This window comes from Cydia fagiglandana, chromosome 7 (genome assembly GCF_963556715.1).
Source record: "Cydia fagiglandana chromosome 7, ilCydFagi1.1, whole genome shotgun sequence".
NCBI classification, from domain to species: Eukaryota; Metazoa; Arthropoda; class Insecta; order Lepidoptera; family Tortricidae; genus Cydia; species Cydia fagiglandana.
Window position 1 is genome coordinate 20057367 of NC_085938.1, and position 60948 is coordinate 20118314.

At 38.1% G+C, this 60948-nt stretch overlaps 4 protein-coding genes across 4 annotated transcripts; 1 reads left to right on the plus strand and 3 right to left on the minus strand.

Moving 5' to 3' along the window:
* Positions 1-6483: 6483 nt before the first annotated feature.
* On the plus strand, positions 6484-60485 carry LOC134666117 (blood vessel epicardial substance-A-like). The gene is made up of 9 exons (XM_063523269.1): positions 6484-6554; positions 25638-25994; positions 27566-27768; positions 28165-28359; positions 35667-35775; positions 37693-37804; positions 56592-56765; positions 59262-59482; positions 60296-60485. Exons 2-8 carry the CDS (start codon positions 25683-25685, stop codon positions 59459-59461), a joined length of 1305 nt encoding a protein of 434 aa, XP_063379339.1. The 5' UTR covers positions 6484-6554; positions 25638-25682; the 3' UTR covers positions 59462-59482; positions 60296-60485.
* Positions 38847-42126, minus strand: LOC134666115 (caspase-like). The gene is made up of 4 exons (XM_063523267.1): positions 41373-42126; positions 40005-40183; positions 39527-39687; positions 38847-39060 (listed from the first exon to the last, which is right to left on the minus strand). The coding sequence occupies exons 1-4, from the start codon at positions 41530-41532 to the stop codon at positions 38937-38939; spliced, it is 624 nt and encodes a 207-aa protein (XP_063379337.1). The 5' UTR covers positions 41533-42126; the 3' UTR covers positions 38847-38936.
* Positions 42818-46791, minus strand: LOC134666114 (uncharacterized). Its single transcript, XM_063523266.1, has 4 exons — positions 45680-46791; positions 45072-45250; positions 44191-44363; positions 42818-43291 (listed from the first exon to the last, which is right to left on the minus strand). Exons 1-4 carry the CDS (start codon positions 46647-46649, stop codon positions 42907-42909), a joined length of 1707 nt encoding a protein of 568 aa, XP_063379336.1. The 5' UTR covers positions 46650-46791; the 3' UTR covers positions 42818-42906.
* On the minus strand, positions 48635-54024 carry LOC134666366 (caspase-6-like). The gene is made up of 4 exons (XM_063523505.1): positions 53757-54024; positions 53046-53224; positions 52100-52272; positions 48635-48872 (listed from the first exon to the last, which is right to left on the minus strand). Exons 1-4 carry the CDS (start codon positions 53914-53916, stop codon positions 48653-48655), a joined length of 732 nt encoding a protein of 243 aa, XP_063379575.1. The 5' UTR covers positions 53917-54024; the 3' UTR covers positions 48635-48652.
* Positions 60486-60948: the final 463 nt, after the last annotated feature.

Here is a 60948-nt window from a genome sequence, read left to right on the forward strand (position 1 = left end):
AGTCAGCATGCTTAAAATTCGTAACAAAATATCAAAAGAGGCGTCTAGTGTTACTGAAATCAAACTCTGTGACCGTTCCAGATTGGGGGCAGATTTTTGAATTTCAACCGCTCGATTTTGTGCATTTCGTTCAATAATATCTCCACTACTACGCCTCGGCTAGTCTGTGGCCATGAGTAAGCCCATTCATAATTAAAAAAAAAAAATTCAATTTTACTTAATAGAGTTGAAAACGAGTGGTCAATACCACTAGATTCCAAATTTCTATCGCTGGTATTTCAAAAATTAGCATTTCGCCGTTTTCTATCCATTTTGAAGTGACGAAATCGAGCGATGGAAATTCAAAAATCACCCCCCGGACGTTTGTTAGTCTGGAACGGTAGGTACCTAAACATTTTATTCAGCAGTTAGCACCCTGTCACGGAATTCAGGTCAGAAGTAAAGCAAACTCGTTAAGGTGTGCAAACGTTATCCCTACAACCTACAAAGCAATCGATGCACTAACCTAGATCAAAAGTTTGCCAATCATGATAGTGAGTATAGGTACGTGTGTTTAGCCAATTTACCTCATTCCGGTCGGGCTATTTGTGGTCTTTGAATGAGATATGTTTCTGTAGTTTGTACTTATATACCACATAATCTACAGTGGCGGATTTGCCCTAAAGCCCAGTAGGCCCGGGTCTAGGGCGGCAAAAAATTAGGGGCGGCAAATTGTGACAAAAAATTCGCTGATGATAACTAGAAATAACCTAAAATGTACCTAGTCAATATGATGGGCGCTGCGAAAGGAGCGGCTATTGGGCCTAGGGCGGCAAAGACTGCAAATCCGCCACTGCTATCTGCCTATCCGTCTTGTAGTCTACCGTCAATATTTTCATTTAAAACGTTCGTTAAACAACCAAGGAACGACCCATTATTATTTACTTAACGGGACTTAATCGCGTTACTTAAGCTTTTAAATTACTTCGGATATTCCGAGGGCGGCATTGTCCCCGTGGTCTCGGAGAAGACTGGCTAAAGTTAACTTAAGTAAGTAGATACTTAATAGACAATTACACAAAAACCATATAATTGGTCCCACATTTGCCCGCCAGCATTCACAACTCTGCAATTAGTACGTCTTTGTTCGATTCTCGAAGGCATCATTTCTATAATATTATTTAAAAAGTCTCGGGGCAAAGTGCAACTAATGAATATTCTATCACCATTTACCACTATCAAGCACCGCGTATCAAATGAACTAAGAATCCAAGCACTTACCCGTTAGGCATTTAACTATAGCGACATAAAATAGTCGTAAAGGCGCCCTCACTCTATCATTATTGTAAGTGGTGACCTCAAAACAAGTAAGCTTGGAGAGATATGATCGCATTACCCTGCTCTTGCCAAGGTTTGGTCAACAAAGCCTGCTTAAGCTTAAGAGGGGGCGTAAAGCCAAACAATTAGAAAGGAACAGAAGATATGACACGCCGCGTCACATGGGCGTAAGGTGAAAAATATATTCACTGTACTTTTCTGTTATACAATACCTATAGTTCTTGAAGTAACTAAATGGCCAAGCAATATATTTTGACTAAGGTGTAGATATAACCTAGAGTTTGTGAAGTTAGGCCTTGTAGAGTTAGAGCATGTATAGAGTTAGAAACTTGGTTCTACCTGAGAATCTAATAACTTTTTGACAGTACGATCCATAATATGATCTCGTCCTGGCAACAGTTTATATGAAAATGTTTTTAGTAGGATCAGTATTAGCACGAGGGGATAAACAACTTCGCCCCACAAACAAATAACTATTTCACCGTTCACGAACAACTTGTTCGACACTTTGGTGCCAATTATATTTCGTCAAAGTTGAGTGTTGCGGCTGAGCGTACGAGTATGTCACAGTTTACACGATACTACTGCTTTTACTTCCCAGTACCTTAGTGTAAATTACTCGGCTTACGTGCGATGCCTCCTTATCCAACACTTGAGTTACGTGCGATTTACCATTCCGTGTTATCTGATGGCCTGGACCTAACAAAGAGCTTTAAATAACGCCTGCCAGATCGATAGGGCCGGCTACCAGCATTACTTGCGTTTACTTCCTGGTGTGAAAATAGTCTAGGTTAATTTGGAATGGTATTTTTAGCCGATGGCGGATAAGGAAGGATTATTTTTGCAGTCTATGTAATTGCTAGGTTTCAATTAGAGACTACCGTAAGTAAATACACCAGGGCTCCTATTAAAAAGCCTGACATATCTGACATATGTGACGTGGTTTCTCTACCATGTCTGGTTTTCTTACACTGGATTGTCTGGGGACCTGACATGATTTAGATTTTATAGACGTTTAGGATTAACACCTTTCTTCCTTCCATGTTGAGGATACATTTTATCCGTTAAATTGTATTTATTTTTACTTGCCATTATTCCAATTTCATTTGACAACAACTTGCTACAACATTTTCAAACACGAAGCGCATAATATACGGGTAAAGTTATGTAGGTATTTAATTTCAACCTAATTCAACGCCGCGCTGACGCGGCTGTCCACAGAGTACAATTCATTCACAACTTATGATGTGTTGCGCGATTTAATGCAGTCGCTGTGACGCTTTATTAAACCACTTCTCTAGTTGTAATTCAATTTTTAAAATTCAATTTCACAAGGACACATTTTTATTATTATTTAAATAGTGTTGCGCGAATTTAACGCAGTTTTTTATATCACGTCGGTAGAATATTAGCGTATGGCCCGCCTAATTGTAAGTCTTTATAGACACCTGCTACTCGAAGGCTGTTACTGCGTGTGGCCACCTTTTAAAAACCTGTAACTACATTCCTTTTTTGAACCTCATACCTACTGTAGCCCCTCGAGAAAATCTCGGCAGCTCATTCCACAGTCGAAGAACATGACGCAAGCATTTCCAAATGCGTTCATCATGGTAGTGTAAAAGTTTCTGCTTCAAAAAAATGGGATAAATACAGGCCGCGTAGCCAACATGCCAATCGCTTACACTTCGTAGCGATCGAAACGTAACGACTGTCGCACTAATATAAAAGAGCGTTTCGTTGTCGAAGCGATAGCGATTGTCACCTTGGCTAGGCCGGCAGATCCTATTAAATTGAAACCCTTCTTTTTTTAATTCGTTAAAACGTACTGTTGTCTGCGGGCCGGAGACGCAAAGGCTACGACGCAAGGCCGCTGGCGGGACGCCAGCCGCTAATCGCCACGCAGTTTATACATTCAATCGTCACTACCCTGCTTTCCAATTTATGAATAACTCGTATGCTCGGCTAAACTTCAAGACCGAGTAAGGAACAACGAGATCCGATGCCGCGTTAAAGTGCGAGATGGGCGGGTTATTTGCCAGGCAGAATGATTGCAGGTGGATCAAAATGGTGTTGGTGGTTGCTTTCGGATGAAAAATGCGCCTGGTGAAATATTATTCATATCTGACGATTGTATTATATATATTTTATCTGTAAGTGAATTGCAGTGCCCTCTCAGGGTTGTGTTGAGACATAATTTATTAATAAGACCTACTGTACACACAAAGCAAGGAAATAAATGAAAATGAAAATGGGGTACTTCTGGACGAGACTCCAGGATCGGAATAAGTGGCGTACACGAAGAGAAGCCAGTTAAAATGATGATGGAGAAGGTTAAAATGATAAAAATCGCCTTCCGTCCGCCTTCGTTCGCATAGAAGTATAATTAAAAACTCTCAAGTCACAACTCGGCCACAAAATGAACGCTTAGAAGCGTGCTTGCTGAACTAACCAATAACCATTTTCATTCTCAAGGATCAAATTTTGTAAAATTCTTTATTAATGGAGCTCTATAACATTTGATCGATTAGGAAGGCGGAAAATCGTGCAGAATGAAGAGCCTTGGTGTACAAAATAATGACCTCATGTGGTCGCGACTCTCAGTCATGAGGAATCGAGGAAGAAGAGAGGATAAATAACATTTGAAGAATATGTACCATATTTTAAAGTTCTATCTATAATAGATTAAAGGTGACGATAGAATATTCCGGGTCCAGGCCGAGTCGTCCGACACTTTGTTTTCATTACGTGATTGCTGAGGTTCAAGGTCGGCAGATCAAGTCCGTTCTAGCCTAAACACCTAACTGCCCGTCACGCTTCACGATGCCAAAAACAGGCATAGATGGCGGGACACCGTCATAGATAAGCTGATTCCACGGGGATTTCACGACCCTCAGGCATTGCAGCCATTGCAGGAACATGACGCGAGGAGGTTCAAAAGTGGCTCATTGGGGGCTGAGATCACCTTTGCGTTGTCCATTGTCTATATCAACGGGACTGTTATATATTATAAACAAAAATACAATTAGAAATGCAGCTATTGCCTGCAGACTAGAATCTGCGTCTCCAGGCTGCGATGCACGTGCTAGGGCTACAACATAACAGAAACCACTTCGTTTTTCTATTCACCTCTCTATCAATTGCATATTAGAGTGACAGAGAGGGAGAAGAAACTTTTGGTGGTTTGCCTGGCGCGACGCCAGGCGCTAATCGCCACGGAGTTTATACTTTCAATCGCCACTACTCTGGCTTTGCAATCCATGAATAAATAACATGGCTTAAATCAAATAAAAATGGTTTAATATTGGAAGTGGTTCAGTTACTTGAGTTTTAAACATATACCTATTTATGATATTCGCTCTTAAGAAGGATTTTAAACAACTCCTTTCTTATTCATTACTTTCATTAGGTACTTACTACCTAACCTTTCGTCTATGTTTGATAAGGAACCTGACCAAATGTTTCAGTCACCTTTTTTCGAGAACGATTTTTTCTGTTCTATACGGCACGACTGAGGCTCGGTCACTTACACAAATTGGTTTCATCTTTCAATGTAACCGGCCATTTGTTATTTATCAGACTGCGGCGAAGACGAAAAAGGAGGATTATATATTTGACTGTTATACGTACAGGTACATATATGTGTCCATCATCGCGTAATCTCCTAATTTGTTACTACTGCAACGATATTGGTAATGAAACTAATGAAATGTATGTTAGAGTTTTTTTTCTGCACACAATTTTGTTTCAATAACCTCCCTAGAGTTAGACCAAGAAAAGTCTGCAGAGATTTTGATAGCCCACGCAGGGCAAGTGTTATTTTCAGCGTCAAACTTCTATGAAATGATGACGTATAAATAACACTTGCCCTGGCTATCAAAATCACTGCAGTTTTTTCTTGGTCTAACTCTAGGCAGGTTATTGAAACAAAATTGTGTGCAGAAAAAAAGAACATCCCGAAGTATAAATAGGTCAGTATATAAATTGCCGGTCATAACGAAACATTACAATAACAAAATATTAAACTACACAAAAATTGGGACTTGCAAACTATGTGTTAGGTACACCAACCAAACAGGTCAATTTGTACATAACAACAAATTTGGTTATCGGATATTGATCAAAATGTATTCTTTATTCAGTTCAGTTATTTTTTTAATTGGATGGTCATTTATATTTCGGCTAATTATTTTTATAGAGTACCTTTTCAACGAAATGTGAATGGAAAACGTGTCAAAACCCAACCCGTACTATACACGCTATACTTATCTCCCATTTCTTCATTCAGAGACCTTTCTAAGCCTTGACTATAAGGTTATAGGTACACAGACGGGGATGTTATATAGGTCGACCATTAACGCAATGTAATTTGTAAAGTTCACGGTCCGCAGTTTTCACGGTCGATACGCGTTTGACAGGTGGGCCAGGAGTTTGTGTCGTACAATAATTTTATTGATAATATCTAAGTAAGTAGTGAGATGGGAGTAAGGGTTGATGCGGGGTGCGGGGCAGCGCGCGTGCGTGCCGAGAGACGAGATTGGGGTTACCAGGGGAGGTTGCGTTTTCGGGAGTTTTTGGCAAATTTAAATTTTAACCATTTATAATGCATCAGGATGTCAGAAATTATGTAATATTGAACTTTATTATTTTGAAACATACTTCAAATTCATGTGGGAAATATTTTCCTCTGCCTTATAAAAAGGCTTAAACAATGCTTTAAAGTAATTAAGTTACAAAATTTACTCAGTAGGTACTACTAGCTTTTGCCCACGGGGCTCAATCTATATACTTACTCGTATTTCCTTACCAAATTTCATCTAAAAAAACAGGTAACCGACAGACAGGGTTACATTCGTATTTATAATAGTAGTATGTTTTACAGGGGGCCCGGCAAACATGACAATCGTTCATAGAAAACGCCAATCGAAACTCAAATAATGTATGGACGTGACTTTTCGTAGTATCTGTCATTCCGATCCTTTTTTTCTTTTCTTTCGGCATTTGTCAATGTATGATTGTCATCTTGGCTAGCCCTACAGGACAGTTTTAAACTTGAAAGCAGCGTTTTGTAGTCCGCTGGCAACACCGTCGCGACGGGCGCGGCGTCCGCGGGAGCGGGCAGTCAGTACGGCCGCTCCGCCGAGCCAGCGCAGCCCGCGCGATGCCCGCCCGCGCGCTCCCGTGTTGTGCTTTATGATGTGATGCCCCCTGACCGCCACAAGTGGGCGGGACGCTCTCAGGTGAGATCATCACCCGGTGATGAGCGACGCTCTAGAGATCCGCAGCCGTAAGTCATGCCGCTCGCGATCGCGTGTCGTATGCGAACGAAATCGAATCTTAACTGACGTTACGCGGTGTTGATAAAGATCTTGGTCCAGGACCGCTACATCATGATATATCGCCCCAGTTGCGTTTAGGAAAAACAAATGAACTCCACTTTGAGTTTTCACGTGCATGTAAAAATCTAACTTATTATCTAAATGCACGCAATTCGTCGTCGGTTACGATCATAGTTGGAAACCCGTTATAGATGCGTACCACAAAACTATTTGTTATATTACGAGTATAACAATACTAAAGAAACAAATGATACTACACTATAAGTACTGTTTCTTCGTATATTCAAACCATTGCCAAAAAACTCGGTTCAGAAACCATGCCGTCGTGGCGTCAACTGTAACTCGTTACGAGATCGTTCTCGTAGAATCTTATTGGATTGAATGGGGTAGAATCTCGACTCTACTTGTAAGTACAAACTTGATCTTAGTGATGATCTCATTTCAAAAAAGTAGTTTTGCCATGCACGAATACGAAATCAGCCTTTGTAGAATCAACAACGGAAATGTAACTTTCATCTCTGAAATGATTAGTTTAGAGTTAGAGAATCCATCGTTAATCCTAGCCGCCTTTATGAGATTATCATCATAGGGTCCGATACCTTTTAAAGGTTTGCTCCAATTATTAAGGAGGTAATAAATATTATCATAAATTTATCTAAATCCTGCAATGGTCTTATGGCTTCCAAATAACCTTACAAACTTAAACTCATGCGATAGCAATCTTTCATAAACTCAAAGCATGGCTATCAGATAGCTCTCTAAGCATCATCGTGGAGGCAAACACAAAATTTTATTTGAAACATTTGTAGAAGTAATACATTATAGATGTAAACGTAAGCTTATTTTTTTGTTGTCGATATTTTTCTTGTTAGATTTGGATAAAATGTGGCTGTTTTGAAGAGCTTCTGGATGGAATAACTACGAAATGCCAATATAGTTAGGAAGAAAGTAGGTCTTCCGTTGAATTAAAAAACCCTATAAACGTTTTCGTAACCCATCGTAAGATTTTTTAGGACATGCTCAGAAATTACGCTTAGTACATGTACAGAACTAGGGAACTTTATTCCCCAAATTTTATCGAAAGACAAAATCTGACGGGAAAATAAGGATAACAAAACAGAATTCGGCCCAAAACTCGTAGACAAAAGTTGAGGACGAATAGGATGTTATCAGTGCCTTGATAAGCGACGGTAAAATGTTCTAGTAATTGTAATGTTCCTCTTATTACCACAAAAGTGGACTTGGTAAACCGCTCAGTTGATTGTAAGTTAACACGCATAGGTACTTTAAACTGATCAAATTATAACTTCAAGCCTAGCAAGATGTAGTAAAGAAAGAATATGAGATGCGGGGTGTACTTGACTATAGAGTAGTGAGTACTTACAGAGTGATATCTTTTTTTTGGTCAGGAAAATCCGACGGAATCAGGAATTGCAAATTCCTTGAATTGCAAATTTTACTTGCGGCCTTTGTTTACAAACCGTTTGTTTTAGTTTCTCACTATTTTAATGTTTCCTTCAAATAGTTATGAATTGTTATGTTAGATAGAAGAAGCTGGCAGTTCTTTCGATACTCATAGATATAACTGTTTCATCCCTCATTCCATTGTATTTTGAATCTTTATTTGACAAATCAAAATTACTTTTGTTTTGGCTATTTTGTATATGTTTTTCAACATTTTAGAACCAGTAGTTTTGGAGATATAGGGGGAGGGGGGATGGTCATTTTATGGCTATTTTCTTAAATAAATTTGAACCTATGTATTTTAAAATTATAAAAAAACATATCCATCTTTGGGTCACTGATTGACATATGTGTACCAAATTTCATCTTAATTAGTCCAGTAGTTTCCGATAAAATATATAGGCTGTGACAGACGGACAGACAGACGCACGAGTGATCCTATAAGGGTTCCGTTTTTTCCATTTGGGGCACGGAACCTTAAAAATGGAAGAAAAACCGTGCGAAGACCAGAATCCAAGTGCCAGCAGATAATTGATCATGAAATTCAATAACTGCAATGGAGATCATAAGAATTAATTTTCCGTGAAAGCTGTAGAAAAGGCTAATTAGTGGCCATCAATAGAGAAAATAAAAAGTGAGCAAGGTCTGTAAATGCGATCCCATTTAGGTCAGGCTCTCTATTTCCTTTCTGTTAGTTTCTTGTAAAAAGTAGGGAAGGCAATACTCTAATAGATAGTTATTAGTGTTATTGACGCATTAACAATTGTATAACATAATTATTTAAGTTTTATTAATAGATAAGTGTTATTAAGTGGAATATAAAAACTTCAATTGAAATGATGATACAATAAAAACCCTAAATGATTTAGAAATTGTAAAATTTAAAGGTCCTTACTTACTAATGTAAAATAAATTATATTACAACTAACTTAAATGCAATATTTCACAGACAAATTAGTGACTTAGGTACTTCTTACCTACTGATTTTTCATTTAATTTTAGTAGCAGGCATGTTATGACGTCACGCTGATTTGCCATGCATTGGGACTCATGAACGTCAGAACTTAATTTCTGAGTAACGTTAAGTTCTGCAGTCGGATTTATGTACAGAGGAGGTAAAGAAAACACAACAATATCTTTCATAGTCCCCAACTGAGACACCACATGCTCTCAATAAGCCAGCGTGGCATATACGCAATAATGGCCTCGCACTCACGGTCTATTGCGTTCAAATAATGACTCACCATTGTATACTTGTCGAGGATCGTGTATCTGTTTGATGTAAGACGACCCGAGCCCTTGAAAAGCCCGCCAACCCGTCGCCTTCCAACTCGTGCCAAGAGGTCTTGTTCTGTTTATCTCCATTTTATCTAATTCTAATTTCAATTTGGGAGATTCAGTGCATCGCGTCCGTAACTATTTGGTTTTAAGTTGTCGAAAGCTTGGTGAATGTACGTAAAGGCTTACTCCAACTGCTGGTCACAGGTGGTCGTCAAATGAAATATTTTTGGCATTTAATAAATTTTTGGTACAAGCTTTTATGACTGTATTTTCCTTCCCACAGGCAACTCATCGAAATAATTTTCACAACCCAAAATACAATTAGTTCGCGTTGTTTTATCACAGAGTTCCCATGGTCACCTGTCACTGTCTCCATCATCAGATGAGCTCCATATCATCATAATATTCATTCGTTTTACATAATATATAGGAACCTACCTATGCAAAATTTGAGCTCAATTGGAAATCAAGAAGTTAGTCAAATGTAGGTTCCAAAATTTGACCTGTTACACTAACATATTGACAGGGCAAGTTACAAATAAAAGCTTGTAAATTTTTTATATTCTGAATAATGCAAACACAAACATTTCATTTGCAAGTGTCTTTAAGTCTGCTGCTGCCAAACCATAGCGCATAGGTACGCTATACAGCATCGTAACAACTATTTTTATAAATAAGTATTACTATAACGTCTGTAGAATCCATTCAAATTTTATACACGTTTCGATTCCTGGAGCGATGCTACTCGTGACCGAACTTGGGAAAATGTAGGACAAATTCAACAGATATGTAATCAGAGGATCAGGTATGTTAATACCAGTGTCTATAGAGATTTATTTAAGTACCAAGTCGTGTATTATGTACCTATTCTCGAATGTTAAACTATTGTAATTTTTTGACAAAAACGTCATGGATTGTGCACCCAGCCCTAAAAACGCTATAATTCATAATTCATAATTCATTTATTGCATTTATAATCATGTGTTACATAAGGTCTTACAAAGAGCATTTTACAGCTAGTGTTCACATGAACCCTGTTAGGGTACATAGCAATGTACTTAAGTACTTAACTAAAACTTAATACTAAAGTAAATTTAACCTAATTTTTATATGGCATGCAACATGACACGATTTTGTAGTCGAAAATTATTAAGAAATTTAAAATTTATTAAAAATAGTTTTCGGTTTGACTAGTTTACAAGGTAATTGGTTAAATTTAACATCGACAATAAAATAAATTAATTATATTTATGTATAAGTATATAATTATTTAAAAAAAAATCATTTATATTGTATAATTAATAATAAATTAAAAATATTTATTCATTGCTTATCAATTGAGTGTAAAAGAAAATATGGTATACATTTTATTATAACATTTACATTTATATGTACCTATATTTTTAGTTCGATAAGGTTGTATCATTTAAGAATTCCTCAACAGAGTAATAGCACCTTTTAATTAACAGATCTTTAAGTTTTCGTTTGAACAATTCATCTTTGGTTTCGTTTTTTATTACGTCTGGTATTTTATTCGCTATTAGTATACATCGGTAATACGGACCATTTCTGAACATTGCTAATGTTGAAGTTGGTAATTCAAGCTGGTTTAATTTATTTCGTCTCTGTGATTTTATTACTTTTTGTTTAAATAAATTCATGTTCTTCCTAACAAATAGAGCTGCCTCTAGAATATAAATAGAGGGTAACGTAAGGATTTCAAGTTTAATGAAATGTGGAACACAGCTATCTGGTACCCGAGTATTTGATAGAATGCGGATGCATTTCTTTTGTAATATGAGTAACTGGTGTACATCAGTGCTGGCTCCCCATAATATTACACCATATTGGAGCCATGCATGGGCGAAGGCAAAATAGGCTGATAACGCGGTTTTCTGATTTGTATTGGCTTTGAGAACACTTAGTGCATATATAAAGCTACTCAATTTACTCTTGATGGATTGAATATGATATTTCCAATTTATACTTGAATCAATTGTTATTCCTAATAATTTAAATTCAGCTACTTCTTCAATAATTGTATTATTTATCTGTAATGTCATTTCTAATGCGGCTTTTTGTGTGGGTTTAAATTGTATTATTTTAGTTTTGCTTATTTTTATTTCTAAATTATGGTTTACTAGCCATTCGCAAACTGTTTTTGATACTTCTGACAAGCGCTCATTACATTCTGTGCTACTATCACTACTTATGAGTATGGACACGTCGTCAGCAAACATTACGCATTTAGTGTTTATGTTTAGTATTTTGGGCAAGTCGTTTATATAAGCGAGGAATAGGAGACAACCAGTTACACTTCCCTGGGGGATTGAACATGTTATATGTCGCATTTTTGAGGTTACGGTTTTTGTCTCTCCCGAGTTTTTATAGTACCAGTTGATTTGTACACACTGCTGCCGGTTTTGTAGATATGTTTGAAACCATCTATATGCGTTACCTCTTATCCCCATGCCATATAATTTTCGCAACAGAATATCATGTGATACGCGGTCATAGGCTTTTGACATATCCAGAAGTAATCCAATGGCGTAGTTTTTGTTATTTATGTGACTAAGAATTTCTTGAATATAGTGGTAAACGGCTAATACGGTGGAGTGTTTTTTTTTTAACTGATTTTTATCTAATATCCCATATTTTTCAAAGAAATTATACACGCGGTTTACCATAGCTTTTTCAAATAACTTTGAAATGGTGGGCAGAAGTGCAATTGGGCGGTATTGACTTGGCTCAGTTTCCAGACCTCGCGGTTTTAGTATGGGTTTAATTATTGCGCATTTTAACAACTCAGGGAAAACGCCATCGGTTAAAGACTGGTTTATTAGGAGGCGTAAAGGCAGTACTAATTCATTTGAGCATAATTTAATTAAAACCGCAGGAATTTCATCCATACTAAAACTCATTTTATTTTTCATTTGGCGGATAAGTGTATTAATTTCAAGCTCAGTAACTTCACTTATCATTATAGAGTTAATACTATATAAGCGAAACCCACCATGTTTCCATGTCAGGTTTAGATATATTCGCTACCTTTTACCCATGATTTTTTAAGTATCCTTAGGATTCGTTCAGCCTCATCCAGTGATCTTCGTACGCCGTGTCGCATTCGGCAATAAATTTCGTAGTTTAGGCACCGGACTGTGGCGGCAATTTAGATTCAATACGAAACACATTTGGTTCCAGTTCGTATTTGATCGTTATTTAAGGTCTATAAAACTTTAATATAGCGTTATATTTTAATATTCCTTGAATCGAATAGTGTGTGATATTTAATTGTTGCGAGGTTTAACAATTTGAATGCATTTAAGAGCCCGTCTATGCTAACGGTGTGCCAAATTGAATCGAACAAAGTGAAGTAGTGTCGTTATAAACGTCATAATTTCATAGAAATTAGATATTAATGATGACGTTTCCACACTTTGTCATTGTCATGCAAAGTTAGCTTGGTCCAACTCGATCAACCCTCCTTAGTCGATCGGTAGAGACATGCCTACTAAGCAGGAGGTCCCGGCTTCCAATCTCGGTAAGGCCATTTTTTGTGAGTTAATAGAGTAGGTATATTTGTTTCTGAGTTATGGATGTCATCTGTGTCCAAGTATAGGTTATTTATCTATATCATTGTACAATCTTTGCTTAGTTTGGGGCTAGGTCGATCCATGAAGATTGTCCCAAAATATGTAGTTACCAACTTTTTTCATAAAACAAGTGTATATTTCGCGATGTGACGCAACGTTTCTACGTTTTTGATACCGTTATAGAACTTCGAAACTCCTAGCTGATAAGATCACGTGATATTGCACGTAAAGTTAAAAATACATATTAATAAATTTTTTTACGAATATACTTACATTGAAATGTACTAGATTGCTGAGAGACCTGTAAAGTTTATAAACATGAATAACATTGCCCACATTTCTTGATAAACTTAAATAAAATGAACTTGCCGGAAATGTCGCAGCCGAAACTTGGCGACAGCCGACAAGGGCCTCGGTTAACTTTATTACTTTACCTACTTGATGACACTTAACTAATTAGATAAGGGGTCTTTAATGAAAGTAATCATCGACGGGCATTTTAGCGCGAGCAAAATGTATGATATTGCAAACATTATTATTGATTGGGTACCTACATTTCCTTTACTATATGTTCTTTTATCCTGTGTTCCATATCGTGTGTTCCATATCCTGTATCTAGACACGCGGCAGCGTGTCAAGCCAAGTTCAAGCAAAGGAACTGGCTAGCCAGCGCCAAGTGTAATATTACACGAACCACTTGGTGCCACTTTTGACCCTTCTATAACTCAAAACATTTTTAACGTAAACACATAAAACTACGTGTGTTTAATTATATCCATAAGGACATCTAGAAGCCCAAATTTCATGAAGCTAGCTCAAACGGTTATAAAGATATGAAGGTCAAAAAGTCGTAAATTTTAAGACTGACTGACAGACCTATAGTACCTAAACCTAACCTACTTCCAGATGACCTAGAAGGATGAAATTTGGAATCCAGCTCAGTTATTGTGTGAAAGCATAGGAAAAAATCTAAAAATTAAAAAAAATTATAAAATAGGGGGGTCCCCATACAAAAAAAACATTTTTTATTGTGACTGACATATAAGTACCTAAACCTAACCTACTTCCAGATGACCTAGAAGGATGAAATTTGGAATCCAGCTCAGTTACTATGTGAAAGCGTAGGAAAAAATCTAAAAATAAAAAAAAGTTATAAAATAGGGGGGTCCCCATACAAAAAAAACATTTTTTATTGTGACTGACATATAAGTACCTAAAAACCTAACCTACTTCCAGATGACCTAGAAGGATGAAATTTGGAATCCAGCTCGGTTATTGTGTGTAACGCTACGTCTTACGTAGGCGAACAACGCGCGAACGCGGCGCGGCGCGGCGCGGCGAAATCAATCCTTTGATGCCCATAGAAGTGTCCTACGTAAGCGATCTCGTTGCGAACGCGGTGCGGCGCGATTTGCACGCGAATGTCAGGCGGCGCGGCGCGGCGCGGCGCGGCGGCGGCCGCTTTCGCCGCGCCGCGCCGCGCCGCGTTCGCGCGTTGTTCGCCTACGTAAGACGTAGCGTAAGCGTAGGAAAAAATCTAAAAACAAAAAAAAGTTAATAAATAGGGGGGGTCCCCATACAAATTTCTTTTTTATTGTGACGGACATATAGTACCTAAACCTAACCTACTTCCAGATGACCTAGAAGGATGAAATTTGGAATCCAGCTCGGTTATTGTGTGTAAGCGTAGGAAAAAATCTAAAAACAAAAAAAAGTTAATAAATAGGGGGGGTTCCCCATACAAATTTCTTTTTTATTGTGACGGACATATAGTACCTAAACCTAACCTACTTCCAGATGACCTAGAAGGATGAAATTTGGAATCCAGCTCGGTAATTGTGTGTAAGCGTAGGAAAAAATCTAAAAATAAAAAAAGTTAAAAAATAGAGGGGGTCCCCATACAAAAAACCTGTAATACGCGCTAAACAACCGGCCAACGGTGTGTCGTTGGCGGCGCGCGGCACCACATAATTAATACAAAGAACAGAAGTAAAAACATGCAGCGGAAACACAAGAAAAAACATTAAATCTCAATACCTGCCTAGTTTTCTTTACAAAAATTATTGATATCCCATCAAAAACATAAATGTAAAAAAGGAGAGCCAAGTTCAATACAAAAATTATGCTTGGCTGTGGGGTTCGCCGCAAAAAGAATGGAGATCTAAATGAGTGCCAAGTTCTATGCAAAATCCAAATATGTATTTATAGGAATAAAATAACATTATAAACAAGTATTAAACTCTATTTCTTTGCTTTATTGGATACCTATAACAATTGCGGTTATTAAAAAAAAATGTGAGATCTTAAAGTAGGTTAGATTTGGCTTGGCCAGTTTTTATCAGAATTACAAAATATATATGTTGAATAACTTTATAAAATGACTGATGTAATGAAAACTGGGCAAGTCAAATGTAACCTGCTTTAAGATCTCGCATTTTTTTTAAATAACAGCAATTGTTATAGGTATCCAATAAAGCAAAGAAATAGAGTTTAATACTTGTTTATAATGTTATTTTATTCCTATAAATACATATTTGGATTTTGCATAGAACTTGGCACTCATTTAGATCTCCATTCTTTTTGCGGCGAACCCCACAGCCAAGCATAATTTTTGTATTGAACTTGGCTCTCCTTTTTTACATTTATGTTTTTGATGGGATACCATTAATACAATGCAATTTATACAAAACATAGTGGAATCAATTAACTGAAGATTAATTAAAGGTAGGTACGCTCAAATATATAAACATCTTTTGTCGCAATTAACCCTAAGATCATTGTAATTTGTTAGGGTCATTAAGGTTCGGATAGTTACAGGAACCTAGAGTTTGCTATAGGAAAATCACGAGCAACCACTTCTGCCAGCGTAGGTATGTAAATGTTCGACTAAATATTACACAACACGCCAAATGTTAACGACCAAGCCAGAGTTCAAGGTCGCATACTCAGTCAACTGCCTTCTATCGACTATTGAATAATTATTTCATCATGTTGTTGCTAAGACCCCGGCTTTTATATTGTAATCCCATTTTTACTTAAAGATTTGGAAAATAGACCTTCCTTTCGTTGCCAAATCTAGGGGTTACGTGTGCCAGGTATGAAAGACCTGAATTTTACACAATAACAAGAAAATCCAGGTACTACTTACTTCAGTAGTTTATTTTTAGTTCCAATAAATTGCACTTGCATTGGCGAACCCTCTCGGTATCATGAAGGTGCAACGTGAGAAGGTCTAGCCAGATAAAATGAGAAGCGTCTAGGGCTAGGCAAAATCGTGTAATACTAGAGATATAATATACTTAGACCACTGTAGAAGGAAATAAAACCACGGAATAAATATTAGTACCTACTAGGTACAGAAGATTCACTCTCTAACAAAACGCGCCTGTTACGATCAGCACAGATATGGCCGCTAAGTGGCGACAGCGCTACGCGCGGCTTATGGCTTTCCCCAAAATTGGTGTGGAACGGATGTACTATTAGCTACCTGTAGCAAAGTGACGAAATCGCGGAGTGAACCACGCCTGATAAAACTGAGTGTTGTTCGAAGTCCAACAATCTCTATCAGAATCAGATCAGATCTCTGGCCAAATCCGCACAACACTAGACACCAAGCTACAAGGTGCACCTAATGATATCAATCTGGAATAAATGATGGGACGTCGACAGGCAGAAGATAACGCTATCTCAGGGTTAAATCAAAACCCTCATCAATGAGGATAAAGACTCGAGGCAAAAAGAGGACACACCGTATAATATCGGGCGTTTTCCAATTTGTAAGGATTTAGATTTCAAGCCAGAAACATGCTTGGATTCTTAACTCAGGTTATAACCGGGCGACATAAGTGAAGAAGCAATCAGAAATGCTATAATAGATGCCAACCCTAGGATCGAATTCTAAGACGGTCACGTCACTTGGCACGAATATCGCAGAATCGGCCTGTCATAAAATCGCAGCGGAAAACTTTACGGCGCCTGCAGCTCAGCGGAACAGTAGAATGGGCTTATAATTTAAATGAGGGACAATAAATAGCGTGTATGCATACGGCGGCGTCTTGAGACGAAAGGGTGTAAGTGTGTGGTTGACAGTGTGTGGGTGAGGCTTTTTTGAGGTGGGGTGTTGTGGTGGTGCGGAGGCGGGTAATCCTCGCCGCTTCCGCCCGCGTTAAGTCATAGTGGCGCCAGCGGAGAGTGTAATACGCCTGTGGAGTCGGGTGGGGTCCAAGTGCGCTTTGATGTTATATCTGTGCACTTTTGACTTAGGGAATAAATTAAATTATTTTAATAAATATTATTATTATTAAATATTTAATACATTATAGACTGAAATAGATGTGATATACCTACTTAAAAAAACTTGACAAAGCCCTCCAATGGCAGAAGGTGGGATGAACTTACGCGCTTAAAGCCTTTACCTACCTCTAGGCTACCCGGCCACGGCATTAAGTACCCGTCCGGACGCCTGCTCGCGCTTGCATTTGTATCTATGGTAATATTCGTAATAGACGCGTTTTGTTAGAGAATAAACCTTCTGTACCAAGTACTATTATTTATTCTGTGTCCATACTACTAATTTTGTGAATAATCATAACGCTTATTCGTAAACCGTGTCACCTTTCTGCAGCGGACGTTTCATTTGGCTCCGCGTTACTTTTGGCATACATTCAAATATTCATACTAAAACTACGAACAACATCGATAAATTAGAAAACATTCAATTCAAAAATTTCTAGCGAAAAGCGCCATAAACATTGACGATTTCAATTTTGAATTTGTTATGGTCCTTATACAGATGTAGTCCATACTAAATTGTTTTCCATCGTATTTTCCCGGAAACGTTCGGATATTGTCATGCTACTTCAGTCAACTTCAGTACTTTATGTACCGAGACTGATTGAAAAAACAAGACACGTTCGTACGTTTCCGTGAAAATACGATGGAAAATACTTATGCACCTTACGCCCTATTTACATCTGTGCCTATCTATCGCGTTGAATGATAGTCCCTTTGACAGTTCCGCTTCATATACAAGTCTCTTTAGATTGGGCTTAATTGAAAAAGTAATAGAATAAATGAGTTTTTACCGTATTTTGTTTACTTAAATGTTACATTTGTAAAATATATGAATGTGCTAATCTTCCAATAATGTTTACAAACGCTACAAATATTTTACGTGGCACCTACTTCTTATAATAATACAAATACATAAAGGTATGTATATACACTATTATATTCACACAATATCTAGGTACATCTACACGAGTTAATTTCTCACACATATCCAGTTCATTCACGACAGCTTTGGTACAGTCGACGTCAAAAATATGTTTACACTTTTGCACCTTACTCCTTTGTAATAAGGAAAAAAGTGTAAACATATATTTGACGTCGACTGTACCTAAATAATCTGCAACATTATTGCAAGCGGCCGTACCGTGTACCGTGTCCAACACTTCCTCGCTCACGTGGCGTGGCGTGTTACCGCCAAATCGCATTTGCATCAAATTGCATTACTTCCAGCCACAGTTCATTATGCGCGGTTTCCACACCTAACACTCAAACGACTCATAAATGTTAGCAGAAAATAGCACTTACGGCGTTTTGTTGACAGCTTAAAACGGCGTATGGGTGTTTCAAAGGTTTATACAACCCTTTAACGAGGAGCTGTTTTTATTACCAGCTTCGTTACTCGGTGCGTCAATTTTATTGAAATTGACAGTCTGGTTGGGGGCTAAAATTAACATGTTTTTATTGGTTGGTTTGACATTGTATTTTATTATAAATACATACTTGTAAATTATACGTAAGCAATAAGTGTCCATTAAAGTAATACTTATTGTATTAAATTAGTAAAAAAGTGTGGTGTGTAGTAGTACACACACAAGAAATGAATTTTAATTCCAAAAATTGGGTAGTAATAATACTAATAATTCAAGAAACGTTCTAAAACTATGTTTTGTGTTTGTTTTATACTGTCAATATGTAAGACTAAAACAAAACTAAAATAACACTAAAGCAGAGAAAAACTAAAACAAAAGAAAACATCTCCTGCCTCTAAAAAACAAAGTATAAAATAAATCCAATTTAGTCTTGAGCTTCACAACTTTCGTAGCTACAGGGTTACGAAATGGTTGTGAGCTATGGCGTAGCAGGTGAACGATAACATCTACGAGCTACGAGCGTAGCCTAGCGTATTCTCTTTGCGCACACGCAAACTAGTTTAACATGAACTACAAATTAAACAACTGTGGGTGATCGGGGAGCGCTCTTATACTGGTCTTAATAATCCCGTGTTTCACAAGCAATAGAATACCCCTGACCGACTTTCGAAGGATCGCTATTGGTCTCCAATAGTCTATAAACATACTTTATTTTATTACCACTGTAACTTTTAAATGGTTCTCGTGGTCAAGTTAAGTAATTAACTGTAATGGATTACCGCATCGATATGTTTTATCGGCGGTATGAGGACATTTGAGGACATTACTTTATGAATAAATTATTTTAAAAAGTAATGGAATTCATTAAGTTATGATGATTAAGTTACCCTTTTTTTGTGCATGACTTTACACGGGTTATGGTTATACACAGAAAAACATGATAACAAATGTCGTAAACTTCTATTCTATTGTCTACAGAAGAGTCTTTTTTTCTTAATGTGTTCCCTCCTGATCTACTAAAAACTTGTAGAAAATTATTGAGGGAGCCACTTTCTACGTAACTGTTACATTTTTGACGTAAAATGCTTAAACATGGCAATATATTTATCGATATTTTTAAATTTTATTTAATTTAATTCTACTATTTTATGGCGCACTATACATAAGTACATAATAATAACACAGAAAATGTTTACATGATAGCAAACACAATGTAATCAGTAATCACCACATCGCAAAGTAACAAATTAAAGTACCTATTTAATACCCATCTATCTATCAGCCGTTTCTAATTGGCGGTGCGACGTCTCGCCGTGTTGGTTTTAGACTCATTATTTAATCAATTAAGGGAGGTGTTTGTATGGACGGCACCTGCTCCACGGTGAGTAGGTACAGTCAAGGAATTTAAATTCCGACCCATTTCGTACTTTGTCACAGTGACAACCGTATGAGGTCTCTAGCGGCTTTCATATTGATTGTCACTGTGACAAAGTACGAAATGGGTCGGAATTTAAATTCCTTGTCTGTACCTAGGTATTTTACACAGATCATTCCTCGACTAGATGTAGCAGAAAGCTTAAAGCTTGAAGGTTAGGTATTAGGTATATGAGGAAGTATTGAGTATGTGAACTCATATAATGTACTTACTAAACTTCCAAAAATATGACCACAAAATTTTTACATGACAGATAAACCATATAAAAATGAACTGTCATAGGAACTATCGTTTGACCCGACAGGTATTAGCGGAAGCAGTTATAAAGTTGACCCAAAAATTTTTTATTAAGCTATGAGCTTCATCACATATGTTCCTTGAGTAATTCTAAGCATTTCAAGCCTGGGAGCCAATAAGAAATGTGTGTCTACTCGGATTTGTAATGGATTCAAACTTTCAACCCCTTTTTAACCCTGTTAGGGGATGAATTTTACAAAACGCTGAAATTACTTTTCCTGTCTTTTAATAATATCCCCAAATACAAAGATTCAAGTCCCGCGTTCGAAAATTTTTTTGATATCCATACAAACTTTCAACTCCTTTTTCACCACCTTAGGGGATGAATTTTCAAAAACGCTGAAATTAGTTTTCTTGTATTTTAATAATATATCGTTTTACGAAGTTTCAAATTCCTAGCTTAAAATAAAACTTGAACCCCATACAAACTTTCATCCCCTTTTTAACCCCCTTAGGGGTTGAATTTCTCAAAATCGCTTCTTATCTCTTGTACACTTTATAAATGTAATCTAGTGTGCAAATTTCAACTTTCTATCTTTTGTAGTTTCGGCTCCGCGTAGCAAAAATCTCCAACCAAATTTTTCACCTTTTTACGTTTTTCTTGTAAAATTACTATGAAATTGAAAAAACAAATATCAGCAATGAATTCTACGTCTTTGGTTTATACGAAAATGATACCAAACTTGCCCTAGTACCCACCAGGATCAGAGTAGATTTTTTTTAAAGATGACGGATGGCGGCCGTCTTTGTACCCCACCCTCCCCCCCACTTCACGCTAGAAATGCTTAGAATTACTCAAATATCAGATGTGATGAAGCTCATAGCTTAATAAAATTTTTTTGGGTCATGTATGGCAGCGTTACATAACTGACTCCAGTATATAGCTTCTTTTAACTCAGAGTATTTGCTTCAAGCCTTATTCTAATTTTAATAAACGCCATACATTAGATCTTGATACAAGATGGATGGAATCTGTCAGTGTCATACGATACGGTATGTAGTGATCTAATTTTTGAGTTTAATAAAATTAGAATCAGACTTACCTATGTACGAAATATCATTTGATATTTACCAATCGCTTTTCGGTGAAGGAAGAAAACATCGCGAGAGAATCGGACTAAACCCAATAAGGCCTACTTAGTTTACCCTCTGGGTTGGAACTTGGAAGGTCAGATGGCAGTCGCTTTCATAAAACCTAGTGCTTACGCCAATTCTTGGGATTAGTGCCAAGCAGATCCCAGGCTTCCATGACTCATGGCAAAATGCCGAGACAATGCGAGGAAGATGATTAAACTTAGGGCTTATTTAGACGGCGCGCGAACTCGCATGCGATTTTAGTTACATTGCGGGCCATTGAGGTTAGATCGACTCGGCCGACCGATCATTACGCAATGTAATGAAACTCGCATGCGAGTTCTTGCACCGTCTTAATGAGCCCTAAAGCCCCGTTCGCACGGCAGCTTTTTCAACGCGCGTTAAAAAAGCGTTTGAATGACATAAGTGGATAACCATGTATGTATTCACACGACAGCGGTGGCGCTTTTTATCAAGCGTTGTTGAATTTTCGACTTTAAGCCTTGGTCGTTAAGTCGAATTTAGAGTGTGGACAGATTCAAGCGCTTTTTTAACGCGCTGCAAAGCTGTCGTGCGAATGGGGGCTAAAGAATCAGACCGTGTGTAAACGATCAGAATAGACCTCTATTTTGTTAGTCAACGCACGCCGCCCACGATATTACTTTTCTTCGGAAGTTTCGTGGGAGCTTCAATAAAGTCTTCATCTCGCTCATGCACGTATATGAAACATGAGGAAGGAATAACAGACTTTATTAATTTATTGACGTATTCTTAACTTCGAAGCCTGCAGGCTTTAAAATTTCTCCATTTTAAAGCCTGTTTATTTTGTATTCGGTAACTTTGGTGCGAAAAAGTCACGAAAACGTGTCTAGTTTCATTTATTTTCAGTTGTACATCTGTAAATATGTAGGTACTCTACATACCATAGCAGAACTTATATATGTTTAATAATTAGGTACATATATAATAGGTAGTGTATAGTAGTGAAAATTTTAAACAGAATTACTTACACTTAGTTATTTTTTATTTTTATATTTTCAGAGTAATTGTGTTAAAAGTAAAAAAAAAACCCGCACGTTTCGCGCGGTGTGCCATATTTTTTGTTTTCTTCTAATTTCCTGGCTTCACATCCCCACTTAACACATTTCGCCGATCGCAGAATTCGGTCAACGGAGCCAATTTGTCGCAAGCAAACATTTGCGGGAGCTCGGGCTCCCATAATCCTTTAAGACGACTACAGGCCACGCAATCCGCAACACTCGGACATTCACAGATAAAGAATGACTCAGGTTAGACCGGGCCGTGTCCCGGCCGGAGCTTCCGGAGCTTACTTTTCTATGACATGACAGGCGATCATGTGATTCTTTCCATAGAAAACGATGCCTCGGGAGTTCCGGCCCGGACACGGCCCGGTATAACGTGAGTCATCCTTAAAAGGGCTTATGTACAGGGTAACTTAGGAATTTACCCTTTTTTGTTCACTCCACTTTTTACGAAAATTCTCTAATTTATCGTTGTTAACTACGATAGTGTTAATTAAGAATTAACTGTATTTAGTTTATTAATTTTAAGAATTGTTTAATAATTTTTAAATTTAGATCTTTAAGTTTGATAGGTAATTCAGTTATTAGGTTGAAGTTATTCGTATGTTTGCGTGTTTATCCATTAAATAAAGATACAGCCATCATAAAAAAATGTAGTTACATGAAATAATACATACCTAACTATGACTACGTAATGATTATTCTGCAGATTGAAAATTTTCACAATTATAATCATGCAGTTTTTATTATATCCATACGTTTAGTTCAAAGTATAATAGAGTTTTATCAAATATACCAACTGGAAGAATCACTACCGTAGCTGATAAATTGATCACTTTCTTACGTTTTCGTTTCCCCAATAACTTATGTTTTGTCATAATCGCTTTATCACTCATTGTGATTTACCCGCTGCTTTTGTTCACGTTCACGATATCACTCTGTATACCTACTCACAACATTACACCTTATAAAACAAAGACTCCCACCGCGTATCTATTTGTGTGTATGTATGTTCGCGATCAACTCAAAAACTACTGAACGGATTTTCATGCAACTTTCACCTATCAGTAGAGTGATTTTGGAAGGTTTATGTGTATAATTTTTTACGGGTTTGCGTAACTCGTGCGAAGTCGGGGCGCGTCGCTAGTAAAGACATAAGACATTTTGGAATAGAACTTAAGAAGACTTCACATGCAATTAACAGATCGGGCACTAGATTACCAAGCCTTAATGTTCAAGCACGTTAGCCGTTTCACCCTACACGTGAGTTAGCTAATGTGTTAGAGGGGGTTAGAGCATGGTTGTAGACGACCAGATTGGGTGCAAGATTAACTACTTACTACGTTAAGGCGTCATAGACGCTGCTAATTATTCCACAGACGGAATAAAGGATGATGTGACACAGAGCAAGCAAGGCACTCATTACCAGAGCTCGACAGGGGTGAGCCATTTTGACGTCACTTATGTCAAGTGTAGATGTTAATATAGATACACCTTAGAAAGAAATATTGAAATCAAACTTTATTACTTATAATTAAATTTAATGGGAGCATTTGGATGGATATACATATTATTTGAAGAGGTTTACTAAAAAAGCTTGCTATAAAATTAATTTATTTTATATAATGGCGACGTAAAGACCGTAGCGGAAAGGCAGCCAAAATAAAATAATTTCTTTAGTTATTTTCACTAAAAAGAAAAATGTTTTTTTTTGTAGGACTTTAATACTTGAGTCGCTTAATTACACCACATATACCATCGAATAACAAGGCATGTCCATGTTGTGCAAACTCTGAAAACAGCTCACCCCCACCGAGCTCTGCTCATTACCACAGAATATACATATATTGTATAGGAATGTATGTAATATACATATAATCCTAAATTAATAAAAATAAAACAGCCCTAAACCTAGACTACAATAAAAAATCACCCCTCTTTCTCGCACAGCGCATTAGCATTATAATTCAGCGAGGTAATGCTGCCAGCGTCTACGGCACCTTGTCGAGGGGTGATTTTTTATTATAGTTTAGGTTTAGGGCTGCTCTATTTATATTCATATAATATAATATATCTATGTGATATATGTAAGGTTTACTCGGGTAATTCCGAATGTCGAAAACTGTCGGATAATTCCGAAAAGAGACTTTTATTATGATGGAATTAAGTGTGATTTTCATCTGAATTTCGGAAATATCCGACTTTCGGTATTACCCGAATACACCTTACTAGAAACTTTGCGCTTGTCACGGACACTCGCATATTATTTCCTCTTTATAGTCCGGAATTCTATCTTGCTGGCAGCAGAAATAAAACTTTTAAAATCGTTAACAGTTTTCTTACCCTATTGCGGTTTCACGCCTAGGAACTGTGCCAAGTCACCATAATAATATGGGAAAATCTAGATATAATCTACTTCATGAATTTAATTCACTTCAAGATTTCGCGATAAAACAATGGTATTCGTAGAATTTAACGATGGAATGAAACATCATGCTATTAAGTACGAATGAAAATGATGTTTTTACTATTAAATTTTCGTATAGTCAGGGTTTAGTTTTGATCGGATGAATACATACGCATCAACAGTATAGTGTGACGTCAAAATTATGAGACCTGAACCAAAAGTACGGAGCACGCATTTTTTTTTTAATTTTAATAAATCGCAATCGCAGCCAAAAAAGGCGTTTTCACCGAGTTATCACACAAACAAATTTTCACAAGAATCTTCATTTATCTCTAAAACAAGACCAAATTCAGAAAACTTTTAATAACATTTTAGTCTCGAAATGCGGTCAGGAATACACCTTTAAAATCTGTCGTGCTAATCGTTTCCCACCCTGTATCAATAAATAAATAAATATTATACGACATTTTTTACACAAATTGACTAAGCCCCACGGTAAGCTCAAGAAAGCTTGTGTTGTGGGTACTCAGACAACGATATATATAATATATATAAATACTTAAATATATATAAAACAACCATGACTCAGGAACAAATATCTGTATCATCATACAAATAAATGCCCTTACCAGGATTCGAATCCGGGACCATCGGCTTCATAGGCAGTGTCACCCACTAGGCCAGACCGGTCGTCAAGATTGTATAAATTGACAGTACGAATTTGTTCCAGACACGGGGAGCTCTCAGCTAAGCGAAGTGGGTGACCGGTGTGGTGATGGAGTTGGTAATACTGAAGGCTCGAGCCCAACTGAATCGTCTCGTGTCGGAGAAGCGGAGGCGAGGCGGGGGCGAGGGCGAGGGCGCGCGGCGGCGTCGGCGCAGCATGGCGCACGCGCCTCGCTCGCCCGCGCCCTTACTCGACGCTTCGGGCTACAACGCCTCGGGCTACAACGCCTCGCTGTACAACGCGTCGCGCTTCAACCTCACTTACGACGCTGACTACGACCAGCTGAACGGGAACGCCACGGACGACGATAACCACTGGTTCTGCGCGAAGTGGACCAACGCGCAGCAAGACTTGTTTCAGGTCGGTATCCACAACTAAAGGGGCCTACAGATTACCAGTTCGACGACATCAGCCTGTCAGTTGTTCGGAACCGTCAAATTTTGCGTTTAACTGACAGGCTGATGTCGTCCGGTGGACTGGTAATCAGAGGGCTCCTTTAGAGAGACCCCGCTCTGCCGTCTTAAGCGTCAGCGTCTAGTCAGCGCTAAGGATAATGGTGTTGCTGCACAGTTGCGCCAACAAGTTGACTAGACGCTGACATTCGAGAGAACGCTAGTGTGGTAGTCTTACTCGTTTAGGCTTCGATCTTGATATAAACCCTCCCAGCGAAGACACTCGATGATGACGCTGCTAGCTGGTAGCGTCAAAGAATTTGACCGGAGCATTTATTTCATGGTCTTTGATGTAGTATTAAATCGTGGCACTAGAAAAGGGAGTAGCATCTTGTAGTCCTATAAGAAAAAAAACCAGTGTTGCCCCTAATGTACAGAAACGTGCCCCAAATACAAATTACTTTAGTTTTAATAAAGTAACGTAAATATTAGGTATTAAAGGCAAATGAAATATGTACCATATCATATCCTTGTTAGTATAAGCATAAACTACGAATAAAGGCAACATGAGTTTCACTTACAACGCTATATTAGCATAATATTCTCATGCTCCGTCTACGTAAAAATAATATTGTGTTTACCGAAGTTTTACCGTATATCGTTCTCAATTTATTAAATAGAACAGGCACTTTTAAGCACGTTGATCGACGTCTATTATCGCTTTTCCGAACACTAAATTACACCGATAAAGTTAACATATCTCTTCGAAAAGTGCTTTAAATGATGGGTTTTTGTAACGGAAAAATAATTGCAATTCTCATCTAACATGGAAACTAATTTGTTAAATCGAAGTTGGATTGGATGCCAAAATGTTCGTTGCTGGGCTGTCTATTATCTGTTCCGGGCGATTTATGCATGCCGCTTGGCTTGTAGCTGAACAAATACCTGGGCCCGTACTATCCAGATGGGTTTCATTGTTTTGCGAAACAACGCTTTTTGCTCTTATTTAATGTCTGTTTTAGAAGCCATAATAGACTTGCATGTAGGTTTTACTCGGGTAAGACTAAACCAAAAGGAAGAATCATGCTTTCAGCAACATACCTGTGTGAGATGATTTTTGTACACCGTGTTTTGCTTTATGTTAGCTTTGTCGTACTCGACTGACATGGATTGTATAAGTAGGTACAAAAAAATATCACAGAACATATATAGAATTTTTAGAAAAAATTTGGGTACGGTGACAGCTCTGTCATTTACATACAATTTATACTCTAAAACATAAAATGTATTGAGATGACAGCTACCCAAGCCGTGTAAAAAATACTATAAGTATTAACATTAACACCTTCACTGCGATAGCGACCCCCTATTCTGCCCTCCTAAGCCCAATATAGCGGTATCTCAAAAACAAATGATGTTGAAACTGGAATTTTCAGATAAAGAATGTAAGCTATAATTATGTTTGCATTAAATTTTTATTTGAGATTCCGCTAATCGGCATAGCAGGGCAGTTTGATTAAAATCCATTTTTTTGAACAGGCAGCGAACCTCTGCTTCGCGATCGCGTTCCTCGCGCCGAAGAGCTTCAAGCAGAGCATCCTCGTTCTGCGCGCGCTCGCGTGCGCCGGCGCCGTGCTCATGGCCATGTGGGCAGGCGCGGAGGTGTGCGCGCCTGACGTGCTGGCTTGGAGTCTGGCGTTGGTCTTCGTTAATTCTGTACACACTATCTTCTTGATCATAAGGTTAATATTTTTTGCTACCAATAAAATGGTGTTGAAGTATAGTTTAGAGTACTTACTGGTTTGCAGATTCACGCGAGTCCTTGTGAACTCTGTACTCTCTGTAGCGAGCTGGAAAAAATGCATACCCACTTTATGAATATAATATCATAAAGTGAGTATATACTTACAGCAGCTGTGTATAGATCGTGGTCTGAGCTGAGAATTTATCATTTCATGAAATGATCGGTTGGCCACATCATGAAAAAGTCAAACCTAACCTTACTCGTAGACCGCAACCTAACCAGGGCATTCCAGAAATGACTGCAAACGAAGTGTTAAATGGGAATTTAAAGATTTTAATAAGATCTTTTGTAACTTATGCGGACAGACCGTAAGCTTGTTCCCTTCCTCCCACAGGTTTCTTCCCCCAGCGCTCTCGCTGGAACTCACCGAGCTATACCTCAAGCTCTTCAAGCCGCTTAAAGTGAACAAGAAGCACTTCCAAGAGTTGACGCGCGAGGCAAAAGTGCTGCGTCTGGAGCCGGGCGAGGCGTATGCCGTGGAGGACGTCACGCCCGCGGATGAGAGGCTGTCTATACTGCTGAAGGGGAAGTGAGTTGTTGCCAGTTTCATTCATTCACTCTAGATATATTGAGCCATTCACAAATACACCGAGCTGTACCTTAAGCTCTTCAAGCCGCTTAAGGTGAACAAGAAGCACTTCCAAGAGCTGAGCTGAAGAGTGGAGGACGTCACGCCCGCGGAAGAGAGGCTGTCTATACTGCTGAAGGGCAAGTGAGTTGTTGACAGTCATTCCATTCATTCACTCTAGATATATTGAGCCATTCTCAAATACACCGAGCTGTACCTTAAGCTCTTCAAGCCGCTTAAGGTGAACAAGAAGCACTTCCAAGAGCTGAGCTGAAGAGTGGAGGACGTCACGCCCGCGGATGAGAGGCTGTCTATACTGCTGAAGGGGAAGTGAGTTGTTGCCAGTCATCCCATTCTTTCACTCTAGATATATTGAGCCATTCTCAAATACACCGAGCTGTACCTTAAGCTCTTCAAGCCGCTTAAGGTGAACATGATGCACTTCCAAGAGCTGAGCTGAAGAGTGGAGGACGTCAAGCCCGCGGATGAGAAGCTGTCTATACTGCTGACGGGGAAGTGAGTTGTTGCCAGTCATCTCATTCATTCACTCTTGGCACATTGAGCCATTGAGCCACTGCGCTGTAACTCAAGTTGTTCAAACTGTGCTGCTTTTTGTACTGTTAAAGGTTAAGTGAGTTGTTTTAGATATTGTTAATTTTACTATTCTTTCCGTATTAATACATTGACCAAATCAATCGAATTATTGGATCTGCACTCCCAAAAAAGATGAGAGGCACTGCTCTATATTTCACAGGGGAAATTGAGATGTTTTCGGTATTTTGAAAGGACCCTGCGCTTGGTTTTATAGTTAAATCTGACAAAACAACAAAATATCATATGTACCAACGCACATCTTCTCATGTCAGAGTACATACTTGCTAACTCTTACTTGATAGATATCTTGACAGTAATTTGGAACACGAAGTACGATTTCTTGACATATTTAAACTCGATTTATTTTAACTTGATAGGTGTGCACACACACACAGAATAGCGAACGTATAAGGCAAATTGCATGTGCAATTTACTTGCACATAAAAGTAAACACTTTCAATATACACAGTAAAATAAATAGGTCATGAATATAGCCGTTCTCTACTACACTCATCATATTACGCTCCATGTTGGCAACATAAGACTCTCTGCATTTAAACTTGCCCGCTTTTACTGACTTCGCTGCAGTCATATTTCCTGAAAGGTGTTAGTTACAGCCTGTGCCTTGGGGCACTTTGAGGTGCTTAAAACGTAAAAATAGCACCCCCATTAGTGAGAGGTATATCTGGTCTAGTCTAAAGGTGGAAAATTATAGTTATGCAGGCTTGCCAACAACATGAATTTGGAATTTAAGAACCTGCAAATATCAGTACAGATAAAGTGCATAAATGTTATCCTTCGTATTTTCATGGAAACAATACGAAGGTGTCTTGCTATTTCAGTCAGTCTCGGTAGAAAAACTGGTCAAGCGCGAGTCGGACTCGCGTTTCAAGGGTTCCGTACATCTCACAATTTTCGACAATTTTTTTTGTACGTGTAACATGACGTGAGTGAAACGTCTTGAAAAACCCGAATGAGTCGATCAAGTTTTCAACACATGTAAGATGAAGTTTTCTGGCGTGGTGGCTTATATCTCTGCAAATATGCAAAGTAGCCCCAGCAGACATTTTAAGTATTTTTTCCTAGGAATCCTAGGCTCGAAGAAGATTTTACCAATTTAAGTAAAAATTACGTCCTAAGTCACCAATAATTTTACGTATTGTACACTTTTACTTTCAAGTCAAAATATAGGGACAGTAAAACGTAAATTTCACTTCATAAATACACTATGAAGTCAGGGACTTACGGGTTGAAAATAAGGCGAAATATTAAGTGAAATTAACCTTGAACCCTGACCAATAGGTCAAATCTACTAATAAGGCATTTTAAGTGTATTTGCTACGTAATTATTTCTTATACGGGGACTATAATGTCACGGACTTAATGGTTGAAAATAAGTCGAGATATTAGGTAAAATTAACTTCGAACACTGACCAATAGGTCAAATGTACTAATAAGGCATTTTAGGTGTATATGCGACGTAATTATTTTTTATACGGAGACCATGAAGTCAGGGACTTATTGGTTGAAAATCGGTCGAAATATTAGGTAAAATTAACTTCGGACCCTGACCAGTAGGTCAAATGTACTAATAAGGCATTTTAGGTGTATATGCGACGTAATTATTTCTTATACGGGTACCATGAAGTCAGGGACTTAATGGTTGAAAATAAGTCAAAATATTAGGTAAAATTAACTTCAAAGTTTGACCAATAGGTCAAATATACTAATAAGACATGTTAGGTGTATTTGCGACGTAATTATTTCTTATACGGAGACCTTTAGGTCGTCGATTTTGTGTCGATTTAGCTACTAATTTTAGGTAAATGTTACTTAAAATAGATACCAAATTGCGACCATATAGTTAAAAACACTTGTAAAGTACTATCAATACCATAAAGTTGTGCCGCCATTTTCTTTCATTATAACGAGATGCTAAATATAAATTGCAAAATTTAAGTTGTTTTATATCTTGAATGGTGCCATCACACGGTACTTCATTGTGCTAATATTTAAAATAAAACAATATTTTTGATCGAAACAATACACTCACACACACAAATATTCAATTACAACACTCAATTACAAGCAAATATATGCATTTTGATTTTATAAAATGTTGAAAACTTAAATATTTCAAAAGCCCATCGATAGTTTTGTATGTGAACCTAACATACTGCACGAAAAAAATTTCTGCGCACTAGATTTCACCGTTCTTCATCTCCGTAATCGGCCTAAATTATTTTACATGACTTAGTGGCCGCCATTATCATTGATTAACTTTGAGTTGTTTTCTTGTTAGACATTTTGTTTCTGAGTGAAAAGAATATATAAGCGTAATGTTTGTGTCTCTTTTTCTCTTCATCGCGTCTCATCTAAATATTGCCTCGCAGAGTAATTATATGGATAAAAATATGTCACCATCACGTCTAAAGGTGGTAAAGATTACCAAATGAGTACATTTCAACTACGCGGCACGTCGTGGCGACGTAGAATCCACGTCGGAAACATGACCTAGTGTTGACCTAATGGTTGTAATCACTAATTTACCGTCAATAAATACGTCGCCGGCACGTGCGTTTTTTCCCCATTTATGTCGACTCGACGTGCCGACGACGTCGATTCGACGTGCCTCATTTTGGTCCCCTAAATTGTGCAACCTAAAATAGGTGCCTTTTTCGGAATATTGACCAAAAATGTTTGCTGGGGCTTAGATAGGAAATTAAATGCCGAACAAGAGTACAAGTATCTAAATGCGAAGACTGAAGACCGATCTCCGCGTAGAGCTGAAAACTCGGAGCGTCCGACGGGTCGCGCTTCCTACAACTTCCGCAAGTGTTTTAAAATCGAAGGCCGAAGAGAGTTAATACCTACAGGGTGGCCAAAAATACGTGCATTCCCGTAGCCAGGGAGGGTTTGGGATTATACTCGTACCTACTGAACAACATTTACTATGGGACCCAAAATCGCGAAAAAAATGTATTCTCCCATAGAAAACGGACCAGCCAAAACGTATGAAACAGCCAAATTTTTCTTCGCTATTTCGGGGTTGCACGTCGGCAACGGGAATTCGCTTACTTTATTTTTTGGCCACCCTGTATAGTGCTTTTTAAAACACGTGACAATACCTAGTAAGTAGTAACCCAATCAATCAGTACTACAAGTACCATTGCGGCTGTGTGCCAGATACAGCCTAGTCGCATTTTTTATCTTCAGTCCGACTCACGCTTGAAGCTAAAGGCACGCCTCTTCGGGAAGCTCCGGATCTTCGGCCTTATGCGGATATCGGCCTAGGGCCTTCGCAATAGCTGTCTACATCACGTTTCACTTAAACCATTGCGGCTGTGTCCCTAAAAAAATCTAGACCGCATTTTTAGGGTTCCGTACCTCAACAGGAAAAAACGGAACCCTTATAGGATCACTCGTGCGTCTGTCTGTCCGTCCGTCTGTCACAGCCAATTTGCTCCAAAACTACTGGACCAATTAAGTTGAAATTTGGTACACATATGTAAGTCTGTGACCCAAAGACGGATATGTAACGTCAACAAATAAATTTTAAACATAGGGGCTACTTTTGGGGGGTAAACCATAAAATTAAAAATCAAAGTTTTGCAAACTATATCGTGTTACATATCAAACGAAAGAGCTCATTGTGAGAATCCCAATTGCATTTTTTTTTTTAATTTACGATAAAAATTTTAGAAGTTATTCAAAAAAATAGACAAAAAATGACCATTCCCCCCCCTCTATCTCCGAAACTACAAAGTCTAAAATTCTGAAAAAAATACACAAAATAGTCCTTTACCTAAAGATGACAGGAAAACCTATTAGAAATCTAGAGTCAAGCGTGAGTCGGATTTAAGAACAAAAATGCGGTCTAGGTTTTTTTAGGGACACAGCCGCAATGGTTTAAGTGAAACGTGATGTAGACAGCTATTGCGAAGGCCCTAGGCCGATATCCGCATAAGGCCGAAGATCCGGAGCTTCCCGAAGAGGCGTGCCTTTAGCTTCAAGCGTGAGTCGGACTGAAGATAAAAAATGCGACTAGGCTGTATCTGGCACACAGCCGCAATGGTACTTGTAGTACTGATTGATTGGGTTACTACTTACTAGGTATTGTCACGTGTTTTAAAAAGCACTATACAGGGTGGCCAAAAAATAAAGTAAGTGAATTCCCGTTGTCGAGGTGCAACCCCGAAATAGCGAAGAAAAATTTGGCTGTTTTATACGTTTTGGCTGGTCCGTTTTCTATGCGAGAATACATTTTTTTCGCGATTTTGGGTCCCATAGTAAATGTTGCTCAGTAGGTGCGAGTATAATCCCAAACCCTCCCTGGCTAAGGGAATGCACGTATTTTTGGCCACCCTGTAGGTATTAACTCTCTTCGGCCTTCGATTTTAAAACACTTGCGGAAGTTGTAGGAAGCGCGACCCGTCGGACGCTCCGAGTTTTCAGCTCTACGCGGAGCTCGGTCTTCAGTCTTCGCATTTAGACACCTGTACTCTTGTTCGGCATTTAATTTCCTATCTAAGCTACTTTGCATATTTGCAGAGATATAAGCCACCACGCCAGAAAATTTCATCTTACATGTGTTGAAAACTTGATCGACTCATTCGGGTTTTTCAAGACGTTTCACTCACGTCATGTTACACGTACAAAAAAAAATTGTCGAAAATTGTGAGATGTACGGAACCCTTGAAACGCGAGTCCGACTCGCACTTGACCAGTTTTTGTTCTTAAATCCGACTCACGCTTGACTCTAGATTTCTAATAGGTTTTCCTGTCATGGTAAAGGACTATTTTGTGTATTTTTTTCAGAATTTTAGACTTAGTAGTTTCGGAGATAGAGGGGGGGAATGGTCATTTTTTGTCTATTTTCTTGAATAACTTCTAAATTTTTTATCGTAAATTAAAAAAAAAAATACAATTGAGATTCTCACAATGAGCTCTTTCGTTTGATATGTAACACGATATAGTTTGCAAAACTTTGATTTTTAATTTTATGGTTTACCCCCCAAAAGTAGCCCCTATGTTTAAAATTTATTTGTTGACGTTACATATCCGTCTTTGGGTCACAGACTTACATATGTGTACCAAATTTCAACTTAATTGGTCCAGTAGTTTTGGAGCAAACTGGCTGTGACAGACGGACGGACAGACAGACGCACGAGTGATCCTATAAGGGTTCCGTTTTTTCCTTTTGAGGTACGGAACCCTAAAAAGTACTGAAGTTGACTGAAGTGACATGACAAATATGAACGTTTCCGAGAACATACGATGGAAAACAATTATGCACTATAGTTCGTTTTTTTGCATTAGAAATAAGGTAAACAATCTTGATGTGTCTTTTAGTTGAAAAACACATTTTAAAAATAAGTTACGGCGAAAGTGTAACAATTATGAATCTAATACGATCATTTATATTCTTCTGCTTTCATAAGTAATAGTTTTTGATTTTTAGAAAGCGTTTTTCAGTTAAAATACATGTCAAGATCGCTTACCTTCTTGCAAGTTCTTTCTAATGCTAAAAAAACGAACTACTTATACATCTGTAGGTATTTAGGTAAACTCGAATTTTTGTGTCGGTCTCGCATCGGTTTATTCAGCCACCAAAAACGGTGTCTCGCCGGTACATCAAAAATCATCTGCAATAACGAAAGGGTCAAAGATAATATTTGATTCAAACATTATTTATTGTTATAAAGGATCATTTCCCTTAAGTTTACCTTTTTTTACATATTTTAACTTAAATACGCAGCTACCAAAATACTCAGATATTACCGATGTGTAGTTAAATTACACATTGCACAGATAAACAAACCAAATACGCAATGAAATGTATATTTGTGGCCAAGCCTCCAAACAAAGGAATGTTTACAAACATTTGTTGAATGTTTTCATCACGTCAGTTGAAGTGGTTAACATTGTTTACTATGTGTTTTATGTAATTAATTAGCACTTATTTGCACCTAAAATGTTTATCTAGAATAGGGCGTGGCTTAGGTCACGCCTGAAATTAAAATTGCTGCCACGCTTAGTGTTAGCACTTTCAATTCCCTTAAAAGCCGACTCAGCTCATATATCAAGAGGGAATTGACTCGCCTTGCATGTTATCCATACTAATATGAAAATGCATAAGTAACTTGGTATCTCTGTTTGTTATATGAGTCATACAATTCGAATGTACATATATACTGACATCAAACTGATACCTAAAGGATGTCATTTAGTTATCATGTGTCTATCGCGCCAATACATGTACGGTCAACTACGAGCGAAATTTAGAATAGAATAGTTTTTTTTCGTAAACACACAGACAATGGACATTAGACATAGATATAAAAAAACATAGTGAAAAATAAAGTGTCACGAAATGGCCCCATCTCAGCATGTTGCAGGCGACTTCCAGCGCTGATCTTCCGATGAGACCATCAAGTGAGAAATAATCACGGAAGGTAACAGACAAAAAAAAGAAACATAAAATAAGCCGAAAAATAATATATACATATATATACTAATACAACATGACGACATAAGTAAACACATGACACTAAGTTACAGTAAAATTAAACGGATCAACCGAACAAACTTGTACCGATATACTTACAGACTGTTTTGAGAAGTCTGTACATGCTTTTATTGTTAAAGGTAATGAAGAATGTCACTTTTTCCAGAATGCGGGTCAGCTGTGACGAGACGCACTTGCACTTCATCCAGCCGTACCAGTTCATAGACTCCCCGGAGTGGGAAGCCAACCGCGAGCAATCCGATGACGTCTTCCAAGTATTCATCATTTTTAAAACTTGTATTACTGATAATACTTAGTGCTCGACATGCTAATGCCCAATAGATGACACCGTGCTGTCACCTCTATTGACAATGAGTCGAGCACCAGTAGGTACCACCACATTATATTTAAAGAAAACTGGAAAAGGAGCGGCATTAAAGATTAAAAGATCTTATTTATTTCCTCTCTTATAATATCTTGACGGTCTGTTAGCCTAGTCAGTCAGTAGTGACGACCCTCCGTACGAAGCACCCGGGTTCAAATCCTGGTAAGGGCATTTATTTGTGTGCACAAATACTTGTTCCTGAGTTATGGATGTATTCTGTGTATTATTTATACCTATTTAACTATTGTATATATTATTGTGTAGAACCCACAACACAAGCCTTATTGTGCTTACTGTGGGGCTAGATTGTTACGTAAGATGGTCTATTAATATTTATTTTAAAAACGTAATTTTTACAAATCAAAATCAATTAATATTTGTAATGTCTGATTGCTGGGTAGGTACTTCGAAATGTGTGATGTACGTAAAACTAGGAATTAATTATGCTCTCGACTAAATTTATGTACCTATTTACGAGAGATTTTGCACTTTTCAAGTTTTTACATTACCTATAAGACATTACACTTGTTTGCACAAACAAAGTCATTACGTTGCCAATGTTTTATGCAAATTATTTCCGGAGTTCCTAAATTCATATTAGAAGGCCCGCCTCATGACAAATGGTGGGCGCACTTGGGCAAGTTCCAAATCTCGAAATACCCTTTTACGTAATTCGTTTTGATTTGAAATGGTACGGTATTTATACCGGCTTTCTAATTTCACTGGCGAATCGGTTTATACAGGTATAAGCTGAGTGCTTAAGGGATAATTGGATTATGAGTCGGGTAGATGTTTGTGTTATGTTATGGACAGGTGGCTACTATGATGGGCCCATTGTAGGCATAATCAATCACTTTAGAGTGGAGAAAGCATGACAAACTAGGTACCTACTTCCTCGTCGCACACTTGCGATATATAATTGTAATATGGAGCTCGAAAACCATACGAAAGGTAATCACGGTCCATGTTCCGGGTAATGTAAGTCTATTCACTGGTACATTGAATAAGCCCACTTACAAAATGCTACACCGTTATTGCTTATCCTCACCTAGAGCTTACATTTAAGGTATAATCCATTGTCTTTTGATTTGACCTTTGGGCTTGGTGTTCATTAAAATAGATCCCGGGAGAGATTACGGGTAAGGCTCGGAACCTTAAGCAATTAGTATTTTAAATTAACTTCATTAATGTACAGTGTATATTGCTAGATTTATAGTGTACATTGTACACTATAAATCTAGCAATATTTATACTACAATACCTTAATTAATTTTCGTAAACGCTCCAAATATTGTTTAGTCTCTTTAAGCCGTCAAGATATCATATAAATATCATGTGATAGAGAAATTTCCAGTTCTTATTATTAATCTGGATGAAATAAACCGATATAACGTTTTGACATTTTCCATGTAATCAACTATACGAGTATACAACTATTGTCAACTATACAGGGTGTTTAGTATATCGTTTGCCAAATTAACAAGGTAGATAGGTTGAGTCATTTGCTATCTTCTCAGGCCTAGAAATGTTTAAGTTGGCGTATTTTTTTTTCACTTCTATGTCAGTTTTTCGTAAATTTCAAATTTTTACTTGCACAGTAGTAAAAAGAACATGGCCAATTTTGTTGCATGAGTAGTTAGAAAATGACTCAATCTATCTGCCGTTTTAATTTGGCAAACGATGTACTAAACATCCTGTATAAGTAGGTACCTACACTAATCATCGACAACATCATTATAATCATGTACATAAATAGATACCGCAAAATTGACCTACTGTTGATTATCCGATTTTTTTTAAAATCCAGGTGACCGTGGTGGCCGAGGAGGTGTGCACGTGCGTGTGCTGGCCGCGCATGCGCCTGGAGCGCGTGCTGCGGCACCGGCCGGCCCTCAAGGTCGTGCTCGACTGTCTCATAGGTCAGTACCCTCTATGGTCTAAGGAGCTTTGCTATCTGCGACTTTTACAAGCAAACAACGCATTCATTTATTTAAACTGCAAAACGTAATTCAAGACCAAAAAAAGTAAGACAATGTTGCCACTGCAATAATTTGTTTCTTAAATAGTAAATTCATTTTGATAAATAATCACGCTAAGATAATTTATTTATTAGTAATTTTACTCCTACGATTCAAAAAAGCACTTTTATTTAAGTACTTATTTTTGCATCCATACAAGACGCGCTAGTAAAAAAGTGGCAACATTTTCAACATTTTTTGGTCTTGAATTACGTTTTGCAGTTTAGTTAAACTTTATTGCACAATACAAATAGTCAACCATAATATCGATACCGATTATCGAAGGTGCAGTGAGAAAAATATTTCAGAAAACATAGCAATTATTAACATTTTTGGATTAGCAACATTATTTACAATAATATTTAGTGTTTGTTGGAATTGTACGATGAGTATTAGTTGTTAGGTTAAAGAAAAGTACAGTCATCGATAAAACAATTTTTAAAAGGCGCGCGTTTGATCACTGCGCGATTCCATTACGACACTTAGCAGTAGGTAATTATGTTATCCATACTAGTATATCCATAATATCCTTAACATATTACACTACTACTACTTATACCAAGTATCGCAATTGAAACTGACTGCCGTATTCGAACTTCAAGATATTCACAAGAGACGACACCTACTTTATCCATTCTAGATACGTTATAGTTTAGATATCAACTAGTTCTATTTTGCAGCGCAATTCGGGGAACCAATGTCACTTTTACGTTAGATAAAGATATCTATTACTTAGACGTGAATTAGATCTCTGAGTCATATCTTGTGGAAATCGTTCAAGAGTATCTCCAGAATCGGTCAAATGTCAAATTTGACAGGATAGATCTTAAACATATCGTTATCGTATCTTGGTGATGTCTAAAAGATATCTAATAGAAGTAATAGATGTCTATTTCAAAATCCGAATCGGGCCCCTAGGCCACATTATAAGTATATCTATTGTCACATCACAGTACAGTTAGTAGGCGGTGTCTTCTTAAAATATAACTTCTTGAGTAATGTTGAGGTAACTACCGGCATTTGCTTTGCCCCTTCATATTCCTTTTGAGCGACGATGCTTCGAACTCTTCTGCACAGCTTCTCGAAGTGGTCTGGCGGCGTGCAGTCTGATTTGTTCGCAAAGCGTTTGTATGAACCACGTGCCCTCTTCGACCACCCTGAAACATATTTTTTTGTTATCTGTTGACGACGAACTGGGCTATAACCGCGAAAATCGAAGTTCGCAAATTGCGGGCATTTTTCTCTGTCACTCTAATTACGCCTTCATTGGAGTAAAATAGAAAGATCCCCGTAATTTGCGAATTTCGGTTTTCGCGGTAGCCCCTCTGGATATTGACATAATAATGTTCGTTATGTATGTCCTCATCAGTGGCCAATTAGAGCCAACTGGAGTAGCCTTATACATTGGATTTACGTACAAACATATTGCCGAATTTTGCGGGGAGGTGAAGAAATAACTCATGCAAAACATTATTTACGTGCACTGAGCCTGTGCTCGCACAGGTTTGCATTTTTAGGGTTCCGTTCCCAAAGGGTAGAAACGGGACCCTAATTTATTAATTCGTACGTTTCCGTGAAAATACAATGGAAAATAATAATGCACTACATCTGGTTAATACTCACCTGATAGACGCTCGTCCGAAGAAAGAGCTATGAAACATGATTATATCTGAGTCCATGGGCCTGCGATATTTGTCTAACCGTACTATTGCATCTAGTTCGACAGTTCGGACAGGTTTAGGTACACCTTCCACAACCGCAGCTGGCTGGTGGCCTCGACAAGCCTACAAAAAAAATTTGTAGTAATATAAAATGAAATCGTTTGCCAAATGTCATTATAATATTATTCGGGTATGGGAAAACATAATCATAAATTATTTAAAACATAATAAAAACAGTTAAATTAAAAACTACCTAATAAAAGAAAAATTGACTTAAGTCGCAGTCACTCGGTAGGGTACCCAGTAGGCTAGCCGCATTGTATGTGAACTTACACGCAAACTTACATTAATATTCTGTTTTGTTTTTGTCTAGAGACAGACCATGCATTTTCTGGGCAAGCCGTTTTCCATAGGCTTGGTTTGGTTTATGATATTCTTACCTGAATTAAGAATATTATTGGTTTTGCCACTAAGGTCGGATTTGAACGAGCGTCGAAGCAGCCGATGACGTCTCGCTCCCAGTAACGCGTGTCATATGCTCTCAAATAGCCGTTGTCTTGCCCGTGAGTCAGGATCGCCACGCATATACAGCCGCTGCCACTGAAGTCCCTTCTACTAACTGAAATTAAAGGAAATTTCATTACATTTTGATAATGGGATGTGGATTACCCAGGCAATCAATCAATTTGTCGACTAGTCCAAACGGTGTTTTACAGGTGTTATAATATCAAATATCACAAAACAATAAAAGAATGTCAGATAAAGATTATAAGTTAATATATTATACATAAGTTTATAATACATATATAATAATATATACATTTTTGTGAACTCAATATTTAAACAAATATATCTTAAAAGCTATAGTAATCTTTCACATCTTTCCTTACGGAGGACCACCTGAATAAGCTTGAGCGCCTCCAGAATCTCTGCATAAGGTTTATATTTGGCCTGCGCAAATATGACCATGTGTCACAATTCCGTTCTCAGCTCAAGTGGCTTCCTATTCGACTTCGCCGTGACTCTCATGTCCTCGCCCTTCTCTATGGCATTCTCTTTAACCCCGCTACACCACCTTATCTCAAAGAGCGTTTCAAGTATCTCGCTTCTATCCGATGTTCTCGGACTCATATTCTTGCTCCTCCTTCATCTACTTCAAAATTTTATAACTCCTCGTTTACCTTCCGGGCTGTTCGGTTGTGGAATGCTTTGCCAGTAGAATTAAGATTAGCTAAATCTCTCCTCATTTTCAAAAATCAGCTGCAAGTATACTTTTTATCTCTGCCTTAAGTTGCCATTTTATATATTGTATATATGTAAGTATAAAATATATATTATGTATATTGTATATTTATTTGTGTATTCGGTTTTGTTGTAATAGTTGTATAAGTAGTATGTAATATGTGTGTTTGTGTTTAATAGTCTCCATATTTCACTCCGTGCACTATCTGTTGACTTTTGTTTGAGTTACACATTTCCTGCTACCCAAAGGTTGTCTGGAAGAGATCGCTTTTTAGCGATAAGACCGCCTGTTGTTACCGGGTTCTATTGTAACACTAAAATTTCTTTGTAATTTTACATGTATGTAAGATGTATGGTTATTGGTGCAATAAAGAATATTTAATTACTTACTTACTTACTTACATAGTAATATCGGTATGTGTATGATTTGCACAAATATTTATTTATTTGGTAATGCTTTTGCGTCTTGATATTGTCATTTTATTTATTGCCAATATTGCCATATATGTATCATTCTACACGTTTCACTAATCACTAAGACTTACTAACGTCGATTCGATACTTACATTTTTTTAGTTCAGCAAACAAATTATTCTCTGTTAGATCGTTATAAGTAGTCACATGAAATCTATATTGCTTGAAAGTATGTTCTAATGCTGCTACATCTAGAGATGCACCTCGTCTTTTCCGTTCGCTCATAAAGTTTTCATGGTTGAAAATAATCATATCATTTCTTTCGAATTTTTCTAATTCGTACGTTGCTGACTCTAAATCTGACTGAGATGTGTTGCTCTCGTCTATATGTAATACGTCTTTATAATATTCGATTAATGTTCTTTCAAAAACTTCCTCAATATTATTTGTAATAAACTCGTTATCAGCTACTTTTGTGTTTTTATAACCATCATCTGTCTCATGTTGCTTTTCAGCTGCTTCTGATGGTTCATTGACCCCTTTGTCGGTCACGAAATCTTCTAACGTAGAACTCGTGTTGTCCACAGTATTTGTGTCAGCTTTGATTATTTTCTAAGAACCGGTACTAGATTCTTTATCAGATGATCTATGTGAAGATTCTTCCAGGCTCAAATTGAATGCTTGACTCATATTTCACTTTGAATACGAACAATCATAAAGACAACTGTATTTGACGTTAATTTAGGTTACGTAGATAATACTCGTAAGTGAACCATTTATTATCCCTGTGGAACCATGTCTGTAGCAGCATGTTAGTATACTAATTATGACGAGAGTTACTTTTATTTAAAGCTAGGGCTTTGTCTATTTTAAAATGTTGCAACCAAACCACACAGTACACGCGTATGCATTCTATTGAATGCGGACGACAATTGAAGATAAGATATATTATGCTTTTATCGAATATCGAATGATAACATGTGGATTAGTCTGTTCTTTCTTTGAAATACTGTTTTTAGAATTAAATGGGCAGTGTTGTTTAAATCATGATAAGATATTATCAAGTATTATTTCAGAAACTTAACAGGCCATTTTTCTTTTCGTTGTACGTAAGTATTGACACTTTTTCGTAAAATGCATAAAATAAATTTTAGAATACTTTCCCATTGCTTTTATTTTCTATCTTGTGATGGAGAAGGAGGCTTAATTAGGCTATCGATCCCGATAGTTTTATTCAATAAATAACTTCTTTAAATATTCTTAATCTCAGTCACAGGTCCTTAATTGTTTCCCGGTTATGTATGAAAATAAGGTAAATGCCTGGGTTACCATCTTTTTACATTAATCAATATTAATATATGAATTTTGGTGTACAAATTCCTACGATTTGGTTCAGGTACAATTTGGGAACACAATTTTTATAAGTACACGGATTCAATATCTATTTATCATATTTTTTTCTGGCAATAGAAATTAAAATTGTAGAGTAATGAAAAAGTACTAGGATGACCCAAATTATCTGACAATTCTACAGCGCTGACTGAGCATGACAATAATGATTATGTACTGTACACTTGTACAGTCAAAATGTGTAAATGTATATGTAAAGTAAAAAAAATATTATGTGTAAACTCAAAGTAGCTCAAACCTCTCTTATAGTAAATTAGTTACATTCATTTCTTCTCCCTAATATGTAACGTGTAAAGTTTGATATCTATCTGTAAACACGCCTATTACCCTCGGAGTACTTCCTTCAGGCGCTTTTACTAAACTAATTCGATCAAATTTTTTTCTACGCCGAGGCATTCGAGAAAGTGTTTCCATCAGCTCGTTTTGCCACTTTTCCTCTTTAGATTTTTCAGATTTATCTAAACTAGAAAGTGTTTTCTTCAGATATAGCTTTTTGAGTAATGTTGAGGTAACTACTGGCATTTGCTTGGCCCCTTCATACTCCATGTGAGCAACGATTGTTCGAACCCTTCGGCACAACTTCTCGAAGTGGTCTGTGGCGGCGTGCAATCTTATTTGCACACAAAGTGTTTGTATGAACCACGTGCCCTCTTCAATCACTCTGAAAGATTAGTTATAATTAAATAGTGTGTAGTCGTCAGTGTAATACACAGCTCGGGTCATTTTGGAAGTTTTAATAATTTCAAAAACTGTAGTAGATAAAGTTGGTCAAGCAGATTATGTCAGTAGAAAAAGGCGGTAAAGTCAGTAGAAAAGATTGAAAAATGCGCGATGGGATATCGTCTCATAGAAAATTTTAATTTCGCGCCCTTTTCTACTGACAAGTTTTGCTTGACCATCTATAATATATGCAACTTTTTTTTTCATTATCGTTTTTCTGAATTCTTTTTGACTATGCGCACAAATTGCCTTTACGATAAGATCTACCTGAAAAGTACACGGCCCAGTTTTCCTAAGGCACTTTTTGTATGAAAATATGGGCCCTCTCTGTGTTTTTGTATAGCGGTTTTAGGAGATCTATTTCGACTCATGTTTTCTGATTTGTAATTTATATTTTATTCCTTTCTAACAAGTGCATATGACTTAACAAAATGTCAATTTCATTTTATTTACTTTTTTAACACGAGGGCTATGAGACTCGAACTCGACTCGAAGCATGAACGCTTGACGCTGACGCCACAAATGTAAGGCGGGCGACGCACGTCCACGTTCATGACTAGGGTTTGCAATCCGGATCCGAAATGTATGAAATTAGTTGGATCTGGATCCGGATCCGCGGATCTTCCCATATTTCGGATCCGTCGTGCAAACCCTATTCGTGACGCTCGAAGCCAGCGTTCCGTGACCGAGGCATAACGTGGAGCCCACGCAGCATGCCCCGCTGGTCGCCTCGTTTGAGCCATGCATGATTTCACACAGTTTCCACCCTATAACTCAACGCGTCGCGTTATGATTTCTAAAGACAAGCATCTACTGTAAAACTCAGTGAGTTTAACTCACCTGATAGAGGCTCTTCCAAAGAAAGAGCTATGAAACATGATTATATCTGAGTCCATGGGCCTGCGATATTTCTCTGTTGGTAATACAGCATCTAGTTCCACAGTCTGAATAGGGTCATGTACATTTATGGTTCCGGCTTCTACAACTGAAGCCGGTTGTGGACCCCGGCATGCCTGCAAAAATAATAGTTCATTATTGCAATGGACGGGAAACGACAATTTGTGCATGAGCTATTTATTCTGGCTTAGTGCACGAAGTGAAACTGAGTCCGACAAATGAAACGAATTTGACCATAATGAAGATTTTCCCGTACTATTTTTGCTACAAACAGCATTTCCGAGCCTTTTGAAGTTTCTGCAAGTTTTCTATACGAAGTAAAAGTATAACGAAAATCTCTAAATATTTTTTAAGTTTACGTATTTTGAGTTCTTTTCGCGTAAACATACAAGATTTAAGTACTACCTTTATTCAAGCCAATATATACCTATTCGTTATTAGGTTTAACTTCTATGAATTTAGATTGAAAGTAAAGTTCTGTTTCCTTTTTACGAGTTTGACACTGCGATATTATGTATTTGCTAGCGACCGCATTAGCTACCTCACAATGCATCTCCCTCGCTCTGACATTGCTGCAAGCGAGATGCACTCCGTTTGAATTGATGCAGTCGCTAGCGTTTTATGGCCGCATAAAACTTGTTTTGTTTGTTTACTACTACTACTACTAAAACTCATGGTAAGGCTAAAGATACTTACTTTAGTATAATTTAGCCGTCGTAAGTAGTGCGTCGTTGTCCAGTTGGACCACAACGCCAAGCTAAACTGACTGATGCCACATACTCGGAGGAAGGCTAAAATAGTAAACTAAAGCGTAATACCCTTACCTGAATTAAGAATATGATTGGTTTAGCTACCAAGGTGGGATTGAGACGAGCGTCAAAGCAGGCGATGACGTCTCTTTCGCAGTAACGTGTGTCAAATGCTGTTAAATAGCCGTGGTCTTGTCCGTGAGTCAGAATTGCCACGCAAAGGCAGCCTCTGGCACTGAAGTCCCTTCTACTAACTAAAATGCACAAAACAGGCTTAAGATGGGGTACTATTGACAACTGGTGATCGCCTAAATTGGTCAAGTTTTTCCAATGGTGTTATATCTGTAATATTAGTACCTATTATAATAGTTCTAATAGTACAAGAAAATAAAAGCTAGTTTAGTAAAAGATTATCGATATTAATTCCTTGTAAATAAGTGTATACCGACACGCTTTAGGATTTGTACAGTTAAATAACGTTGTCTTTAAAAAATTGTCTCCGATTACCAGATGTATGCTTATTGATATAACATTTTTTATTAGAAAGGTTGACTAAGTATGTGTAGATTGCCAGAAATTTTTATTTGTTAATTTATTTTATTTTGTTAGCAACGCCTTTGCGTTTTTATATCCTGTATAATACAAAAATGTAAGTACATAGGTACCAGCATATCGTTACTTACATTTTTTCAATTCCGTGAACAAATCATTTACTGTTAGATCATTGTGAGTTGTCACATCAAATCGAAATTGTTTAAATGTACTCTCTAATGCTGCTACATCTAAAGCTGTGCCTCGTCTTTTCGGTCCGCTAATAAAGTTTTCGTGATTGAAAATAATCATTTCATTTCTTGTGTATTTCTCTAATTCATACGTTGTTAATTCTAAATCTGACTCTGATGAGTTGCTTTTTTCAGGTATATCTTCACTAGGTCTATCATTGTAACTTTTGTTTTCCAAAAGTTTTTTAAACTTATTTCTATCAAGCTCATCATCGGACTCTTTTTTACTGTCGTAACCAGCCTCTGAAGTAAGTTGCTTTTCAGATTCTGCTGTTGGTTTTTTAATATTCATGCGATGCGATGGTTTAGGATTAGTAGCGAATAAGTTTCGGGCTTCATTAACCCCTACTTTCTTTCCAAGTGGTATAATGTCATTGATAGACTCTGATTGATTTTTTGCAAAAAATCGTTCTTCAAACGATTTTATAGCAAGCTCATGAGGTGTTTTTTCTATAACAGAATCAGTCTCTGTGGTAAGTTTGTTCTTAACTTCGGGTGGTTTGTCTTGTTCATTTGTTGGTGTTGATAGTTTAGGAATAGCGACAGATGACTGTAATTGTAATCCATATTTGTCATTTATGTCTTTTTCTTTCTCAATTTCTGATGGTTCTCCGTGGTCTATATCAGTCATACCATGCCTCGATTCAAATCTTCTAGGTGCATAGAATCCCTTTCGTCTTCCTTGCCATGATTGCAATTTTCTAGGTTCATAAAGACCTTCTTGTATTACGAGATCTTCTAATATATTATCTGGTTGTACACAGGCGTCCAATGTATTTATATCAGCTTTGTTTATATTTTTCGAACTGAAACTACAATCATCATCAGATGATAGAGATGCTTCCAGGCTCACATTGAATGCGTGACTCATTTCACTTTCAGTTCGTATCTACAATTACAAATACAACAATGCTTGACGTTGGGTTAAGTTTCGTTACGTAAATATTAAGGTAAACTTTTTGTTATTTTTATGGAATCATTTTTGCACTTGTTAATGTATAACGAAAATTACTTTATATAATGTATTTTTTTAATTTTAAACGTTGCAACCGAGCCACGCACGCGTATGCATTGTATTGAATGCGGACAACAATGAAAGATAAGATACGCTTGTATCAAAGATAACAAGTGTATTAGTCAGTTATTATTGAATTGCGAATAAATCGGAAGTACGTGGGGTAAACTGAAAGTTTTTAAGAATAGAGAAGACTGAACTTATTTGGCCCTCACTATTAAATAGTCTTATAAATTTTAAAAATTCACTATAAATTTTATAGGTATGTTAACGCGTGCTTTTTAACCCATTCTGATCACGCGTTAACATTTTCATTCTGATAAAATCATCCTAAAATGGTGTAGAGGTCTTGTATGAAATTCAAGAGGTAAGGATTCGCGTAAGATATTTTTTATTTTTTGCACAACTACGATGTAAACTTTTGAGATTTGCTTCTGTAGGTATGTTCATCCTTTAAAAAACTAACAAAGCGATTTAATTAAGTTCTTAGTGTAACCCCTTGTACGAGCTAGTTCTCGTGTACCAAGTGGCTTTATTAAAAAGTCTATTGTATCTCTGTTCTTGGCTGAACTCAAACGAAAAAAAATTACTCAGGTTAAAATAAGAATAAAACTCAAAATACAATTTTTAATTTGTCAGCAATCTGCAAATGATAACCGAATGTCATGTTTCTCAAAAAAATATGAAGAGATTTTTTGTTCCAGGAACTTTCAGTGTTAGGTATAGAGACGTATGTACCTAATACATTCGAAGCGCGAATGATTAGATAGTATTAAAATTGATAGGGGAATTACCTGGCTATTCTGCAGCGTTCAGAATATTTAAAAAGTTGTACGTTATTGCACAAGCATAAGGTATACAATTGAATTACTTACTTTTCATTTTCAAACCAACATTCGATGTACATATGCTCACCTCGTAGTTTAATTAAGCACAAGTAAACGCTATTTTTTGGAAGTAAACACAAATCCGCGTGATCGAGTCAGTCAAATCAAGTCAATTGTTCACGTGATTGCATGGCGATGACGCGGCAGTTTTCATACACCCCGTTAATCGAAGCACAACGAAAGCCTTTGAAATGCATTAAAATCTAGTGTCCGTTAGCTTAGCTGGTCGGATGTACAATTTGTAAGTAAATTGGGGTACTTTCCCATTTGTGCAAGGTTTAAGTTTCCTTAATAAACGCTTTTAGCTGTAGGTAACAGCGCAATAACAATATTAAAATTCGGTTTGAAAGTACCATTTGAGCTCTGAGTATTGTTTAGACATATCGGAAAAATATTAGTTGGAACCTCTCACTTGCGGCTCGTGAGCCCCCCTAACTATTTTGTATGTAGGTAATATTGTCAAACAAACGTCAACTTCGTTAACTACTATATGGCCCTTGGCTGCTAAAAGGTTGCCGGCCGCTGATCTAAAGATTCTAAAGGATGACCCCTCGATGACTCACGTTAGACCGGTCCTCACTCCGAGCCGGGAATGGCACCAATACTTGGATGTTAAAGAGTAATTTTTTCGGGTAATTGTTAAGTAGGTATTTATAGTAAAAAAAACGGTTTAAACTTACAACAGGGTCGTTACCCTTTTGATTTAATTAATTAGTCAGTGTAAGGTTTCACCAATTTATCTGTCGCCGTTAAAACATTCGCAACATTTTATTGTACGGAAAATGTTATAGTTCACTGCTGAGTGGCGTTGATCAGTATGTCAATTGTGGTCGGTGCACCCTGGCCCTAAGTCGAGGGCCACGAAGAAAACATTATGATCGAATTCGTTCAAGGCGCCTTTATCGAACGAATTCTACCGAAGTTTCTTCAATACTGAGGCATAAGAGAAAGCGTTTTCACCAGCGCTTTTTGTTAAATTTCATCTAAGTCTGAACTAGAGGGTGCCTTTTTAAGATAAAGCTTTTTGAGTAATGTTGAGGTCACTACTGGCATTTGCTTTGCCCCTTCATACTCCATGTGAGCAACGATGGTTCGCAACCTTCGGCACAATTTTTCGAAGTGGTCTGTGGCTGCGTGTAGTCTAATTTGCTCGCAAAGTGTTTGTATGAACCACGTGCCTTCTTCAACCACTCTGAAAATAAAATTATGTTTAAATTATGACGAATCATCAGTGTGTTTCAAGTGGAAGTATATAAAATGGTGTCAATTGTTGTTATTGTCGTTGGCAAACTGGATTTTGATATAACATTGTCGAATGTGGTGTATGATAATGATGTAAGTAACTAAATGTACGGCCTCAGTGGCGAGTGTCTATCGTGGCCTCGAGATTTCTATTTGAGCAGCGCGCACTAAGGACGCTCACGTGCATTTGTTTAACATAAATAATTAAATCTATCTATACATCTATACATATAATAAAGCTGTAGAGGGTCGAAAGTCTGTACATGGAAGATATTTGAAAAAAAGTTGGCTGGGGATACTTAAAATCGATAACAGAACACGTTCCAACAGTTTTTAGAATTTTTGTCTGTTTATCTGTTTATCTGTTTGTCTGTTTATTTGAACGCGCATCACGTGAAAACGGCTGAACGGATTTTGATGCAAACTTTACTAATCTGTCGAGAAAATCTCCGGCCAGGTTATAGGCTATAAAAATTCAACCCTTAAAAGGGGGGCTAGCCACAACACTAGCTTGATTTAAGTTTGCCCCTAAATCTTATGGCGTTACTTAGGAAGGAGGGGCAAACTTATTTCAATTATGTGCTACCACTTTTGAGTACCCTGGTAAACTAACAGATGGCGCTGAATTTGATTCGTAGTGAGATGAATAGCCACCGAAGAAGGTTTTTATTGCCAAATTAACTCAACATCAACAAATTTAATTGAATAATTATGTCGGTTTAATAATATACAACAAAATTAAACGACAGTAAATTAATTACCCCTCATTGCACAGTGACATCTTTTTCACGACCACCCAAAAAAAAGAGAGAGAGAGTGTATTGTGTTTTCAGCGTTCGTGTTTGTATGTAGGTATGTATTTATTTATCTGCATGAGTTTCTTTATTACACCTTAACTTCTGAATGCCTTAACCTTAGCTCGACGTACGTGCCACGCTGTACGCTTACCAAAGCCGGGCGCCGAAGGCGCCCTCATAGTCAAACCTTCGGACCAGTGCCGGATCAACCAATAAGCAAAACAAGCACGTGCTTAGGGCACGTTCAGGGGGGGCACCAAAATGCCGGGTTGAAAAAGTAGAACAAATTTAAAGATAGGGACAGACACGTCGTTTTTACCACACGATATTTTAGCTGTCCAAAAGCTAATTTGCAAAAATAATGGCGCGTAATTCTTTGGGAAACAATCGGTAGCAGTAGAAGAGTCGTGATTACATGCATAGATTCGATTTCAACCCACTCTTTTGCGGTGCGGCGTTAGGTCTTATGCGAGGCCTTCTGCATGCCTTACGGCAAAGTTGATCTTCTGCCTTAAATACACTTGGGCGTGGATCCAAATCCAAGCGTTCCTCTTTCGCAGCTGGGCCTACTGCCTTGCTCACACAGTTGGTCAATTCCAAGCTCTGCTTTCTTGCATCTTTTATGCATGAAAACAACCTCACTCAAACCCTTAAATATCGAGCCTTAGGCTGATAGAAAACTGTCCCATCCCTTCTTTGTATGAAATCCTGGATTCGCGCCTGGTTGGGACTAAAAGTAAAATTGCGTTTTTTATATCAAAAATTTTCGCGCTCGCTTCGCTCGCGTTTTCAATCACTTTCTAAGATATGATAAAGGTGACATTCGGGTGGCGACTGCAGCAGCATTACTCTGTTACAACGTTACTGCTGCAGCACTGTCAATTTTCGTGATAAAATGATGTGACTGATTTCCATACTAAAAGTAAAAATGTACAACTGTCTATCAAATTGCGTTTTATATCGAAAAATTTTCGCGCTCGCTTCGCTCGAGTTTTCAATTACATTCTAACCTAAGATATGATAAAAGTGACATTCGGGTGGCGACTGCAGCAGCATTAGGTACTCTGTTGCAAAATTACTGCTGCGGCACTGTCAATTTTCGAGATAAAATGATGTGACTGATTTCCATTCTCAGCTGTAATGCGGCAATGAACTTCACTCAAGTTACCAAAAAAATAATGTAATCTTAATGACCCTATTAGGGAGAGGGGGCACCATGGTCTAGAAATGCTTAGGGCATCAAAATATCTTAATCCGGTACTGCTTCAGACTTAACGCGACGTACGTGTCGCGCTGTGCGCGTTCCAAAGCCGGGCACCTTCGGCGCCCTCATACTAAAAGAATCTGCTGTAGCCCAACAACGTGGCGCGCTGCACGCGGTCCAAAGCCAGGCGACTTCGACTTTCTCATACTAAAAGAGATGTACGTGACACGCTGTATGGTTACCAAAGCCGGGCGCCTTCGGCGCCCTCATACTTAAAGAGTCGGGCGTAGACCGACGTACGTGACACACTGTGCGTGTTCTAAAGCCGGGCGCCTTCGGCGCCCTCATACTCAAAGCGTCGGGAGTAGTCCAACGTACGTGGCGTGCTGTACGCGTTCCAAAGCCGGGCGCCTACGGCACCCTCATACTAAAAGTGTCGGGCGTAGACCGACGTACGTGACACGCTGTGCGCGTTCCAAAGCCGGGCGCCTCCGGCGCCCTCATACTCAGAGCGTCGGGCGTAACGTACGCGTTTCAAAGCTGGGCGTCTTCGGCTCCCTCATACTAAAAGAGTCGGGCGTAGACCGACGTACGTAATACGCTGTACGCGTTGCAAAGCCGGGTGCCTCCCTCATACTCAAAGCGTCGGGCGTAACCCTACGTATGTGACACGCTGTACGCTTGCCAAAGTTGGGAGCCGAAAGCACCCTCGTACTCAAAGCGTCGGGCTAAGCCCGACGCACGTGGCGCCCTGAATGCGTTCCTTCGGCGCCCTCATACTAAAAGAGTCGGGAATTGCCCGACGTATGTGGCGCACTGCACGCGGTCCAAAGCTATGCGACTTCGACTTTCTCATACTAAAAGAGTTGGGCGTAGTCGGACTACTACAAATCGCGCTTTAAAAAGTATGAAACGCTGTATTTTTAGTAAAAAAATACAGCGTAATGTAATTTACTATTTTTTATATATTTAGAAGCTTACTGACACAAACCGAATTCCACGCGGGCGGAGCCGCGGGCACAGCTAGTAGTAAAATAAATAATTTAGCCTATATACGTCGTAATAACAGAAATAACGAAGTCCCACAGTAAGCTCAATATGGACGCTTAATATGGACGCCGCGCCGCACGCCCCGCTCGAGCGTCCACTCAGTTTGCTAAAATGCTAAAAACTCACCTAATAGACGCTCTTCCAAAGAAAGCGCTATGAAACATGATTATATCCGAGTCCATGGGCCTGCGATATTTCTCTGTTGGTAATAAAGCATCTAGTTCCACAGTCTGAAAAGGTTCAGATACATCTTTGCTTCGCACTTCCACAACAGAAGCCGGTTGTCGACCCCGACATGCCTGCGAAATGAAATTTATGTTGTAGGTAATATACTTTTCACCACACCAACTCGGAAAGGCTTACTTTGCACTTCAAAAACTGATAGCAAAGTTGCATTTTATTCACATGTGAGGCAAAGTAATCAAATGCAAATTTTGAGTTGTTTTCTTATGTTTGCTGGTAGATTTGACTTTTAAATGATGATTTTGGATGATAAATATTTAATAACATTCATTTGGATTTGATTTGGTTTGTTTTTGTTTGATATTTTACATTTAATATTTGCTTCGGGTTGGTGTGGTGAAAAAATTTGTGTTTCACTCGGGGGCAAATTTTGTTTAACCTTCGTGCTTTGAAACCCTCGCAATGCTCAAGATTCCATTTTTCGAACCACTTGCTACGCTTGTGGTTTAATTTTGGAATCTTTCGCTTGCTCGGGTATCAATATTAGCACGAGCGGTTAAACAACAACTTTGCCCCCTAGTAAAACAAATAACTATTATTGGTAACAACGGTAACTGAACGATCTAAAAGGTTTGCAATATAACTCTTTTAAACTCTCGCATTTGGACCCATATTTAATCAAGTGTATTTATACTTACCTATTTCTTATGAGGCTGTGCGAAGTAAGTTCAAACTAACTTAATTAGTATTATGTTTTTCTAAAATCGAAATCCACATAAAGTGCATCATGGTCTGGTTGGACCATAATGCCTATGCCTGGCGTAAAATGTCTGCTGCCATATAATTGGTTGCAGGTTACGTACTTACATTATAGCGCTATTATTCTCACCTGAATTAAGATTATGATGGGTTTTGCTACCAAGCTGGGATTGAGACGAGCGTCAAAGCAGGCGATTATGTCTCTTTCGCAGTAACGTGTGTCAAATGCTCTTAGATAGCCGTGGTCTTGTCCGTGAGTCAGGATTGCCACGCAAAGACAGCCGCTGGCACTGAAGTCCCTTCTGCTAACTGAAATGCACAAAACAGGTTTGATAATTGGTAATCGACTAAATTGGTCGAATAGTTCAAAGGGCGTTACATTTGTAATAATTCTATTACTCATAATTACAAAAACGATAAGTCCTGTTAGAAAATGATTATCGATATGCATTTCTTGGAAATAAGTATATACTGACAGGAACTGTACGATTAAATAAAGGTGCCTTGAGTACTGTAGGAAGTTAAAATTCAAGTACATTTGTTGATATGTGTAACGGATATAAAATCTTCTCAATAGAAAAATTTGAAATGTTGACCAGTGTAGGATTGCCACAATCCATATTTCGTCGGGTGACAAACAAAAGTCACTAACTAACACCATTGAAATTATTGGACAATAAACCGTGTTACAAGTGTAATAAAGTGCATTGTTACTTTAATTTTTTGATAGTACTTAGTGACTTTTGCTTAATTTGTGTTATTTTGTTTTTTACGTTTTATTGTCCTGTATTCATTATTCATTCTACACGTTCTAATAAAATTTACCAGTATCGTCACTTACATTTTTGTAGTTCAACAAACAATTCTTTTTCCGTTAGATCATGGTGAGTTGTCATATGAAATCGAAATTGTTTAAATGTATTTTCTAATGCAGCTACATCTAAAGCTGTGCCTCGTCTTTTTGGTCCGCTAATAAAGTTTTCATGATTAAAAATAATCATATCATTTCTTTCGAATTCCTCTAATTCATACGTTGTTAACTCTAAATCTGACTCAGATGTGTTTCGTCTTTCCGGTTTACCTAATGCCTCATGATAAATTTTGTTTAGGGTTCTTTCCAAACTGCATTTAAACTTATTTCTATCAAACTCAGTATCAGAGCCTGTCTCGTTATCGCCAGCCTCTGAAGTAAGTTGCTTTTCAGCTGGTTGTTTTTTATCATTTTTGCTTCGCGATAGCTTAGGACTAGTACATAATAATTTTCGGGCTTCATAAACCCCTATTTTCGTTCCAAGTGGTATAATTTCTTCGATAGGTTCTCTTTGGGTTTCTCCAAAAAAACGTTCATCAAACGACTTTAAAGCATGTTCATGAGATGTTCTTTCTGTAACAGAATAAGTCTCTGAGGTCAGTTTGTTCTTTACTTCTAGAGGTTTTGTCTGTTCGTTTGTTGGCTCTGATAGTTTAGGATTAGCATTTAATAATTTTTGGCGTTCAAAGAAATATAGTCCACGTTTTTCTAATGCAGCGCATGAGTGTAATTGTAAACCATATGTGTTATTTATCTAGTTCTTTCTTAATTTCTGGTGCTCGAAAGGGGACGCCGTCTTTATCAGTCATACCGTGCCATGATTGAAAACTTCTAATAGGTGCATTGTATCCCCTTCTTATTTTTTGCTGTGATCGGAATTTTCTTATTTCATAGACCTGTTCATCGGAGGCGAGATCTTCTAATGTATTGTCTGGTTCTACACCATTTATGTCAGCTTTATTTAGTTTTTTCGAACTGGAACTACAATCTTCATCTGATGATTCAAATAGAGATCCTTCCAGATTGAATACTTGGCTCATTTTAACTTTTAGTACGTACCGACAATTACAAATACAACAATGCTTGACGTTGGGTTAAGTTACATTACGAAGATAAAAACTAAAACTTTTGTTATTTTGATGGAGCAATTTCTGTTGCACTTTTTTATATATACGTGTAACAAAAATTATTTTAAATAAAGGTTTTTCTCATTTTAAAATGTTGCAACCGATCCACACGCGCGTATGCATTGTATTGAATGCGGACAACATTTGATGATAAGATACGCTCGTATCAAAGATAACAAGCGGATACGTCACTTATTTTTAAAATTCTATTTTTACAATGAATTCTATAATCCTACACATTCAAAGCGTGAATGATAAGATATTGTTAAGTATTATATGGAAACTTAATAGGGAGTGTTATTTCCTGCGACACCGCGCCGGGCATTATTCTGAGGGCACTTAGCGCATCCCTGGTTTCCGATTCAGTGTTGCCACTTGCAAATATCGATTTGTTTAGACTTTGATTTCGCCGGGTAACACTGACGAGTCGCGCCGCGACTTTGAGTTCTCTACGCGGCTGTTGCAGTCGCGGGTACAAGTTATGCTACGGAAATCGACAGATTTGACAGCCGCGGGAATGGCGACTCGAGTCGCGGTCTAAGTCGCGGATGCAAGATGTGCTAGAGGTGCTGGTGTCAGCGATTATCCCCTGTATGCTAGAACCGCCGGGCCTTAGACGGTTCTAGCTGTGGTTCTAGCACATCAATCAATCACCGACAGAAAAAACAACGGGTTGCACTCCGGGAGTGCCGACAGAAGTGAAAACTCAATGACTAGTCCAAAATGTCTGCAGCACTATGTATAGTTAATTGGCCCATCCTCCTTTGTATTGAAAAACTTTAGTTCCGAAATTGCTGGCCAGTGAGCTTAAATTTTTAGCGTTAATTGTTTAAAATTCGAATAGAAATTGTAAAGTTACCTTGCAGACCTCGCATATAAACATATTTGGTCATGATATTTTGAGTTTTATTCACCAGTACTAGAGTTCATTTTTATTAGCGATTTCATCAAGATAGAGTGATATAAAGTTAGAATGTAACTTGGTGATCCTTGATGATTAGAACATTGAGCTTTATTGCTTAATATAAAAGTCCAGTTTTAAATAATTGACCTCATTATGATACGTTATGACTAAAGTTCTTTGGTGAATAACATTGTCCGTGGCACATGAGGTCAGCGTTACGTTACGCGTTACGCTGTATCGAGTTTATCATTTTTTCCCCACCTCAAAAAGTGCTCAACGCCGCTAAAGAAGTTTACACTTCAAAAAAAACAACGGGTTGCTCTCCGGGAGTGCCGGCAGAAGTGAAAATTCAATGACATTACTAATAGTTTTTCAATCAGGTCACGTGTCCGTCTTACAAAGCGTCTTACGTCTTACGCTATCGTGAGATTAACATTTTTTCCCCATCACAAAAAGTGCACAGCGCCGCTAAAGAAGTTTTCACTTCAAAAACAAGGGAACAATTAAAAATAGCCATTTGCCATGTAGCTACTATTTAGGGTGTTCGTAAATTACCTCTAACTACCTACCTCCAAGTTTCGGATACGATACAGCCGCTGTAGAATCAAAAATCGTTAACAAAATATCAACTGACCAATTGTAGACCTTATTCTAACGACTTAGGGATTAGGGTTGGTCACTGAACTGTGCGGTAACTATGTCATTATTTTCTTTGCACTTGGCGGCTAAGGTTAAACTATAATTATAGTTGTGAACTAAAATGTAAGCTAAAATTGTGTCCTATATTACTGAATAAAGATATTTGTATTTGTAACTATCCGTTTCACGTTCCAGGAAAAGACATAACCCTTAAGCTGTACTCAGTGAGCGAAGGCCTGGGTGCAGGGCCGTCGGACCGCGACGCCGAAACGGCGCATTTGACGCGCTCGGCCAGCGTCGATGCTGTACATGAGGGTACACGCGGACGCCTGCGCAGCCTCGCGTGGCGTACGCGCTCCACCAGCAAGAGTAAGTAGGCCTTTTGAAGAAAGATCTTCAAATCAAGAGTGAACAGGCACCTTCTGGGCGAGCTCGCTCTATCGTAGACCACGTCTACGCCTCTGCTAGTCTGTAGCCATGAGTAAGCCCATTCATAAAAAAAAGATAATACCTCCCAACTCCCTTCTTTTTAGGATTGGTAGCAGTAATAAAACACTTTATTGTACAAAACAAGTAACTACATAACACGACAGAGAGAATAAATACAATAAATGTGTAAGGCAAAACTTATCCCCTTGATAGAAACTAACAATTTTTTTACAAAATGGAACTACTGCCAGGGGTGCGAATCTCCTGACTTCGGCCAAACTCGGCTCCGCTCGGCTCAGCATTGCTCCGAGCAATTTTTAGGGTTGGCACCACTTGACTTCCTTTTGCGTGCACGACCACAGATAAGATAATCACTTGAATTTTGACAACCCTAAATAGCCGAAAGGGATAGTGTCATGTATTAAAAAGGGATAGCAACAAACATAAACTTGCTGTGCCCGCCCACCGCCTCCGTAAGGTTAGTACGTCTTTCGTCGGGAACTGTACACGTTTTTATAACAAAGTCCCCACTGATGTAGTGAATTTACCACTTCACAAATTTAAGTCGCACATTAAGCGCTCCTTGTTAAGTAAGAGTGACATTCCATTTCCAACTGCAGCTGCAATACTGTTCATTTTACTATGGAAACGCGTCGCTGTCATTGTCAATTTCCATAGAAAATGAACAGTATTGCAGCTGCAGTTGGAAATGGAATGTCACTTTAAGGCGTACTACACTGTAAATGATTTTATAAACGATAGAGATGCTTTTAAGCCGGTAGCTTGATTTCATTAGTATAATAAGAGTTAAATAAATATTGTTTTTTTTTTACATTGTGAATTAAATATGCTAGTGTCCAGTAGAATTGACACATGAGACAATGATGTTCTCGCTTGATTATATTGTTTAATGTAATTTTAGTTTTGGACACTTGGAGACCTTATACATCTCTAAGTACATATTTATTTATTTGATTTTTATTTTTGATTGTACATACCAATATTTTTAATGTTTCTGACACTTAGAGACCTTTACATCTCTAAGTCAACTTAGGCTAGTAATTATGTGAAGCTATACTGTCTTTTTATGTAACATATGAGCACAAAATGCAGTGTCTTACAGCTACATGTTATTACTATTTAATATTAATATAGGCCGGTAGCTTGAACATGTCATGCTCGCTTAAAAGTCTTTGCTTACGGTGGCGTCGTTGATCGGGTCGCCACTTTCCCGAATGAAGGTTGAGGGAGACGATGGCTGAGATACGCGTCATACTCGTGAACGGGTGCTGTTTGTGGAGACTGGTCTGTTTAAGCTAACACGAGCTATTATACATACTTAGTAACTTAATTTTTATTAATTAATTACAGTGAGACGCCTCATTCTGTTCTCGTATGTTTCTTTTCTCTTAATGAATGTATTAATTATACAGGATATTGACTCTTGGAGACCCTATACATCTCTAAGGATAACTTGATAAACTATATAATCTTATAGTTCTGACACCTAGAGACATTTACACCTCTAAATATTATAGATTTTTTTGTGTGTGTGTTTTTTATCTGTATTTTGTATGTAATTCGACATTAAGAGACCATATACATCTCTTAGTAATTGTAATACGTTAGATTGAATTGTTAGTTTTATTTTATAAAATTGTTGATGTTATTATTTTTGCTTTTATGTAAATTCAATGTTGACGTGTAAAAGTGCCCTTGTGGCCTATTTGCTGAATAAATGTTGATATTTGATATTTGATAGTATGATTCGACCCTGAACCGCTGTCAAACTTCGGTTTTGTAGGAAGCTTCCTTTCTGTACGGTAGTACTATTATTTATTCTGTGCTACTGCACAAGATAATCATTATAAGCCATCATTTAATGGCCACCAGCACACTTCATCAAATGTGGCTTTCAAAGAACAAATGCTTATTCTACAAAATTACGAAGACTACATCAGCCAAATGACTATAGGTGTGTTAACAATAAAATTCACCGAGTTACTTGTCCGAGCGAGTGGTGAAGCAAATGATGAGGCAAGTAGCTAGAGATCTGTTTTTCCTGCGTCCACATATTCGCGTTCGCTATTCCCCTCGCCTAGCATATATAAAATGCAGCATGAAGTACCTATAGACTTTCAAGAAATTAATTAATTATTCAGCCGGTTTGACAAATCAACCAAACTACATAGAAAAAAAAAAGATCCCAACGAGCGTCTCCTTTTAAGGCCGAGCCACACCGGCTTGCGTGTGTGTGACGTGCGCGTGTGCGTGCGCTAAAATGCTGGAGCCGCACACGCACACGTCACGCAAGCGGTGTGCCATCTCTCATAAGGATCTGTATAAGTACTACAACGCCACACGCGCACGTGCACGTCACGCACACGCAGCCGGTGTGCACATGCCTTTAAAGTCACAAAATTGTCTTGTTTTCAGGCAGCTCATACTTCCAGCCAATGGTGGCGCGGCAGTTCCTCAAGCAGTCGCCGTTCGGGCGCGGCGTGCCGCGGCTGCTCGCGCAAGCCTCGTCGGCGAGCCTGCAGCCGCCGCGCCGCCGCAGCCCGCCGCGGCGCGCGGCATCCTTCCGCCGCGGCAGGGAAGTCAAGTTCGCCGAGGCGGCGCACGAGATGGTGTGACAAGGGCCGCGGCCCCAGCAGGTACAGTTTTATCCTCACATACAATTCTGTGGCGAGTTTCCTCTGCGATCTGTGAGGTCAAGTTACTATGGTACTCTTCAAGATTCTCACTAAGATTCTGTGGCAAGAATCCTCTGCGAGTCTATCACGGGGCCTCTTTCTGTCGCGGCCGGGAAGCCAAGTTCCCCGAGGTGTACGAGACGAAACCGCGGCTCTGTAGGTACTTCTCGTATAAAATAATTAATTAAATTAGATTAAGAGTTGACAAAAGTGCACTACTTTTGTAGATTATCGTGGGGTTAAAAGCAACGTGCTTATACACAGAGTCGTAACTCATTACCTAACTTGCATGCATGCATGTTGCAACTTTCTCACTTTATTTTTACTACCCTATCGGGCATCAGCACGTTGATTTTGGTTCTACGCTATTCCATATTCGAGCGATTGAGAGGCAGATAAAGAAAATTTCGAAGTGTGTTTTTCGCGGTAGGCCCTCAGTGGTCCAGAGTTTCTCATTATAGTTACGAACGTCAGCTACAGACAAAAACAACCACCAAGAAGGAGGTTAGTTGCCCAAACGGAAACTATATGTACGTTTCAAGACATCTTCCTTAGGTCACGAGCGACGAAAGCACTTAATTTTTCTCTAATTTATATGTAAGTTTCTAAAAAAAAGTACCTTATTCCTTTATTTTTTGTAATATCTTCCGTCACTGCCAAAAACACAAATTTGCGAAGAAGAGACGAATTCCCAGCCTCGATTCCATTGTCTAGATTTGTTAATACCCATATCTGTTCTAGATATAACTGATGATGTTTCGTTATTGACTTCAGGAGCTGGAGCCGCTGGTGACGCCTCACTCATCGCCCCTCACACCCGCGCGGTACCCCTGACCGAGGAGCGAGCGAACGATTAACACCACGGACTTTTAAAGGCTATCACAGTGGAATTGTGAAACACTATGTTATAGAACAGACGGAAATCTCTATTTGTTTAAGATTTTGCTTTTGAAGATATGCCCACGCCACCAGTAAAGTTTCACATTCAGCTAACGTCAATTATTTGCTATTGAGATCATTGAAATATTATTACTACGTAACTGCCACAGAGAATCAGTACTTTCCGCCATGAGTTGTTGTCGCCCGACGACAAACTACGGAAGTGGAGCGTAGATCTCGCGACATAAACGCGTAAGCGCCATGAATTACGTGGCGCTTACGACGTTTTGTTTGCGTGGTACAGGTTGCGAATTTCATTGTTTGGTATGGCTTCTCTATAGTAATAATAATTCGGTGATTCAGATAAATGTTAGTTGAATATGAGAGCGTACTGGTGTGTGGCTGGTTTGAATGACTGATCTATTACTGTAGTCATTTTGGTTATACATTATGTAGATGCCAAGTTGATTTTATGAGCAAATACGTTTAGAGTCATAAATGTGACGTCCCACGGTAAAGGTACCTTATGGCGGTTGGCGCTTACGCTA

What these genes read in the sequence shown, in the direction of transcription:
- LOC134666366 (XM_063523505.1), bottom strand. Translation starts at nt 53,916, where the DNA reads ATGATTATTTTTAATCATGAAAACTTTATTAGCGGACCAAAAAGACGA. An exon ending in CCATCATAATCTTAATTCAG is followed by an intron (nt 52,273 to 53,045) that starts GTGAGAATAATA and finishes TTCATTTCGCAG; the next exon opens with GCATGTCGGGGTCGACAACC. An exon ending in TTTGGAAGAGCGTCTATTAG is followed by an intron (nt 48,873 to 52,099) that starts GTGAGTTTTTAG and finishes TTTTATTTTCAG; the next exon opens with AGTGGTTGAAGAAGGCACGT.
- LOC134666114 (XM_063523266.1), bottom strand. Translation starts at nt 46,649, where the DNA reads ATGAGTCACGCATTCAATGTGAGCCTGGAAGCATCTCTATCATCTGAT. An exon ending in GTTCACGGAATTGAAAAAAT is followed by an intron (nt 45,251 to 45,679) that starts GTAAGTAACGAT and finishes TGTGCATTTTAG; the next exon opens with TTAGTAGAAGGGACTTCAGT. An exon ending in CAATCATATTCTTAATTCAG is followed by an intron (nt 44,364 to 45,071) that starts GTAAGGGTATTA and finishes TTATTTTTGCAG; the next exon opens with GCATGCCGGGGTCCACAACC.
- LOC134666115 (XM_063523267.1), bottom strand. Translation starts at nt 41,532, where the DNA reads ATGATTATTTTCAACCATGAAAACTTTATGAGCGAACGGAAAAGACGA. An exon ending in CAATAATATTCTTAATTCAG is followed by an intron (nt 39,688 to 40,004) that starts GTAAGAATATCA and finishes TTTTTTTTGTAG; the next exon opens with GCTTGTCGAGGCCACCAGCC. An exon ending in TTCGGACGAGCGTCTATCAG is followed by an intron (nt 39,061 to 39,526) that starts GTGAGTATTAAC and finishes AATATGTTTCAG; the next exon opens with GGTGGTCGAAGAGGGCACGT.
- LOC134666117 (XM_063523269.1), top strand. Translation starts at nt 25,683, where the DNA reads ATGGAGTTGGTAATACTGAAGGCTCGAGCCCAACTGAATCGTCTCGTG. An exon ending in ACTATCTTCTTGATCATAAG is followed by an intron (nt 27,769 to 28,164) that starts GTTAATATTTTT and finishes TTCCTCCCACAG; the next exon opens with GTTTCTTCCCCCAGCGCTCT. An exon ending in AATCCGATGACGTCTTCCAA is followed by an intron (nt 35,776 to 37,692) that starts GTATTCATCATT and finishes TTTAAAATCCAG; the next exon opens with GTGACCGTGGTGGCCGAGGA.